The sequence below is a fragment of the Trachemys scripta genome, chromosome 13 (genome assembly GCF_013100865.1).
Source record: "Trachemys scripta elegans isolate TJP31775 chromosome 13, CAS_Tse_1.0, whole genome shotgun sequence".
NCBI classification, from domain to species: domain Eukaryota; kingdom Metazoa; phylum Chordata; order Testudines; family Emydidae; genus Trachemys; species Trachemys scripta.
The window spans coordinates 8,238,346-8,310,434 of NC_048310.1; the positions used below are offsets into that span (position 1 = coordinate 8,238,346).

Genomic DNA, 72,089 nt, shown 5'->3' on the forward strand with positions numbered 1-72,089 from the left:
ACCGTCCAAAATGAGAAGTACTAGGCACTGTTACAGGTGTGCTTTGCTGTTCTGAGTTACTTAACTGCATCAAGGACCCCTAGCCGGAGTTCCTATGAAATGCACTGTGGGAGAGAATTGTATTATGGTCTCAATCCAATTTTAAAGCTACCTTCAGCCTATTTCCTTCAAGTAAAAAAGGCATGTTCTAACCCCATCTGATGCACACAGCTGTCCTCATGCACAAGTACAGCGCCTCTTAAAACCAGAGAGACCTAAATAACGGTGTCTGAGAAAAAAGTAACTGTTATGACATTACCAGACCCAAGCTATACAATTTTCATCAGCTTTGACACACAAGACAATTATGACTCATAATCTGTGAAGCATTTGATTTCCCCCCGGAGTCACTGCCTGACTCAGAGTTCACTGCATTGTTTGCCTGTAGGAAAGGGGTGTGTGTGGGGGGAAGACTTCAGATTGTGTGTGAGCATGTCTGTAACACGGCTTGCATGGCGTGCTGTAGTCATGTTACACTCTCACAGTAGTAAGAAGCACTGTGGTACCGCTTTCTTGGATCTTGGGTAACGTGGAGAGGAATAGCTGAGCATGAGCAGAACTAAAAAGTGATTGAAAAGCTGTTTTATAATTAAAAATGGTTGGACTTCTGAGGCTCTTTCCTTATTAATAATTACTAACGCTCGTATCGAGCACTTTTCATCAGTAGCGCTCAAGGGGCTTTACAGAGGAGGTTAGTGGCCATATCCCAATTTTGCAGATGGGGAAACTGAGGTACAGAGCAAGGAAGTGACTTGCCTAAGGTCACGCAGCAGGCCAGTGGAAGAGTCAAGAGTACAGTCTGGTCTTCCTGAGTTCCAGTCCAATGTCCTACTCAAAGGTCACATTGCCTCTCCTATAGAACATAGGGACCTTAAAGTACTTTATGAAGGCTTATTCCATCAACACTCTTGTGATGTGACTATTATAATCCCCATTTTATAGATGGGGGAAACTGAGGCACACAGGTGACGTGGCTTGCCTAAGCTCACAGAGCAAAGCAGAGCCAGGAACCGAATCCAAATGGCCTGATCCCCAGCTCTGTGTTTTAGTTGTGGACCTGTATTAAACACATCTCTGTTGGGTGTTCCTCTTCTCCTAATCCCTGCCAGTCTGTATTTAGTCTGGGAGCTCCCTGGGTCAGAGAATAGCCTTTCTTGAATGGCTGAAATGTGCTTGGCCATAAACAACTGGTAAATAATAGGCCAAGCACTCTCTAGTGGTGTTTGTCAGTAAGTCGTGGTCTGTGAGGAAAGGGAATGATGGGATCCAATATAGAGGCTCAGTTTTCAAAGGCTCTCCAGACATACATTCAAACACCTGCATTTGTGCAAACCAGTGCAGTTGGAGGCGGACCTCTGGAATTTAGTCTGTCGTGTCAACAAGGGAGTCAGTATCCTTCTCCCTTCACCAAATGTTGGGTTTTCCTGGACTCTTGTTGCACATGGTGCTCGTTAATCCTGGTTATTAATATAATGGCGGCTGGTTAGTGGAGAAGAAAATCCCTCGTGATCATCTGACAGGGCTGTGTTGTGAATCCTGGGCAGGCTATGTTCAGTGGAGACTGCCCCACAAGCTATCTGAACTATAACCTGCAGATTATATATTTTTTTTAAAGTCCTGATCAATGTAGAATTCAGCCTAAACATACAATACAGGTAAGAAAGCATTTCAGTATAATACTGGAAGTTGCATTGCAGCTCAGCACGCTGTTGAAATCTAATTATGGTTGTAAGGCAATCCCTGTAATTAAATGATCACACTTCACAAATACCAGACTATTAAGGATGATGTTTTGGCCACTTGGGATGAATAATTTTAAGGGGGTGTTCTCCAAGCATTGTGCTGGATTTTAGATTTGCTGCTTTCATGAAAGCCAGCGAGAGCCATGCATCTTACACCCCTGCATAATGCCTCGAAAATGTAGGCATTAGCGAGCGGCGTTGAGTGTGAGAATCTCCATCCCCTAGCACATCAATGAGCAATTCAGTCTAGGATGCCGTCTCCAATACGGGCCAACGTCAGACGTCCCAGCAATCTAGCCATCCAGTATGGGGAAAACTTAATTAAACAATCTCTGGAATAACAACAAACAGAAACCCCCATTGTAACAAACAGTTTCATATACAAAGGCGTGATCCTTGTTGGCAGCTACATTATCAGAGAATCTGTGGTTTGAATGCCCAACACAAAATTGATTTGCCAAACATTGATAAGAGCTGCTTAGGTGGGTGAGGTTAGATAACTGTCCAAATTATGCTGTTTGTAGTGCTGTAGCTGTTTTTGGTTCCCAGGATATGAGACACCCGGTATATTAAAATATCTTTAATTGGTCAACTTCAGGAGACGTGAAGAAGACCTCTGTGTTGCTCCAAAGCTTGTCTCACCCACTCTCTCTCCCACTATACTGGCATTTAAACAACTCCTCCTTACTGTTTTGTTTAACTAGTAGCGCAATGTTTTGATTTTCAGCTCTATTAAGTATCTCGCCTTTATTCAGCTGATGCCCTTTCTGTTTCAATAGGCCTCTTTTTGTACATGTTAAATACATTTGATCAGCAATTCTTTCCCAATAATGATTACAAAACAGTCACTTGCCCAGCAGTAGAATTAGGGATGATTTAGTCAATTAGAGACACATCCTCTTTTCACTGACATTAATGACAAAACTTCCACGGTGTTCAAGGAAACCAATAGCTCTCTCTAGAGAGAACTTGTTACAAATGCAGCTATAACTGTAACAGCAATGTTGCACTGAGCAACTCTACCTGGTGTATATGAAGGGAACCAGCAAGGTATTCGCAATAATTCATAAGAGGCAAATCTCAAAACTAGGCATTTTAGTTTGCTGAAGCATCTAATACAGGGATCGGCAATGGTTGGCACGCGGCTTGCCAGGGTAAGCACCTGGGATGTGCTGGCCGCGGCTTCCCGCGGCCCCCATTGTCCCAGGACGGCAAACCACAGCCAGTGGGGTCAGAGATCGGCCGAACCAGCTGCGTCAGCAGGTAAATAAACTGGCCCGGCCCGCTAGGGTGCTTACCCTGGTGAGCCACGTGCCAAACATTGCCGACCCCTGATCTAATAGTTTGTATACTTTTTGGTCTGGAAATCGGGTGCTAGCAGATATTTCCTCTGTCTGGTTTTGGTAGCTCCTGAAATACCAGAGTTATATCTGTTTTTGCAGTATTCTGGCATGTCTGCTTCCAGTCCCAGAAATCAGGATGAAATCAGGATGTGCAGAAGTGGCAAATATTACAAATATGAATGAACCAAACCCTTTCAAACCTCCTAAAAGTATGCATGGAAAATCAGATAGGTAGAAAAACAAAGGTTTACTTATACATGACACTTTCCCAAGATACCAATCAGCCAATAAGCCCTGTGGGGGAATTTACTTCACAACCCCAAATTCAGCTATTAGCTCAACCCCCTACATGCGAGTGTGAATAGTTGATTAAGAATAAATAACTTTTCTGCCCTGTTGACACACTACTTGAATCCAAGGCCAACATTTTCCTGTGTTTGTGTGTGTGTTTTTTTTTCTTTTTCTTCAGTGCCCAATTTTAGACTCTTTGGGTGAAATCCTGGCCACATGCAAAACTCTCATTAACTTAACTGGATCCGGATGTTATCCCTTGAGTCTGATTTTTTTTTTTTTTTTTCAGAAGTGATGAGCAACCGCAACTCCTACTTAAAGTTAATGGGAACAACAGGTTCCCAGCAACTCTAAAGATCAGGACCAGGATGTCTCAAGTTGGACTCCCCAAAAGCAGAGGATGCTTCTTAAAGATAATCACTTCAGGTCTAAATTTTAATTCCAGCATTATGGAGACAAGCCTGGGAAGAGACGGAATCTTAACTCGTCTTTGCTAAAGGGAGCTTTCAATTTACAATTTGATGACAGAAGAATGAATCAGAGGGACACTGTCTCTGTTTGGTTTCTAAAACTAGTCTTAAGCATTCAGAGGTCATGAAGCATAATAGGTTACAGGACCAGAAATTGTTAGGTATAGCTGGATGCATCATATTAGATTAGTGTGTGGATTTCGCTCTGGCCGATTACCCATTTGTCCTGCGTCATTGTGGGTTGGCATATTAGTACTTCAGTGCTATTTACAAAGCCCCCGCCATTCTTTTTGCTACACCACAAAGGTATGTAACAGTAGTTGTCCACATGGTTCTCTTGAACTTCGAAGGCTGAGTGTGTTGCTTTAAAGATTAATTATGAATATATTTGCTATGGCCAGAACCCTTTCAACCTGCACAGCATAAGCAGAAAGTGAGAGCCTTATGCAAGTTTGACCCTGCAGGGAGACCGGTTCTGGTTTTAAAGATATACTCCAGACTCAGTTAAACTAGCCTCCAACTTAACTTGTTTTTTTCTCAAGAAAACCAGTCTTTGTTGCAATGGACTGGACCAAATAGCTGATGCTTTGAAATCAAGTTGACATGGAAGTTTTTAGAGCCAATATTCTTTCAATTCCCGTGCAGTTGCATATTGTTGTAATTTGCCGACTTCTCACAAACGCTACTTTTTTGCTTCTCTTCTAACTCTCCTCCCCTGGAATTACAATAACTCCTTTAATTTCTGCATCAAGCCTCCCATGCTGTTACTACAAGCAGCCGTCACCAGCTCAAAGAGCAATAAGGCATATCCCCTCTGCTGTTTCCCTTTACCTCTTAACCTTGACCCACAATATGCTGAAAGTTGTTACTGAAAACTAACCCGATCAGAAATTACATTAAAAAAAGTGCACTAATCCAGCAATGCAAAGAATAAGGTAGCCAACAATTTATCTTTCAAGCTATAGAACCAACCTTTCTCTGAATACTGAATTGGGAGTCAAAAACTCCAAAGTAGCCATTTAATTTTGTTTGCTACTTTCCCAAGTAATGACAGGTATGCATCCGAAGAAGTGGGCTGTAGTCCACGAAAGCTTATGCTCTAATAAATTTGTTAGTCTCTAAGGTGCCACAAGTACTCCTGTTCTTTTTTCCCAAGTAACTGACTTTTAAAAGGGGCGTGACTATTTATTGCGACACATTGGAAGTCTTGAGAACAGACACATGTTTCCTATCTAAAAGTCTGCTAGATTGTGAAAAGTAAACACCCTGGACATGGTTCTATACCATGCCAGTATGAATCTGGAGTAATTGTTGACTTTGGGTGAAATTACTTCTGATTTACAGTGGTGTGAACAAATCAGACTGGTCCAGTAGGACATCAAGGTTCAAATGAAAATGAAGTTTGTGAGTCTGACGTAGTCCCCATTTGTGCCCATCTCACAAGTGGGACCAGTTCAACACTGCTGTCTATGTTCAAGAGAACATAGAAGTTTGCAAGCCAGGACTGAGGTTTTTGTGTGCCCCAAGGAAGGAGGTCTTCCTTTATTCAAACTGATGCATCCATCCTTAATAAGACTTGATCCAGACCCTTGCTCAGAACCCATCCCTCTCCTCTCAGGCAGGTTTTTAAAAGTTCCGATTATTCATTTCCCACTCCCTCACTCCTTATTCTTTACATCATTTTTCATTTTATGAGCCCTTTGTAATTCTGGCCTTAAGGCTTTTCTGGTTTAGATGCCAATTTCACAAAACCCAGTTCCTGACCCAAAAGCTTAAGATGGATATCTGAAATACTTGGTCCTAATCCCATCCAGACCACAGAGTATTTGTACATGCATCTCACGAAGTAACTTTTAAAATGGACTTCAAGAGACAAGAAGCTGGAAAACTGCACTAGCTTTAAAGGATTATAACTGAGAGTCTTTTCTAGTGACTGTGTACCCAGATAAAGCATTCAGGTTCTAATAAGAATTCAGTTAAGATCCATTGACTGCAATGGGGACAGGATGAGATCCTTAACTTGTATATATCCTAAACGCAGGCAATGTACAATCAGAAGTGAAAGACATTCAACCTCTGCTCTTCTGGCTCTGGAATGTCTACGATCATGGAAATAAGCATAAATCTTATAAACAGATGTTGTGTCATCCTTGCTTAATTTCTCCATTGAAAACCACAGGGGGAAAAAATTTAAATCTCCCTTATCATGGTGAGAGGATAAAAAGCCTTGGTTTACTAGTGATACAACCCACCCCCTATATTTAGCAGAAGGATAATACAGGCCTTTTGAGTAAATCTTCCTGTCCCAATAAACATCATTAGTGGTGGGGAAGTCATTCACCAGTAACATGTAGGCATGTTGCTCTGTCCCCTCCTGCAGAACAGACAGTGGTGTCTAAAGAGGCTGTTCCTTAGTCTATATTGTCCATTCTCTGACCCCATCCAGCCCGTTCAGATTCTTTCACTGGCTTCCCATGACGCTCTGCAACTAATTTAAGTTCCTTGTTGTCTTCCTTCCAAGCTCTACCCAACACTCAGCTGCCTCCTCGTTCTTGTCACTGTCTACTGCCCTTTGCCTCCATCCTTCCATCCAAGTTTCCAAAGTAACCCCTTTCTTTGTCCTTCTCCTGCTCTCAGTTCTGGGGCTTCCCTCTGGTAGCCCCTTGACCAGGAGCCCTATTGCTACTCAACATTGACTCCTCCAAAGGACTAAGGAGTAGCAGTGGCAGTAAAACTCCAAAAGAAACTCCTGTTTAGTCCTCCTTGGCAAGTAGAATAGCACCTGTGACATGCAGTCCTTGAGGACAGATAGAGGTATTCATATATAAAAGCTCAGACAGTGATGTAAAGTGTACTTGGGTGAAGGAATGTACGTGAAATACATAGTAGCTATAACTCAAATATTGAATTGCATTAAATATAGTTTACTGAGCTATCCAGCGAGGGGATAGCTCAGTAGCTTGAGCATTGGCCTACTAAACCCAGGGTTGTGAGTTCAATCCTTGAGGGGGCCGCTTAGGGATTGGAGACAAAATCAGTACTTGATCCTGCTAGTGAAGGCAGGGGGCTGGACTCAATGACCTTTTGGGGGTCCCTTCCAGTTCTAGGAGATAGGTATGGAGATATATCTATATAAATAGATATATCTCCATATATACCTATATGTCATCACTATTACAGCTATTGGCATGCTGCTCTCTACTGAGCTCTTACAAGCTAAATTGTGTTGAGTTGGGTCAGTATTTGGAAGGGAGGTCTCCAAGGAAAGTGCCTTTAGGGGAAAGTCCTAAAGAATTTTAATAGAGATAAAAGCAGTTGACTTCTTTAGACATTTCTCTCAAAACCTATAGAATTTAATGAAGAATAATCTCCTTGTTATATAGGTTGGTTTAAAAAGTCCACGGAAAAGTTAGTGCGCTAAGTTCTACATAACTCTTCCATAAGATGCTGCAGGAAGTGATGGTATGACCAGTGATGCTCTTCCCTTTGAATCAATAGCAATCGTGGTGCTGGGGAGCTGCATTTCTTTGCCAGGTGCCTTCTTTCAGATGAGCCCTAAAACAGGGTTTCTCAAACAGGGGTTGCCTCTTGTGTAGAATCATAGAATATCAGAGTTGGAAGGGACCTCAGGAGGTCATCTAGTCCAACTCCCTGCTCAAAGCAGGACCAATTCCCAACTAAATCATCCCAGCCAGGGCCTTTTCAAGCCGGGCCTTAAAAACCTCCAAGGAAGGAGATTCCACCACCTCCAGGGTAACCCATTCCAGTGTTTCACCACCCTCCTAGTGAAATAGTGTTTCCTAAGATCCAACCTGGACCTCCCCCACTGCAACTTGAGACCATTGCTCCTTGTTCTGTCATCTGCCACCACTGAGAACAGCCGAGCTCCATCCTCTTTGGAACCCCCCCTCTGGTAGTTGAAAGCAGCTATCAAATCCCCCCCTCATTCTTCTCTTCTGGAGACTAAACAATCCCAGCTCCCTCAGCCTCTCCTCATAAGTCGTGTGCTCCAGACCCCTAATCATTTTTGTTGCCCTCCACTGGACTCTTTCCAATTTTTCCACATCCTTCTTGTAGTGTGGGGCCCAAACCTGGACACAGTACTCCAGATGAGGCCTCACCAATGTTGAATAAAGGGGAATGATCACGTTGTGTAGGGAAAGGCCCTGGCGGACTGAGCAGGTTTGTTTACCTGCCCCGTCCGCAGGTTTGGCCGATCGCAGCTCCCACTAGCCGCGGTTCGCTGCTCCGGGCCAATGGGAGCTGCTGGAAGTGGTGCGGGCCTTTCCCTACACAAGCGGCGACCCCTGTTTGAGAAACCCTGACCTAAAACCATGGTTTTGACCACTAGTAATTGTTAATCCCTTCAGTCTGTAAGAGTGGGAGTGGTTTCCTCACCAAATTCCAACTTGGGTAACTACATTTTGCCTTCCCAAATTGCACTTGTGATTTCAACTGTGTATACCATGTTCTCCCTCATCTCTTTTGTTAAACTGGTATTTAGTGTTGCTGCCTGCAGTCAAACAGCTATTGTGTTTCACCCCAGAAGTGTTCCTTTAGTATCTCTGACCTACCGCAGAGTGGTGGCCTGAAGTTAATATTTCTAAAGCAGGTTGATAGTCTTTGACTGGTGATATAAAAGGGCAAAATGTTCAGAATAGTAATTGACTGAACATTTGCTGATTAATAAAAGGTGTTTGAACAAGTGGAAACATATGCTTGGCAACGAATGGTCAAGCGTTGTTTTGCATCAGTAATTTGGTGTTTGTTACTGTATATTAAATGGAGCTGTGACAATGCTGGGAAGTAGCAAATAACCCAACATTCTGGTCACTGGTTAAGCAGTGAGGTTCTGGATTCCCAGCCCCAATCTGATTTGGTTCGCTAATGAGCTAATTAGCACCTTAACAAGGAGAATAGAGAAAAGCACAGGAAGGAATTGAAGTGGGGGAGAAGCAGAAGAGAGACAGGCTAGTAGGGCTTCACAAGGGAGTTCTCTGGGAGGAGACACCATTTCTCTCTCCCACCTTTGGAGAAGGGGTAATAAAATTGGAGGACATTGTAAACACTGTGACTGCACTAGTACATAAAAGGTAGTGGAGTGAAACCCTGTGAACAAACTGCACGGTGGTATGTACAGGAGAGAGCGTCTCTGAGGGGGCTGTGCGAAGCATAGGGTGGATGTCCCATCGTAGGAGCCTATATACAAATCCAAGCAGAAAAGGAGTAAATCGTATTAGGTAAACCGCAGGACCACCAAGTAAAGAGGGTTTTATGTGTATTATAAGCTGCGCCGTGTGTCATTTATCACAGCTGTCCAGCGACTGCCTGGGGGTGGTGATGGACACCATAAGTTGCAAAAATATAACGACGTGTCATGTAACAGAGCCCAGGTGTCGGAGCTGGGGGCTCAGGGGAAATTAACCTGACAGCCATGAAAGCACTGACTTGTGCTGTCATCTGGACACACACATAGTCATCCCCTGCCTGCTGCTTTGCTGTCCAAATACTCTTGCAGAAGATGGCTCCTTAAATGTCTATTTTAGTATCTAAAACTCCATCTCTTCAGATGGCTTTTATTTTTTAAATGTAAACAGCTGTTACAGCTCTCTTTACTTCCCGTTCTGATGTGGTTGGTCTGTCTTCATTTTGTTAGGTGAACGGCCGTCTCCCTAGCATGCACATATGGCTGCATGTAGGCTAGGGGGGTGAATGCCGGTGCTGAAAGCTACTGCTAAAGTTGCACATCTGGGACTACGATCACCTGCCTCTACCCAGAGGTGAGTGCAGGTATATAAGCATCTGGTGGCTCCCTCCTCTACTGCTTTGCTCTGTCTTTTGCAACAAGTAGGCTGGTCTAATCTGTGCTTTTGTCAGGAGCAGCTGGCTTTGCAGGTCACTTGAATGCTACTGCCTGTGACTGGTAGAGTCACAGCTCCCACAAGAGAAGCATTGACCTCTGATCCTTACCATGACATTCATGCACCCAATGGCATGAGTGATTTTTAATTGGGGTGGGGGAAAGTACCTTTTCTCGGTCTGTTCTGAGTCCACCTCACATTGGGAATTGTTTTTCTTACGCTCACTGTAGCACCTATGTTAAAACAAATCTGCCTTCAGAGGGGCAAATGCTTTATCCATTCAGCTTCGCAGGACAGCGTTCATGGTTCTGTTGCAAATGATCACACTTCTCCATGAACCACGGTGAAATGACATCTTGTACCCATAAACATTCAAATGTCCAATGCCAGATTTTGTTTGGAAGCAGGGCTTTCTTAATAATAAGCATCAAAGTTTGCTAAAAAGTAGAGCTGGTCGGAGAAATTTTGATGGAGTCATTTTCCATCAGAAAATACAGCTCCATCAAAATTGAAATGCTTCCTAAAATTGTATCGTTTTGACAATGTTTCATTTCAGAGGAAGAAAGTTCAAATTTCCCTTTTTGAAATGACTTTTTCTTGTGAATTTTTGAAATTTTGATTTTGCATATTATGATACAATACCAAATAAAAAGCAGAAATCAAAATGAATCCCTTTGATTGTTCCAAAACCTTTTTTTTTTTTTTTTTTTAAATTTCATAGAAAATCTAAACTTCTGGGTTTCATTCCTAACTGGAACAAAAAGTATGAAACCTTGAAATCCACAGTGAAAGAGAATGACCTTTCTCTGTCCAGCTGTGTTTAAAAGATTTGTGCACCTTAGTGAATCTGTGATGGCAGCAGAGCTGGGTTTTGAGTTTGTAACACATCCTGGGGAGTGCTGCCCGATTTTGGGGTTTGTCGTGGATGCAATGCACAGCTCTCATTGGAAAGGACCGAGGGAGCTTGTTTGCTCTTTCTTCTGCCCCCTGCAGAGAAATGTTCTCTAGCATTCCCATTAGTTTTCTCTCTAGTCTTGCTGGTGACCAGATGACCGACCGTGATCAGTTATTCCATTGTTAACTGACCCCACCATTATAAAGCGCTTCCTACTATTTACTCCAGTGTTTTTCTTTCTTAATTTTAGGCCATTAGTGTTTGTTCTACCTCAAATTTACTACTGAAAATTACTCCCCTCCTCCCTTCCTTTTGGTTGACAGATGGATTTTTTTTATGATGCAATCATGGATTTATATCTCCAGCAATAGCTGAAAGCAACCCTTGCTATTCAGTTAAGGCAGGGCTGATCTAGTATCTGAATCCCTTCAAGGCCATGTAAAACGAATCCTGTCTTAAAACCACTCCCTAGAAATATCCACGTTTCTCACATCGCTCTAGCTCAGCCATAAAGAAATCACTTGGCTTTAGAAATATCTCCCTTGAAACGCCGCAAATTAGCACTCCGTGGTATTTTGTTGTTCGTTATTGCTATAGAAAATGCAGTTGCTCATCACTGTTATCCTTTCCAATAAATGTAACCCCTTTCCATTTTTAACCTCTACATGTGGTATGATCTGCATTAATCTCCCAGTCAAATCAAGGAGCGTTTCCTCTTTCTCCGCCTTTAAAGCTCCCAACTGCGAGGGACAACAGCCATGAGACACTCAGGGCTTAATATAAAGAGCATGTCTTTTGCTCTTTGCGCAACAAACGTAATAGGAGGGAAACATAAGAGCACAATGGGGTCAAACTATTCAATTCCTATACACTAACTCCTCACTTAACGATGTTAAACGAATCCAATTTTCCCACAAGATTTAATGTAAATGCGGGGGGGTTAGGTTCCAAGGAAATTTTGGGGGGGCAGACAAAAGGCATTATATACTATACAGTACTGTACTGTGGTGGGGAGTGTAATGGGTCCTAGCCGGGGCTCGACCCTTCCGGGCAGGAGGGGGAGCCACACCGACTCACTACTGTGGGAACAAGCAGTCAATTAGTCCCGAAACTCCGGCTCTTTGGTGCAGGGTCGGAGTAACCACAGTTAACGCTCAGGCCCTTGACTGCAAGGGGCTGAGCGAGCAAGCAGTTCAGGAGCCCAGGCCCTGGATCAGGGCGGGGCAAACACAGTTAGCTCAGGCCCTTGACTGCAAGGGGCTGAGCGAGCAGACAGTTCAGGAGCCCAAGATATGCCTAGGCTGTGGTAGCCAAACATTGGGTGAGGGGGAAGCCTGCCACCCGTGAGCGGAGGGTGGCAGGGGGGAACGCAGGCCCACCCACTCCACTGCGTTCCAGCCCGGGGCCCTAACAGCGGTTGCTGCCGCTGCTGGTCAGTGGGGTATCCAGACCGCAACACACTGACATAGGCTCACACTCGGTTACAGCCGGACCGGGGTCGGCTACCCCCGGGCTGCTTCCACGATCCCCCTCAAAGCCTACCTCATTCGTCGCGCCGGGATCGGGCCAGTCCATCTGCATGGGCTCCTCTCTGCCCGGGCTCGGCGGCAAGTCCGGTAGCTCTGCCGGGAAGTCCGGCCAACGGTCCTCAGGCGGCTCCTCTGGGTAGCAGCAGGGGCGAAGGGGTTCGGGTCCAGTCTCACCCTCAGGGTTAGTGGGGTGCAGTTCCCAGGGATTCTCCCAGTGACGGGAGCGGACAGGCTCTGGCGGCTCCTCCTTGTAGCGTGCCCTGGGTAGCTCAGGCCAGCTAGGGTCCAGGCCTCGGTCTTCGGCGGCCTCCTGGCCGGGAGCTCCCGGCCACACGTCTGCTCCCTGTGGTGGCTGGCCGCCGACTGAGCTCTGGCGGCCGGCCTTTATACTTCCTGTCCCGCCCCTTGCCTTCCGGGGGGCGGGGACAGGCGGTGGTGGTCCCACCCACTCTGGTGCCTGCACGTGGGCTCCCTCTTCTGGGCAGGAGGGGAGCCACACCGACTCACTACAGGGAGGTGCCCCTGGATTACTCCTGGGGCTCAGGGTTGGGGGTGCAGAGTCTGGGCGGGAGTTAGGGTGTGGGGGAGTGTGGGATCTGGGAGGGAGTTAGGGTGCGGGAGGGCTCTCGGGGCAGGTTGCGGGAGGAGGGTCAGGGCTGGGACAGGCGATGCAGAGCACTTACCTGGGACAGGGGATGTGCAGGTGGCTCTGCGCAGCGCGATTTTGGGAGCCGCGATTCTGGGAGCTGCCCCCCTCCCCCCAAGCAGGCAGGGCCACCCGGAAAGCTGCTTCTCTGTGGCCGGCTTTGAAGGGGAAAGTGCCGCTTCTCTCCAGCCCCTGGCTGCGCGGCTGCCCCTGCTCCTCCTGAGTCCTCCGGCCCCTGCTTGCAGGGCTGCATTCCGAAAGGGGCTTTAGAGCTGCAGGCCAGGGCCCCAGGGCCCCCTTAGCCCAGGGCCCTGCAGCCCCTAAAGCGCCAGCGTTCCTGGTGGCCCTGCCTGCCGAGGGGAGGGGAGGGGTGCAGCAGCTTCCCTGTCCGCTCCCTCCCAGAAAGTCCTAAGCACCACTCAACAGCTGTTTAGCGGCGGGGGAAGCGCTGGGAGAGAGGAAGGGGGAAGAGGTGGAGAAAAGGAACTTGTGCCATGCTCCCTTTTAAAGTCAGTCAAACAACATTATAAGGGAGCATTGCACAACTTTAAACGAGTATGTTCCCTAATGGAGCAGCGACGTAACTTCGAAACAACATTAAGCGGGAGGACGTTAAGTGAGGACTTACTGTACACTACAATAAACTTCAAAGGTCTGCTGACGTTGGAGGCCAGACACAAGCAAAGCAAGTAGACATGTAGGTGGAGACCCCTCTTCTGTGGGTCCTGAATCACAGGACTTGCCTGTGGGGTTCACAGATCTTTTGCTTTGGCAGCCAGCCCAAAGGGTGCAAGAATCTTCTTCCTTTCCACTAATGGGCCTGAAAAGTGAGGCAACTCCAAGGCCTGATTTCTTCTTCCTTCCTCCTTGCTTTGGGCACTGCAGAAACCACTGCAAAACCCTTCTGTTTCAGAACTATTTTGAATATCCATTCTACTCTAGTCTCTTTTCCCTCTTCTCATTCTGTCCTTCCCCTCCAAATGTCCTTTACTAATAGCATAAAGGCCAAACAAAAATACAAAAGCCCAGAGCCAAACAACCTGGCTGAGTTTTGGGGGCTTGAAATATAGGTCTGGATTTGATGTCTTCAGCCAATCTCTAAAGCAGGCCGTAAACCCAGAATTGTTACCAGTTCTCAAAATTTTCCATGAAACATATATATTTATGCCTGCATCTGTAATTTTCACGCCATGCATCTGAAGAAGTGGGTTTTTACCCATGAAAGCTTATGCCCAAATATATCCCTTCATCTTTAAGGTGCCGCTGGACTCCTTATTGATTTTGTGGATATGGACTAATTTAATTTAATAATATTTAATTAATGGAGATATCCTAGAACTAGAAGAGACCTTGAAAGGTCAAGGAGTCCAGCCCCCTGCCTTCACTAGCAGGACCAAGTACTGATTTTGCCCCAGATCCCTAAGTAGCCCCCTCAAAGATTGAACTCACAACCCTGGGTTTAGCAGGCCAATGCTCAAACCACTGAGTTATCCCTCCCCCCTGATACTTGACACCATGAAACATGGCCAGCTAATAAAGACTCCATATAAAGGAGGGATTGGGTATTGACGTAACCACCAAATAGGTTGATGCAGGGAGGCCCCCATGTTCTTTCTGAAGATCTGTTAGTATAAAGTTCAGTCCTGATGTCAGATGATGCATTTTCCAGGGAAGCTAATGGACTCATTTGCACTGTGACAGTGTGGTCAGGGAGGTTGGGGTGGGGGTGGCGGGATTTTTTTCCCCCGAAAGACAAATTACTTCCTTTATACAAGCAGCAGTGTTTTAACTAAGCAAATGATGGATGAGTCCCAAGTAAAAACTTGCACAGACGTTAACATGCAAACTTCACGGTCGCTGCTGTCAAGGATCCAAAACTGTAATGGTGAATCAGAACATAAACTGGAACTGGTCTGTACAGGCAACCTTGGGGCCAACTGGCGACGTCACCGGCTAAACAAAAGAATGTGTACAGATGCGAAAGGGAAACGCAGAAGTTTTGGATGCATGTTCGGGAACGGGAACATGGAGTCCACTTAAAAAGGATTGGTGTTTAATGTTAAAACCGGAGTCTTCCTGTGGCATAGGGGGCCACAACCCTGTCCTTCCGACTCTGCCTTCACCCCTCCCATTCTATTGTTTCTCCTTTCTCTGGAATCCTCAGATGTGGCAGAATAACTTGGCCACCCTGTTCCACGAAATATTTTTCTCACAGTTTTCTTCTACGGCTATCATAAAAAAAATAAACACATTCTTTCTTAATACTTGACAAATGCTGGTTCTAGCGGCCGCATCCGGGCTCCCGTCTTCAGCTGGTTTTATGGCCTTCCTGGCAGAGGGTGGAGTGTGGTTGACCGGGGGCTAGTGCATGTGGGTATGGATCGGAGTTGGTGGGTATTGGTGGCCCAGTCATCAAATGAAAAACAATCGGAGGACACTTGTTATCCGGAGAACTTCTTTGTTCCTTTCTCCTTCGTGTTGACTTTGTGGTAATGGGACGAGAGGGATTCTATTTTCTTCAATTTAAAGACGCGTGCAGCTACAGGGTAACACACTCTACTCTGCAGAGTGTCAGACGCAAGGCCTATGCACCACTTAAGTGTACTTAAACCCAATTTTGAGGGCTGAAGTGGTGCATTGGCCTCGTGCTGGCTCTCTGCATGGTGCTGATTTTTCACCCAAGAGTGAGTAATGTCCAGTAACGCTGCTGTCTGATTTTGAAGGATGGGAGCTGCTATGTAATAATTCACGAATATTATGTCCTGTAAGCTTGGCTATATTATTACAAGGAATTCAAGCAGGGATTAGTTGCATGTATGCGGGTAAGTGGCCAAGAGCTTTGGATAGCCCCCCTTTGACCAGTACTTAAAGGACAATGCGGGTGGCATTCATTTAGAAGTTTTACTTCCAACCCTGCTGAGCTCACCGGTCTGTCTTGGTGAGGTGGGATAGGGTGGATGGGTCCCAGCTTGAAACCATGGGGGTGGGGGCAGAGGGATCCAAGCAGGGGAAAATGGAACAGAGAACTTTGAGTGAATAAAGAGACAATCCCTGAAGGGCAGGGAAGTAGAGATTTTTGGGGAGCAGGCTGAATCCCGGGTCGCAACAGGCAAAGGGATGTCTGGGATAAGATAGGCCTATCCAGGACCACAGGTAAAACAGATGTGCAGGTAGAACTTTTCTCTCATGCTAAGCTTCGTTCCTGCTGTGAGAGATTAAACAGGCTGTTTTTGGGGTCACTGTTAAACATTGGCCACTGCTCCTGAGGGGGAAGTTTTTCAGGTGCCAATACCAGTGAGAAATTGCAGGTGGCACACAGGATGTTGTAGCCCAGGGAACCGATCTGAGTAGGAGAATCGTGGAGTTTTACCCCCCAGGAGATAAAAGCTCAAGGCTTGAAACCTGGAAGTGGACCAAGGAAGGGGTGAGAGGAGCAGCTAGTCTCGAAGAGGGACACTGATCACCAGTAACTCTGCCGCCTCTTTGTTCAAGCTTCCAGATGTGAGAACAAAGCAGGCAATTTCCCTGGAAATGCACCGTCTTTCTCTTCTGTTCAGACAGCAGCATGCAGCTTCAGCTGTGCAGAACAGGTGGGTGGAAAAGCATCTCTGTATGAACTTGCCTTGTTTTGCCCATACCAGCTAACTCCCGTGTTTCTGCAAAGGCCAACAGAGTTACGGACAATAAAGTGGAGTTTTTAAAGCATATTAGAAATAAAAATGGTATGGTCCATGTGTTGGGGTGTGTTCCCCACACTTGTCCTGAAGGGGTTAATGTAGGCCAGAGGACCAATTAACCTCTTAGGCTCAAGCTGTGGTATAGTGAGGCTGAGAGGAAAGCCCTAATTAGGGGAAGCTCACTTGTGCCGGAACAGGTGGGGTTTCTATAAAGCCAGGGAGCTGGTAGCAGAAAGGGGCTACAGGGGAACCAGGCTGCAGTCGCTCTCTGGGGCTATGGAATTTAGGCTGCAGTTTGGGCTGGTGAACCCAGAGTGGGGGGAGCTAGAAGGTGAGGAAAGGCTTGGGGAAAAGGCAGCAAGGTTTAAGATGGTGCAGATGTTGGCGGCTGATTACTCTGGATTCTAGCTCAGGGACCCTCTAGGGCAGTGGTCCCCAGCCTTTTTGTGCCAGTAGCACATTCATGTTTTCAGAAGAGTGTGGCGGCCGCCAACAATTTTTCAAGGCTTATTTTGTATTTGTACATTAATACGAAAAACATCATATTTAATATTACATAATATATTAATCCAGAGAGAAGCCGGAGAGACGCCGCGAGGACAGAACACCAGCACCCGCAGCCCCAGAGTACTCTGTCCCCAGCAGGCGCGGGACCCCGGCTTCTCTCCCCTGCTGGGCACTAGGCAGGCGCACATAAATGCTGCATTGGGGACCACTGCTCTAGGGGGTGGGCCTGGGTTCTCCATGGCACCATTAAGAGGCAGTGAATGAAAAGACCATCTGAGCCTGTTCCTAAGGGAAGACTTTGATACCCCGGAAGGGGAGGACTATCGTGGCCTGGCTGGAGGGTCAAGCTGTGAAAACAGAGTACCCTCAGTCGCAAAAAGAGACGGCAGGGTGTGCAGCGAGCTGTGGAAGGGGACACTGGACCTGGAAAGAGCTGATCCCCAGAATGTCCAGGAGGCGGCACCTCTAGTGTGGACCCTGTGACAGTCCATCATTAGATGGAAATGGTGGTAGAATTATCAGTAAGAATGCAGAAAAGGCAAAAATATTTCTTTATTTGTGTGTGGGTTGGAAACATGATGTAGTCTTGTCACATTACACTCATTCCTTTCCACCCAGTATTTCAGGAGGATGTTAAACAGCTTCTACTAAAGTTAGACATTTTAAAATCAGCCGGTCTGGACAACTTGCTTCCAAGAGTTTTAAAGGAGCTGGCAGAGGAGCTCACTGGATCGTTAATGTTGTTTTTCAATAAATCTTTGAACATCAGGGAAGTTCCAGAAGATTGGAAGAAAGCTAATATGTGAAAAGAGTAAATGGGATGACCTGAGTAATTATAGGCCTGTCTGTCTGACATTGATCCTGGGCAAGATAATGAAGCAGCTGATATGGGACTCAATTAATGAATCTAAGGAGGGTAATGTTGATTTGCATAATGTACATGTGGTTATGGAAAATAGATCCTGTCAAACTAACTTGATTTTTTTTTAAGAGATGACAAATTTGGTTGATAAAGATAGCAGTGTTGATGTAATTTACTTCTGTAAGGCATTTGACTTGGTATACATTGAACGGATGAAAAGCTGGCTAACTGATAGGTCTCAAAATGTAATGGTAAATGGGAATCATCATTGCATGGGTGTTTCTAGTGGGGTCCCACAGGGAGTGTTTTTTTGGCTCCATGCTATTTAACGTTTTTATTAATGATCTGGAATAAAACATAAAATCATCATTGATAAAGTTCGAAGATGACCCAAAAATTGTGGGAGAGGTAAATAGTGAAGAGGACAGGTCCCTGATACAAAGCAATTGGGATCTCTTGGTAAGCTGGGCTCAAGCAAACAATATGCGTTTTAATACAATTAAATGTAAATTTATTCATGTAGGAACAAAGAATGTAGGCCATACTTACACAGTGGGGGATTGTATCCAGGGAAGCAGGGACTCTGAAAAAGATTTGGAGTTGTGGTGGATAGTCAGCTGAACATGAGTTCCTAGTGCGATGCTGTGGCCAAAAGAGCTCATGTGAACCTTGGATGCATAAAGAGGGAATCTTTCTACTGCTGCTCGAGGTTATTTTATCTCTGTATTTGGCACTGGTGTAACTGTTGCTGGAATACTGTGTCCAGGTCTGGTGCCCACAATTCAAGAAGGTTGTTGATAAATTGCAGAGGCTTCAAAGAAGACCCACGAGAACGATTAAAAGGTTAGAAAACCTGCCTTCTAGTGATAGACTCATGGAGCTCAATCAATGAAACTTAACGAGGAGAAAGTTAAGGGCTAACTTGATTACTGTCCCTAAGTACCTACCTGGGGAACCATATATTTGATAATGGGTTCTTCAGTCTAGCATAGAAAGAGATAGCATTATCCAATGGCTGGACGCTGAAGCTGGACAAATTCAGATGGGCAATAAGGTGTACGTTTTGAACAGGGAGTAATTAACCATTGGAACAACTTACGAAGGGTTGTGGTGGATTCTCCATCACTGACTATTCTAAAATCAAGATTGCATATTTTTCTAAAAGTTCTGCTCTAGGAATTGTTTTGGGGCAGTTCCCTGGCCTGTGTTATACAGGAGGCCAGATTAGATGATCACAATGGTCCCTTCTGGCCTTGGAATCTATGAAACCATGGATATACTCTGCCTTATGCACAGAAATGCTGCCGATTTTATTATCGTGGATAACGTGTTGAGTTCAATACTTTAACGAAGTGGCTAGTGTGGTGTATGTGTGTGTGTCACCACTGCCCTATGCCATGGGGAATCAGAACTGCTTAACTGTGCGTCCTAGCCCCTATATTGCTAACACATATTCTCTATCAGCTGAAATGCTAGAGCCCTTTGCAAAGGCACCTTTACAAGTAGAGACCTGCATGGTCAGGAAGGGTTTTCCCTTCTCCTCAACATGTATTCTGCAGGGGGAGGGTTGCTCTCCTTTCTCTAAAGCATCAGGGATGGTCCTGGTTGGAGATGAGATAGTAGGAGCTCTGGCCAAGGCTCTGAGGAGGCACCAAGCATTCTTTCTCTCAGGTACTTGGTTGCCTGGTTCTTGCTCATATCCTTAGGGGCTAATTGATAGTCATGTGTGGGGTTGGAAAGGCATTTCCCCCCAGGCCAGATTGGCGGTGACCTTGGGGTTTTGGGGGTGTTTTGGCCATCCTCTGCAGTGAGTGGGTACAGGTCACTTGCCAGGATTATCTGGGTGTATCTTGCTTAATTGTTTCCCTGCCGGGATGTAGGCAGTCTGGCCTAGTAGTTAGAGCAGGAGTCAGGTCTAGTGGGTGGAGCAGGTGTCTATGTTGGGGAATGAAGCCAAAGGTCAGCACCAGACTACCAGTTACCAGAGCCAGAGGTCAGCCAGAGTCAGAACCAGGAATCGAAGCTGAGGGTGAGAGACAAGGTCAGATGCCAGAGTCGGGGTCAGAAGTCGGAGGCAGTGGTCAGAGCTAGGACTGGTCACTGAGGATTGGAAGTGAAGCAAGGATCAAGCCTGGAGCTGGAGCACAGTGGGAACAGGAGCAAAGGTGGGGAGAAGGCAAGAGCCAGGAGCAGAGGAAGAACAGGATTGGGTCCCGGAGGCAGGCACAAGCAGGGTCCAATGCAGCCACAGGGTCCAATGCAGCCACCCTATTGCTCGGATAAACTTCCTGTTCCTCTTCCGGGCTTAAATAGTGTAGCTGGACTAATTGGTGGAGCTGTGTGATGCTCCAATCAGCGCTCATCTGGGTAGTGCATTGGCTGGGGCTATAGTCCTACTAGCTCCTCAGGATGTGGCCGCTGTCTGGGGACTCCCAGGCCTGGGTTCAAGACTTGGGACATTACATCAGTGTTCTAATTCAGCTCGGAAGGGCAGGGGGCCATGGCCCCATCACTTTTTACCTGCCTTAAGGGCGAGCGATAGTGGGAGGGGGTGGAGAGCGGCAAATAGGGGCGGGGCCTCAGGGGAAGAGGTGGCGCAGGGGCGATGCCTTGGGGGAAAGGGTGGAATGGTTAGGGTGATAGTGGGCTCCCCCACTTCTATGGAGCTTCTAGCATTCCTGGTTCAGCCCCTCTCTGGTTGTAACATATTTAGCAAGTGATGATGCAGATCTCAAAAAAAATGGGGGCGGGGGAGGCGGGCAGTGTGTTACCTGGATGTGAAGGGGACAAAAGCATTCCCTGGAGGTGAAGATACTGAATGTTTTAACCAGGGAATAGATAAACCGAAGGAGGATTCTGCATGCAGTCCCTCCCCCATCCCTTCACAGCCCCAAATAAAGCACTGGATGTTTATAGAGTTTAATACAATGGTTCCCACAATGGACAGGCAATAAATGAATACGTAAGCAGCCTGGCTGGCTCTTCTTATATTGGAAAGTTTCCACATTTTAAATCCTGTTGTCAGTTGTGTAGCCCCCTTATTATTTCACTGCTCCAGATCTAGGGATCTGACTTATTTTGCTATCGCTCTGATTTATACGCTTTGTAGGCTGTAAGAAATGGGTCTTTACAGCAAAATCAACCTACTTTTTAGTTAAGTCCTGGAATGCCTTTTGTCTGGATATTCTGTGTGTACAGTAAACCTGCTCTTTTCATGAATTAGTTGCTGAGTTTAATTATTAAAGATGTTTTCTTCTATGAGTAGTAAGACAAAATGTCAGATACAAGATAAAGGAAGATAGCAGAGCTGAGGCAGCATAGATTGATTGATAGTAAGAATAAATATTATAAAAGTTGTAGCTAGTTCTTAAATTATTCCTTCCTGCTTCCATCATTGAGTCGTTTTGAATTGGACTAAACCAGGAATACAAACAAACCATTACAGCTGTGGAGGAAAAATGAAGGACCGGGTCTTTTCAGCATTCTTAAAACTATTACATTTCCATTTGAAGGGTTCTACTTTTCTAGTTTCGTACTGGTTTACTGCTCTTACGCTTTTCATGAGTGGTTCCAAAACTATTTAGATGGCACCAGCTGAGAAATGAATGTGGAGAAGCACACTGCCAAAGGACCAGTGAGCCAAAGAATTGTTATTGGTGATCAATATTTTCCTACCTATACTACTCGCTCTACATGCGCAGCAGGCTCATCCCAGCACAAGAAGTCTTCAGGAAAGAATCAAGGGCACAATGGGATATTTATTTTAATCTTTCCCATGAATCCAATTTTTAGAAAGCTTTGCATGTGCTCTCTTTTTAAAAGGGTGTTTTCAGCTTATCTCAAACCTGCCAATCTGCCCTGCTGGCATATCTGTACTCCTGAAAGGTTAAGGAATTGACGGCTCTCAACACAGATGTCTTCTGTTTCAGTTTATCTACAGGCCAGGTATGACAGAAGCAGCTGTAATGCAACCTTTCCCCACTGTTGCCCTGTCAGTGACCTCAACCCTGACCTGCAGAGACCACCCTCTCCAGGGATTTGGAGACAATTCAGCCTCCATGCCTGCTTAGCTGTGGGCCCCTCCGCAGCAAGTTTGTGCCACATTACAAAGCAGTGATTTGAAAATGCAGAGATTTTTTTTTTAACCTGTGGATTTAGCCAGCCTGCTATCAAACACATTTCTCTTTCAAAGCCCAGATTAGTTTAAAATTCTATTAGGAGAGAGAAAAATTCAGCCTCTTATCCGCTAAAGGATCCAGCCCCCACACACTCGCCATGTTTTACGTAATCCTACGCTCTGTTACCAATGGGAGCATGGCTCCTTTCCCACCAGAACACAGAATTCATCATTGCTGCAACTTGAAGGGAGAAAACACCATAAATCCTGCAGTGGAAAGTGGTGGGTCGGAGCAGAATTCCCCCGCACTCCTCTGGCTCTGTCGGTCTGTCCAAGCTCTAGCCTTTTTTCCAGAGAGTTCTGGAATTATTTTTTTTTTAGCTGGGCTGGCTGAAGGAGATTTTTACTCCATCTAAAGGAATGAAGTCTAATATTTTCTTAATTGCCCCTTTCACCACCATAAAATCTATCCCCATTGTCTTTCTTCGCTCAGGAGAATCCCAAGACCAGAACAGTAATATTAGAACATCCTTAGTACGCCTATTAAAATAGCAGCAGGCACTGCAGACTGAGAATTCTGATACCGAGAAGCTAAAGTGTTTGTTTTATAAGTACGTATAATAAAGAACTCGGATTTCAGGGAGAATTGCAAGTTGAGATAAAGGGGCACTGGCAGAGCTGTGGAAGCATGCCCAGATCCTCAGCTGAAAATCACTATAGCTGCACTGAAGGAATTGGAGCTACTCTAATTTACATCTGCCGAGGGTCTGTCTTGGTACTTCAGGCTCTTGCCAGAGTTAGTCTCTTGTAGTCATTGAATTTGCTTGCAATTAGTAGAAAAACAAACTTTAAAAAATAATAATCCAGCATTCTTATTTCTAAAACCCACCCCACAACTAGTGGTAAATCTGATAAAATATGTACACGGTAGTTTATTACAGGAGTTTTTGCAGTGTCTGACTATTTTCTGGTACAAGAAGATGGTGTTTCTAATAAATCAAGACCATGCTCTGGATTGGGAAAAGAAATATTGGGTAAATACTTTTTAGAATCCAATCCTTAAATCAGTCAAGCTCTCTTATAGGATCAGGCTCTTAACTTGGTTGAATGAATGTGACTCATTTATGTCTGAATATTTTAATACATAATTATAGCAGTAAATAGTGAATTCATGTCACTATAGAAACTATAGACTCAAGGTATATGACACCACACCATTTTTATTGTTGGGTGGAATTCTACTATGAAAAATTGTTCACTGATAGAAATGTCAAATTTCTGCCCTGCTTCAAATTCAGATGTATTGGTTTTCAGGTGTATATATTTTCTAAGCAAAACTGATAATTTCAGAACAGCTGTACTTGTCAATACATACCACTGTGTTGTAAGAGAAAGAAATCTTTTTCTCAAGGATGGGACTGGAGGAGAGATGGTTTTATTGTCAGATCCCATCTAAACATTCCAGGGCCTCGTTGCCTTATGCCTGGTGCAGTCATTTATACTAATGTAGATAGGGTGTAAAATGGAGAATCAGGCCCTAACTCTGCAAGGAAACTATTAATTTTTTCTCTTGCATCCCAGAAAATTCTAATATGCATGTATTTTTTCCAAAGCACAAAAGATTCAGGCATACCTTATAGGTACATTCCTAAAGCCAACTAATTCATACATTTTTAAAAAATGCAATGATCTCTTTTCTATCTGCTAACATGAGCCATAGATTTAGTATCTTTATCAATAAACAACAGCAGACAATATTAAGTCCAGCTGAGGTATGTCACTGAGGTTATCAGAGGACAGACAGTAGTTCCTTTTGCCAGAACAGCTGAGGTCTTTGGGTTAAAAGCCAAGGGTCATCAGCCACCAGAGCCTCATGTGGCATGGATTAAATCAAAAATTATCTTGAGTGGCATTACAGCAAACTACACAGAACATTAATCTGAGATCTCAGCCACTCCGTGTATAAATCACTTCACTCGTAATGTAGGTTTCAGTTTTACTGGAGTTGACTTGTTTTTCTCGCAGAGAAGCCAGTGGTTCATCCGAACCTGATCACTTTTGTTGTTGTTAATCCGCGGCAGAAAGTCAAAGCAAGGTCCACAGCACAGTAATGAAGAAAATTGTTTTTCTTTGTTGACTTCATTTTGCTGGCAATGTGCTTATGAGGAGGAGATCAACCTAAACTACTGTTTAAAAGCCTGGCAGCTCTATCAAATGGAATAATCCATTTACCAAGCCAACTCATAACTGTTTGATGAATATTTGGTACGTTTCCTAAAAATTAATTGCAAAACAGATCGGAACAGTTCATCCAACATCTGTTTGAAACAATTTCCCCAGATTGCACAATCTTTCGTAGATCATGCAAATATTGGGGTGAGCGGGAATTCATTAGGCCATGGCCCTCTAAATTCTCCTCTCTCATTCATTGTTAAAATGGTTTAATCTGGGAAATTATTGCTTAGGTGATTTTTTGTTTGTTTGTTTCTTTATGTACAGCTTGGCTCAGCTGATGGTACCTAGAAGAAGCCAACTCTTCCTAAAGTGTGTCAAATCTCTATGACTCCAAGGATGTGATCACTTATCTGTCCTCTGCTTCAGACAAAATAAAAGGGCCAAGAATTAAAAGCCTGTTATTTTGTACATGCATCTTTTTTTGCCCAGCAGTTTGCAGCATTGCTATTTTGAGCTATTTCCATAAAGCCCCAGGTGGTGGCAGTAGAATTTTTTTTTTCCGGAAAGCGAGTTCCAGAGGAAACTGAAAGAAAAAGCGAGTGTAACTTTTACAGCACCTCCCAGTAGCTTGTTGGAAATCCTACATGTGCAAAATTGATATCTTTAAAATAAAAGCATGGAAACGTCATAACAATATCCTGTCCCAGAAAGGATATTTGTGGGATCCAAGCAATGTGTGGGTTATATAGAGATGACTTGTAATAAGAACACTAGGAAAATACTTGCTTGGAGTTGTTGAGCACTATTAGAATATAATCGTAATACCTTACACCTAGCAGGTCAGATTTTCCAAAGAGTTCTGCATCTAGCAGCTTCCACTCTGACCATTTCATTAAGGTGCCTGAGTTTAAAAAATGCTCATCTCCCGCCGTATGGCACTTTCATTTTTGAAAATCTTCTCCAGAGGATCTTTCATCTAAGGATCTTATAGGACTTCGTAAGCATTAACTCCTGAAATTTTCAAAACCTTTGTGGTAGTTCAGTATAATCATAACTTTTACACACTTAGGGAAACTGAGGCACATACATTGGGCAAGTTGCTCAAGCTCACATAGTGACTTCGTGGCAGAGCTGAGAATATTCCCCAGGATTCCTGACTGAGAATCCATTCCTCTAACAATTAGTTCACATTTACATGGGGACTTCTATTGCACACACAGATTCTTGGGAGTTTTCTGTGGTTTTATCTGGTGAACTGTAATATTAAATCACTTTCTAATGTTGAAACAATAAGCCCTCTTTGTGCAAACCCTTCCAGGCAGGACAGTCTGTATTTTTGTGTATTGTGCAGCACACACGCCACCCTACACAGAAAATAAACTATTGTGCAATTTAAATAATGATACAATTCAGTACTGTGTAATATTGCTTTGGGCTCATCACCAAGCCAGCAACTTTTGCATGCCTTCTGAAAATGATTTTTACTGGTCATTGACAGAGCACTCTAGGAGCTCCATCAGCTGTGGTTATAGAAGGCATCAGCCCTGTGATCCCATCTGGAGGAACAGACCTAGAAAAAGGCTAAAAAAAGGGAGTGAAGTTAAAGCTGGAAGTCCAGTGGGATGTGCTGAAACTAATCCAGATTTAGGAATGTAGGAATTACTATAATGGATCAGAGCCAAGGTCTATCTACTTCAGTATCTTGTGTCTAACAGTAGCCATTTGCTTTATAGGAAGGTGCAAGAACCCTGCAGTAGACAGACACGGGGGGTAATCCTGGTCCCTACTTGTTAGTTTGGTTTAAACATCAGTTTTAATATCCCTTCAAAAACTTTGTTGTCACTTATTATGACAACTCTGGATAGTCTGGATTACTACACGAATATCTTGTGCTACTCTAATACCTAGGAACCTGATGATAAACCAGCCCCCTCCCCCCCATGAGGCTAGGTGCTATACAAACAACAAAAAGCCAGTCTCTGCCCCAGAGAGGTAACCATTGGGAGTTGGCAGCATGATTGTCAGAGGCTGCCGGAAGCATTGGAAATCACTGGAGTAAACAAAACAAAAAGCTTGGGGGGTGTTTTAACTGGGGCAAGCTAACCCAACAGGTTTAAACTGATGTGGAGTAGCCTCACACACAGCTGCCTCAGGTTAACTAAATTGGTGCCACAGCACACATTAGTTCAACCAGAGTTGCTTGTATGTGTAGTTAGATCCCAACAGGGATCCTGGGAAAGCCTAAAAGAGATAGGAGGAAGAAAAAATTAAACCCTCATTTCCCCCCGCCCTCAAACCTGCATCTTCCTTATGAAACCACCTTATTCTCCAAGGTGGCATAAGCCAGGCATGAAAACCACCTGGGAATGCTTAAAATCATGTTGCAACCCAGTGTGAAATTAAAGGATGCCAAAATCTGACATTGTGCCAGCTGCATTTGCCAATGGGCATCCACAATAGGCTTTACCAACAGGTGTGACTAGCCTCGGCCCTCTGCTGAATCCGCCTGCTCCTCTGTGCACCTTGATTTTGGAGGGGAAGCTGTGAGTGTCTTCACCCACTTTTTGTGGTCAGGCGCTGCAGGTGGTAACACTCCATAATCCCTTTTAAAAAAAAAAAGTTCACAAAAATATCAGCTCTGCTATTGCATATCTTTCTGTGCCAAATATTCCAGTAAAGCAATTTGTGTGTGTGTGTGTGTGTGTGTGTGTGTACGCTCCCCTGAACTTCCTTCTAAAACAGGGGTTCTCAAACTGGGTGTCGGGACCCCTCAGGGGGTCACAAGGCTATTACATGGGGGGTTGCGAGCTGTCAGCCTCCACCCCAAACCCTGCTTTGCCTCCAGCATTTATAATGGTGTTAAATATATAAAAAAGTGTTTTTAATTTATAAGGGGGGGGGTCGCACTCAGAATGTGAATGGGGTCACCAGTTCAAAAGTTTGAGAACCTCTGTTCTAAAAAACCCTGATTCCCCTCCATCCCTTGTTCTTTTGAGGCTCTGCTTTGAGGACAACCTCCTTTTGTCAGTGGAGGACTGGTTAGGATTCCTTCAGTCCTTTAACTATATGGGGGAGGTTTCTTTATTCACTAGGATGAAACACTCCTCCCCCTCATGAAGTGGGTATGTTACTGCTACAATATTCCCAACCTCTGTCAACTCAATAAAAGGACCCAGGGAATGGAAGTGCTCGGGAAAGCAAAAGGTGGGGGTTATTGAAAAATCTGGAGACTGAAATCCCTAATTATCCACAACCTAGGATCAAGCTCTATCAACCATGCAAGCTTCCTCCATGCTGTTGAGGGAATGCACTTAAGGCTGGCCCCGGAGGGACCACTTCAGTGGGTAAAAAGATAATTCATTCTCCATGTGCCATTCAGTCCTTTGCCAAGGCTGCCAATAAGGGGGCCAATTAGTAGGAAACATTTGTGGTTGGTTTTGTGGTGTTGCAACCAGCTTGCTACAGATGGGATGGGGGCCCACCAAGCTCCTTTCATGCAAGCTACTGAACAGCCATCAGACTCAATCACTGCTGACCTGGGGTACATTCAAACTGGCAACCTGAGGTGAGGGACGCTCTCCACGGTCTGTCTCTTGAGCTAGCCAGGCTTGTACAACTTTAATTTCCTGACGATGCTGAGTTAGTCCAAAAGGCTTAAGTTGGTGGTTCTTCTGTTGCAAAAAGTCAGGGAGGGAGGCTGTCCCTCCTTGGTAAGACACAGGGCTGGATTCTTTCCTGGTGTAACACGATTGCATTCAGGGGGATGAAAATGACCCATAGCCAGTTTCTGACTAGCTGAAAGGCAGCATGGTTTAAAACATAGTCCACTGAACTGGGACCCTGTAGACCAGCATTTCTGTTCCTGGCTCAGTCCCTGTCCTGCCGGGTGATCCCCAGCAAGTTGCTTCACATCTGTCCTTCTGTTTCCTCTCCCACCCACTGTCTGTCTTGGCTATTTACATTGTAAGTTCTATGGGTCAGGAACTCTCTTACTATATATATGTACAGTGCCTAGCACAATGGAGCCCTGCTCTCATTGGGGCATCTCACTGCTACCATTCTTCTAATTACTAGTTTGTATTGTCTTCCTATCCAGACTGCCCTTTGGGAAGTGCTTCTATTTACTACTGTAATAGTGACATCTCTTGGAAAGATCTCTTTGGAAAATTGTTGCTGTACAGTTGGCATTGTTGCCCTCCCAGAGGAGCTTTGATATAGTTGTAGAGCACTCGAGCATTCACTCACAATCACAGCTTCTGCGACTGAGTCGTTTTTCTCTAACTAGGTAAATTAACTCTAATACCCTTATTTGCTATCAACCTTATAAAACATAATAAAAAACAGATGTCTCTTCTTTAACCTGATGTGCTATGAAAGCTTGATGGCCCATTTCCCCCCCCCCCCCCCCCGATGTTATGATAATGCTTTTGCTCTTGTGAAATCATTGTAGAGTCTGATGAAAAGGAATTTGGAAATACATTAATATGGAAAGATCTTGTATTGTATGGATTTAGGATTTTAGCTTCGAGAAAGTAAACCATCTCCATGTCTTTCTCTATGCTGGAAGTGGGTTGATTGGCGTGAGCTTGATATGCCAGTCCTGCTTTATAATTGGCAGTTAATATTGGAGTGATGCACTTCAAGCTGACAAGCACCCTGCGTGTGCAAATGGAACCACAGTATCCATTTTATCGTGGTGCTACTTTAGACGCTAGGGCCTACTCCTGAAAACCTCCTGAAAGTGTTGTGTGTCCTTAACTTCCATTGCATTCACAGGGATTTGAGGTTATGTAGTACCTGGCAGGATTTGGGCCAAAATCTGGTATCCCGAAGAAACACTGACAGTAGCATTTTTCCTCTCACCTTAGATCAATTCAACAAAAGTCACAAATTCTAAGTTCTTTACAGAAACAGGCTACATGATGCACATGTCTGACTTCTGCATTCTTCCAACAGGACTTGCTTTATGTCGCTATTTCAGGCACTAGCACAGTCATGTCACCTTATTGGCTCTTCGATGTACCAGCTGATCAAGTGTCAATGCTCTGTTTATTACCAAGAGCGTATGCAACGTTTCTGCATCGATACAGTACTATGAGATTTCAATGTATACATATGGCTACCCCACCTTCCCCCCTCCCAGTATAGGAATAATTCTGCAAGAGGAGAGCATGCAAAAATTGTAATTGCACGTAACTTAATCCCAAACAGCGCTTTTATGTGCCCAAGGAATATTATCAGAAAGAGACTGGAGGACAGTTAAGCCAAGGAAATACTGGGGATGTGTCCTATGAGATCTAAAGAGATGGGGGGGTAGAAGCAACGCAATAACTCCAAACCTCAGCAGAAGAGAGAGCGAGAGAAGGAAGAGTTCAGTAGTTGAGAGGACTTCTAGAACATAGTTGTGTATGTGGAGACTGTGTAATCATAGTTGTAATGGCTGATAACACCTGATAAATGTGCCAAGGGTGATCAAATAAGGGAACCTAGGACTTTGTGATTAGAGAGGAAGGAATAGCTCAAATGCATGGGGTGTATAATATATACCTGTGAGAGTTGGAACAGAGTAGCCATAGAATTCATTCTTTATTAGTAATCTTGTAAGAGCCTGACTAAAGAAAAGGCCCTGTTCTGGAGTCCCGTTCCCATGAGCAAAGCTGCTCTTGTTCTTAGTCATTTTGACTTCCAGTTGAACGAAATGTTGTTTCTGCTGAAATAATTTGTTTTCCAGCTCGGGTGGCAACATTATTGTGGTGGTTGGTTGAGATTTCTAGGGCAGTGATTTGATTTTACTTGTCATTTCTTAAGCAACTGACTAGTTCCTCATACAAAATCCTAATAAACAGGTAGCTCATATCAAGTGGCAGTTCTCCCAGGCACAGGCAGCATTCATTAGATACCCTTCTTCAGTAGTTCACTCTTATGTGGCTTTTACTTTTAGGGTTGTCTCTTTCTGGGGCTGACTGTGTCTCCTAAATACCTTCTTGCACAGATCCATGCATCCCAGGGTACATCGCGAAGTGCGAGCAATTGATGCTGGGGCAAAACATTCACTAAGCGTCCTGGGTTTGACCTGACTATACTCTCCTCCTTAAATTGCATACTGTGAACCTCCCCTACTGTTGTTAGCACTGGGGAAATAGTCCTCTGCCGTCCTATTTTAGCAGGGTTTAGATTAGCACCCAGCCATGTTACAATAGGTTGATGTTAAAACACCTGGTAGCTGGTTAGGCAGTTTCCTATTGAAGCTTTCATCAGTTCTAAGTAGTGAAAATGTGTACAGATCAGCAAGCCAGTGTACAGTGATAAGTGTAATTTTATCATGGCTTGGCTCAGTAGTTGCTATAGACCCTTACTCACGTGCACAGCGTGTAATCCACACACACACACACACACACACACACACACACAAGATCTCACTCAGTTGCAAAAACTCTGCAACCGTAAAATGTCATATTAGTAAGAATTCATTATTTTTACAAAATACACCATAGCACACTTACTGGTGCAACAGGTTGTATTTGGTAGAATCTATAACCCATTTTGGAAGAGAAATCCTAAATCAAAAACCATGCATTAGCAAGTTGCAGACCTTTCAAGAAGGTTAGTACCAGAATACTTGCAAAATATGCAATTTGCGTAAAAATATAACTATATCCCATCTCTTGCATCTGAAGAAGTGAGGTTCTTACCCACGAAAGCTTATGCTCCCAATACTTCTGTTAGTCTCAAAGGTGCCACAGGACCCTCTGTTGCTTTTTACAGATTCAGACTAACATGGCTACCCCTCTGATATATATCCCATGGATTGCATATTCATCCAGGGCTGAATCCTATCCATGTTCCAGTGCATAAAGCTCCCATTGAAATCAATGAAAATGTTTGCTCAATGGAATGATACGGCCCTAAATCTTCTAATGCAAAAAATACAATGCAAAAGAGTAGGTAAATACATGGCAAATCCAGTATACATAAAAATTACAAATTAACATCCCATACATGTCCTGCTGGTAAAACTTTGGTCCTTTCTCTGCATTAGAGAAAATCAGTTGTTTTAAGCCATGACCCCTTTCGTTCAGCATATGCTACTGTCTTACTTGAACCGTGCAAAGATTCATCCGTGCCTATGGCTTTTAAACACAACATTTATTATACTTAGTCCATCGATTATGGGGGAACCCTTCAATCCTCATGGACAGCACAGAGCACGGCACACACGCAGCATCTGGTTTTCATGTTCAATCTCATCCCTTTTACTTAACCGTTGAGGGCAGGCTCAAGTGACAACCGAGCAATGCTCTCACTGCAGACTGACTAATTAGCCTGCATCTGGAGCTAATTAAACGTGGAGTCGCCTGCAGAGGAGAGTGCTGTCCTTATCATACCAGCAGCAGGACCTACACAGAAGAAAAATCGCTGGTGATATGCCCAGTATTCTTGCAAGCAATTTAAATGAGGCAACTAAGGACTTGAGCTTGCTCCTATTGAAATCAATGGGATTTTTTGCTACTGACTTTAATGGGAGCAGGCGCAGACCCCAAAATGATGGAGTGATTTTAGGGGCTAATATTTCAAGTGCAAGAATAATTAAATTACTACACAGTCGTGTTTGAACTGCTGCTTGAGTATATAACTTATGACCATGAAGATACCTCCTATGCTTTAATATCATTTAATACTCTCGCTCAGGGGTCGGCAACGTTTAGCACACAGCTCGCCAGGGTAAGCACCCTAGCGGGCCGGGCCAGTTTATTTACCTGCTGACGCGGCAGATTCGGCCGATCGAGGCCCCCACTGGCGCGCTTTGCCGTCCTGGGCCAATGGGGGTGGCGGGAAGCTGCGGCCAGCACATCCCTCGGCCCGCGCCGCTTCCCGCCGCCCCCATTGGCCCGGGACGGCGAACCGCGGCCAGTGGGGGCCGCGATCGGCCGAACCTGCCGCGTCAGCAGGTAAATAAACTGGCCCGGCCCGCTAGGGTGCTTACCCTGGTGAGCCGCATGCCGAACGTTGCCGACCCCTGAACTAAAGCATCCTGACCTTTACCAGATGAAATATGTTCCAATAGTATCTTTTTTACTCTAAAAATGAGGTTTAGTTGTTAAATGTTCTAATAGTTTCATTTGGCTATGCTGGGAGAAATTCATCGTCCATTGCTAGATCAGCTACTAATTAATATGAGGCTGCCCATTTTTAATTACTGGACAATTTTATTTCATGACCCTGACAAATAATTGCACTCCTTGGGAGACCAGTGCAGCGAGGCGCATGAATTGAAAGATTAAGCAGAAGGATGGTTTTTTATTTTTATGTTGTTTTATGCCTGTAGTTCTCATCATAACACTTAAAATGTTAATAAAGGAAGAGAAAAAAACTCAACTTTTGGTGATAAATTTGTTATGTGGATCATTATTCAGCGATATAATGGAGCCCATTCTTTGGCGCCTATTTCATGCCCTCAAAAAGTTTGGCTTTGATGCCTGATGTTGATTTGAGAGTGAATTCTCACTCAGTGTAGGTCCTTGGACTTTTTCTCAAAAAGTTTTCTGTTTGAATCAAAAATAACATTGCAAGGCCATGACTAGAATTGTCTGGTTGCTATCCTGCATGAAGTAGTCATTGAACCTACATAGGCAGTGTGCAAAATACCACTCTGCAGGTGGGTGCGTTACCAGATGTTACCCTCTGCATGCTGCCCACCCTTCTATTATTTTATGTATTTAAGATTTATATGTTTGGTGCTGCATGATTCACAAACAGAGAGAGAGAGAGTGCCCCTGCCTGGCAGTATTTGCTGTCTAAGAAGCAGACGTGGAAGACAGGATAGACTGTGACACTAAGGGGCTGGGATCTGCTCAATGAGAGTCTTTTCATTGACTTCAGCAGGCTTTGAATTAGGCTCCTAGGGGATGATTTAGGATTTTTTTTCATAATTCTAATGAACCCTCTCTTTTGGTGGGCATCACAGCAGAAGTGGTTTTTAGGAGGGATTCGAGTGATGTATTTCTCTGTTTTTCTTTAGCTTTTCTCACTGCATTCAGTCACCCATCCCAGCATTTGGGCTGAAATCAGAGTTAAGTATGTGACCATTCTCTGGTGCCACAAGGCAGAGAAGTGCCTCTACGGGTATCTCTTCCTTTGACGGGAAGTGGAATCCTAAAACTTCCATTTTGTCTCCAGCCACCAACGTTCTCCTTGTCCTCCTCTCTACTGATGGCAGTGGGCAATCTCATCTCTGATTTGAACTGGGTGCAAGGGGGGCCCTTCAGTCGCTCCGCGTCTTCGGCAGCCCTGAAGGACCCGCTGCCACCGAAGACCCGGACTGCCGCCGGGCCAGGGCTCATGGGGCCCCTGCAGGGCCCGGGGCCTGGGGCAAATTGCCCCACTTGCCCTCCCCCCCCCCCCCCGGGCGGCCCTGGGGAGTTTCAGATTCAAGTCCCTTCTCTGCCTTTCTCCCACATCTCTGGTGAGTGTCCTAACCACCGTGTTAGTTGAGTGCCTTAGTCCTTGGGCTACTGGTTATTCTGGGACTCGGGGTGTCTCTCTGGTTTTGACCAGAAATTCCAACCCAGTCCTGAGGAAAGTTTCATCAAAATGAGAACGTTCAGAAAAGTTTCCGTTTTGTTGAAAAATTCTGTCGCTATTCTGAATGCATTAAGGTCTCTGTTCGGTTTGGTGAATGATACTGATGAGAAAAGTGCAAAAACTTGCAAGAAAAAAAAATGCAACAAGCCCTGTGGAAAAATAACATTATTTAATTTTATTTTTAGTATTTTTAACCATCTACTTGGCCACTTCATCTTTCCCCTTTTCCTCTCTCTGGAGATGAGACCATAAACAAGGATCTTATGCCCCAGGTATCTTGGGTCCATCTCTACTCGTCTCTGTCTCTCAACTGTTTTCCCTGCTATCTCCTGGCTTTGGATAATTTTCTCCCTGCACATTAGTGAGTGTTATTAATGGGATGATGCATGTATTCCCATCAGGTGCACAAAAAACTGGCAGTTGGAGGGCCAGTGGGTAGAGCTCTATTTTCAGAGGAAAATGGAACTGTCTTTGAACAAATAAAACTTTTCCAAAACAAAACCAGCGATGAGCCTTAATCAAACCCACAAATCTCTTCACCTCCAGAGTTTGGGGGTTCAGAAGTGGATATGAATTTTATAAATGAAAAAGCCACATGTAACTAGAGCTTGCCTGAACCAGAAAATCCAGATTGCCAAATGCTGATGCGATTGAAATCTGGATCCAGATACTTTCTTTTCAGTGTGTGCCCATCTCTAAATAAATCCAAATGCATTAAAAACTAGCATGTATTTGTCCGATTCCATATGAGACTGGCCAATCAGTAGGGGTGGCTTTTTTCACACACAAATGTTCCTCACCGGAGCATGAATTCTCAAATATTAGTTTTCTACCTAACGAGACTAGACAGGAGCAGGGAAAAGACTTGTCTGTTTCTTGTACTTGATGCAGGGAAATGATTTAAATCTGTTAATTTTTTTTAAATGCAGCATATGAATGTTTACTTTATTGGGGAGGATTTTTTTTCCTAATGAATACAGGCTTTTGTAAAGTCCTGTTCATTGTAATTTTCATAAACTCCGTCCAAACATCCCTTTCTCTCTGTCGCTTAAAAGAGAACCTCTCCCCACCCACCCCTATTTTACATGTTGTGATTTCACTGAGGCTTCCAATTGGTCTTCAACAGTTCATTTATGTCGGGCGCCTTCCATAAACTCTACAGCTATGGTCTCCTTGCATGACCACCCACTGAATCAGGCTGTCTAAACAGCATCTGTCAAAGTCTCCGACACATCTAGTGAGTAAAAAATGGATTCAGTCCAGGTTTTTGTTTTTTTTGGTGAAAGTGGGGGTCAAAAAGGGACTGAAGAAGATTTTGCGCCAGGATCATCAGAAGGTGTGTTGTAATCAAGATTAAATTGACAGGTGATTCTCCTTTGGTTAAATGCTTTTTGTGCCTCTTGACATTTCCTCCTTTCATTAATTCATTTCGCAAGACATAGAAGGCACTTTATCCCTCAATGCCTAGGTTAGTCGTTCCAAATCTCTGGATTGCTAACAGACGCATTGTTAGTGATTGGAGCCTGTTTAACCCTAATCCCAAATGCATTACCTAGCGAGTTTTACTTGGCTTTTCGATTTAAGGTATTGAAGGTTATTACCTGTGGTATGTAGGCGTTGTTCTGAAGAATCCCCCCACCTAATTTTGTCATTTTGTGAGTGTGTTTGCATTGGAGGGGGGTTTCCTCACTCTGCACTTTTTTTTCTGATTGTGTAATTTGGAGACATTTTTGAAAGATTAAGTTAGCTTACCTACTTGAAACTTGCCATTGTCTGCTGGGATTGCCATCTCTTGGGTGTGACAGCATGAAGAAGGTTCTCTCTTTAAAGGGCATCATGATGTTAATGTGCTTGTGTGCTGTACTTAGTTCTAATAAGAGAATAAGACTGAAAATATATTATTGCCCTTATATAAATTGATGGTACGTCCTCATCTCGAATACTGCGTACAGATGTGGTCTCATCTCAAAAAAGATATACTGGCACTAGAAAAGGTTCAGAAAAGTGCAACTAAAATGATTAAGGGTTTGGAACGGGTCCCATATGAGGAGAGATTAAAGAGGCTAGGACTCTTCAGCTTGGAAAAGAGGAGACTATGGGGGGATATGATAGAGGTATATAAAATCATGAGTGATGTGGAGAAAGTGGATAAGGAAAAGTTATTTACTTATTCCCATAATACAAGAACTAGGGGTCATCAAATGAAATTAATAGGCAGCAGGTTTAAAACAAATAAAAGGAAGTTCTTCTTCACGCAGCGCACAGTCAACTTGTGGAACTCCTTACCTGAGGAGGTTGTGAAGGCTAGGACTATAACAGAGTTTAAAAGAGAACTGGATAAATTCATGGTGGTTAAGTCCATTAATAGCTACTAGCCAGGACAGGTAAGGAATGGTGTCCCTAGCCTCTGTCTGACAGGGTGGAGATGGATGGCAGGAGAGAGATCACTTGATCATTGCCTGTTAGGTTCACTCCCTCTGGGGCACCTGGCATTGGCCACTATCGGTAGACAGGATACTGGTCTAGATGGACCTTTGGTCTGACCCGGTACGGCCTTTCTTATGTTCTAAAACTTAAAAGGTAGGTTAATTTTGCTTGACAGCAACTTGGAAATGTTGCATTCCTTTATTTCTCTGTGTGGTGACCGAGTGCTGAACCGCAATGGAAGTGCATCAGAAAAATACATTTTTATGGCAGACAAAACCGAGGACTGCAATTAACAAAAATACTCATGAGCTGAATTCAGGGAATCCCCATGCATTTCTATACTGCGAATGCAGTGACAATCACCTTTCCACCAGTTTGTTTAGACTTCATTCCTGCAGAGGCCAGATGTCTCTTTATGATTGAATCTGGCCCTAAAATGGGTTCCTACTAGAAGTGAACAGTGTCTTGGTGATGAAGGCCACACTTCTGTCTGCTGTCAAATGTCAGGCTCAAAAATAGGCATAAGGTATTATGTAAAATATATGGAGATATACCTCCAAGGTCATTGAGTCCAGCCCCCTGCCTTCACTAGCAGGACCAAGTACTGATTTTGCCCCAGCTCCCTAAGTGTCCCCCTCAAGGATTGAGCTCACAACCCTGCATTTTAGCTGGCCAATGCTCAAATCACTGAGCTATTTCTCCCCTCACAGGAGTAAAGCTCATGGATGAAATCCTGGTTCCCTTATGAAATCCCATTGACTTCATTGGAGCCAGGATTTCTCCCCCTGTGTTCTGAAAATCATCTCAAATGTCTTTTGATCTTCTTTGAGGATCTACTTTAAACAAAAAGCATAAATAAGGGGTGTTGATGACCATCATGTATGTCACTTTTTGTCTTTTTTTAATTAATTAAATATTGTAATTCTGAGGGCTCCAAAGGGCTACAATAACACTAATAATAAATTACTTTATCCTACCATCTATCCCATTGGACTGAATAAAACAAACCCGAGAGAAAAGGGGGAGGAGACCCAACAAAATAAGAAACTAATCATTCTTATAAATAAGGGAAGAAATCAAATAAACATGAATATTGTTTTGGAAAGCCTTCAGAAAATAACCGGAAACAACCTCTCCAGGAAGACTCAATTAAACACTTCAAACTTTCTTAATAAAAGGAGAGAGGGGGAGGAAAACAACTGCAAACAAATGGAGAAGTCCAAAGCAAACCCCGTGAAAGATATGGAAGAGAAGATGAACAAAGCAAGTTACTTATTATTCAATACCAATATGCGCTCTCAGCTAGGATCTCCAGGATGGAGCCAGTGACTGTCCCCTTTAAAGGGTTGAGTTCCCTTAATAACATGTGCATTTCTCTTTTTGGTTAGCAGTAAATGACGTTGGTACAAATCTCAAAATACCCTCCAGCTGAGCGTTTGTGAATGGGCTGGTCACAGGCATGGGATGATTTTGTGGGGGTATTGTCATCAAATGGTTGCTGGACAATAGTGATGTGGCCAGACAGAGACGGTTAGGGTTAATACACAAATCATGTAACACACCCATGTTCATCCAGGGCTTCAGGGTGACAGCAGGCCTTGGATAGACCTTGGATCCTTCTGTACAACGGCACCACCCCTGCAACTTGGACTGAAGGAGAAGCTGCAGCTAGTAGAAAACTGTATAACATAGAGCCTAGCTAGTTCACCATAATGTACCGGCACTAGTGATCAGTGTTCAGGGCAGGTGTGGGGTTATTGGGTTGCTCAGATTTGGTGAAATATTTGCAAGCAATTTGTTGGCATGGTCCATTTAGTAGCACTTGTGCATTGGGCCAAGTGTTCAAGTCCTTGTCCTCCAGTGAATATTTAGTTATTTATATAAAGTGGAACAGTTCAGCAGGAAAGACTGAAAGCATCACTATACCAATATTCTAGTGGTTAGAGCACTCACGTGGAAGTGGGAGAGGAACTGGAGTTCAAATCCCTACTCCAGAATGGATCTGAACCCAGTTGAGTGCTCTAACCACTGGGATAAAAGCTTTAAGGTGGGTCCCACCATCACTTCCCTTTGGCCATCTTATGAACGTAGCAGCACAGATTTTTTTGAGAATATTCGGCAAATTCATGGCAAATTCACAAATAGCTTTGGGTCAACCGAAGCGGCATTTGGCGAATAACCTGTTCGGTCAAACAATTTCATCCAGCTCTGGGATTATGGCATTATTTTGTGTATTAATGTATGGGATGGGAACCTTCACCTATGTTTTGTAAATTCAAAGAAATAACTAAAATGACTGCATGGGCAAATGACTAGAATTGACCACCCACACATGCAGTTACTTACTTAGTCCTGGCAACTGCAGTAATTGCTTGCAGAGGGTTGGCATGCTCTCGCCCATAAAGTCCTGACATTTAACTTAAACCTCATTACAGTCTGGGCAAGATCTGATATTGCAACACACTTAGCTAGATTTTTTACACACATGCAGAATATTGCATGCTATACTGTATGGCAAATTCACTTATATAATGGGGGTGTTTTAATAACAATTTCTAGTGCCTTAATATATATGTGTGTGTGTTTAATCACAGACAAATCACTTGATCAAAACTGAGTAGAACTGAATACAAAAATGATCTATTAAAAAAAGAATATATGGTCTCCTCTCCAAAGTGCTAGCTGCACTTTGTCATCCCTTTACCTCCTTTAAACCCAATTCAGATTAGAGCCGCTATCTTTCACGATTATGTAAAAGAAGTGATAAAACGTGGCTTTTCAAAAAAATCATGTTTGTACAAGAATTTGCTGACATTTTGTGGAGTGATAACTTGATAGTGAAAATATCCAGATCCCCCCAGACCTGGAGTCTGGAATTAGTAAAAAGAGCCTTTCAGGCATATTCAAAACTAACTTCTGTTCCTTTTCCAGCACTAAATCGGATCCTTTTATTATTTTTTGGTAAACCGACCTATACAATTTTAAATAAGTATTTGCCAGATTTACTGGGGTTTGGCGCCTGCCTGAACTGTGCTCTAATCATTTCACACTATTTTTTTTTTAAACAGGTAAAAGGAAGAAACATTCTAGTTTAAATTTAACTTGCTGGTCACGCTTGCCAATAAATACGCAACCAGATGAAATGATGATGAGGTTGGAATGTAATCTGTGCTCGGAGAGGGCTATCGGTGCTGTAGCAGTGACAGAAAAATGACATTTTGCTTCTTGTTAAAAACTAGCCAACCAGTTTGGCAGTGCCCGTGTAATGCCAACAGACCCTGATTGCTGGTGGGCAAGATTGAACCAGGGTCTGCTGGAGCTTAGTGGATACACCTCTTCTGCATGACCTACTGGCTATTACCTAAGGCTGTAAAGCAGACTCATTCTCTCTCTCTCTCTCTCTAAGTGGTCTCGGTGCCACTAGAAGGGACAGAACACCACACCCAGGAGGTGTGGGGGTTACACCAGCATAAGGTGTCTCAACCCCAGCTCTCCCTAGAAAGGCCTGGTGGCCTATTAACAGCTACAGCTGCTTAACTGAAATGGTTTGTGTTTTAGTGCCCATGGTAGAGTCATGCATTATAATGGAGTTTTCAATACACTGTACCTAGGTGATTGCAGTATATCAGCTGCTTGTAAGATGGCTCTGTGGCATAATGGATAGTGCATTGGACTTCTAGTGTGGTGATAAGTCAGAGTCATGCAAAGGTTGTGGGTTCAAGTCCCACCAGAGTCAATTTTTGCACCATCCAAGGTAATATGCAAACTTGGGTGCTGAAGATAACAGGGCAGGAAAGCTGGTTGATTGATTGGTTTGTCAGCAGTCTTAGCAGTGAGTGTTGTCTGTGGGCCAGACTATGATGCTCTTATTCATACAGAATAATACCTTACTGCACAAATCGCCTCAGGTCCTTATGGGGCTCAGCCTTATGAGGTATTACAATGCTACCACCCATGGAAGTCAACCATTGGTTTTCAAAAGGTATCGAAGGGACCTCAGTGCCTTGCAGAATTGCAGCCTTTGTTCCAGATAGAAGGCCAAATCTTCAGCTGGTGCCAATTAGTGAGGTTTCTTCAAAGTTAAATTGGCATATGACACTATGCCTGCTGAAGGTGTGGCCCATAATTTTCTTCTGGATAGGTTCTGTACTGGGTGTGGGGGGACAGGGTAACTTTCTAGAGCACGCATGTTCTATTGTAACATACGTATTAGATTATATGCTAAAGGAATTGGTACAAAATACACCCTGCATCTAGCAAATGTTCTCTGCAGAGGCACTCGTCAAACAGATGGCTGTAAGAGGAATAACAAATAAAGTTCGTGATTAACATAAACTTACGATTCAGTTTAGTGGCCAAGTTTTAGAGTGTGAATTTTTAAATCATTTGTTTCAGTGCTGTCCAAACTAAAAGGTTATTTAGTGGTCCCATCCCTGCCTCGTGTGGAGATTGTCATCTGGACACTAAACCATCCCAGTTGGGATGACGTTTATCCCAACTTCATGAAGATTTCTCTCTCCAGAGTACGCTTGGTGTACTCCAGACTGTGCCAAATGACACTCATTCTTAAAAATGCTTTGTAGGAAAGGATCCCCCTGAAACTTTTCTCCCCACCAGGAAATTACTCAGTTGAAACACTACTTCAGATGCACAATCTGCCTCTTCTTAATGCTGTTCACGTATTTACAAATGAAAGCTGTAAAATTATGGATCATTACCCTGATCTCTTAATTGGTCGCTGTTATCTTCTTAAAGTAACTTCTCTGTAATGCTTCTATCCCAACAGATTTGGGCGTCCAATGTAAATTTTTAGCTTCGTAAAGAAGCAGCACATCATGACAATAATGTGAGACCAAGTAAATATAATTTCCCATTTCCCATATAATGAGCTATACCAGGCTATTTGACTTTTAAGAACTCCTCTTCATTGAAGTCAATGGGGAGTTTTGCTTAAACATCAATTACATATTTTAGACCCAGGAGTCATGCCTAGAGCAGGGCAAATACTTGAAAAACCCTGAATTTTGAATAAAAGCACCCCGTTTTGTTTGCGGTTATTGACGGTATCTTAGTAATAAAATACTACTACTACTATCACAAGTATTTGCATAACAGTGGTGTGACAGTTCAGGAACCCCTAGAGTTCCTTGAGTTTTAGGACAAATTTGTTCACCCCAAATATCATTAGTATCTGAAAGAACAGTTAATTTACAATTCAAGGGCTCAAAGTTGTTTGTCCAAACTAGGAGGATATTTCTGACATCATTATCATTAGGTTCCTATCTTTATTTTTCACTGCTTATTAATAAAATAGTTCTGTTGAAATCCGTGTGTTTTTGTGCAGAGACTTTTTGTCTATATCAGAGAACAGTGCAAAAACATGAGTCAGGTTACATGTCTCTGTTTTTTAAATCTGAAATTATAGTTTTGGATGGTTGTTTTATAATGTGCTGTATGGAAGCGACAGTTGGTATTTTTAGCCCCAGCCAGTTTGTGTGCAAGAGAAAACAGTCTCTCTCTAGATAGCTAGAAAAATGTAACTGGTAACTCTTGACAAGAAAAGGGTCAGCAGTAAACAAAAACAAAACCCCAATGAAGTTACATCGCTAGTCACTTTTTCTTTGCTTTGGATTCACTATTTTCAGTTGATCTCTTTAGGGACAATATTGAGGAAATTCTGTAATGGAAAACAGACATTTTTGTACTATTGGAAAAGTAAAGAGTATTGTGCTGGGTATTTATTCCTGGCTTTCTTGCCCAAACCTCTGGCTTGAACTTGTACTATACTCCCCTGGCCTATCAATAATCATAGAAATAAGAGATGAAAATTACTTATTAGGTCATCTATATCTCTCTGCCAATGCGGGGCTGCTCCAGTGATTGGCTGAATATTAAATATCTTGAGCAATGAGGCTTCCATCACCTCCCTTGGGAGACCATTGCATGCTCTGATAGATCTTGCTATTAGGGCAGTTTTTCCGCATACTCGGCCTAATTTTCTCTTTACTTAATTTCCTCCTATTACTCCTAGTTTGCATCCCCTGGTATCACCCTAAACAATTACTCCCTTCCTGTGGGCTACAACCATTAGATATTTGTATGATTATCATTTTGGCCCTCTTCTCCTTGCTTCCACCCTGAGTTGTCATTTGGCTAAGCTATTCAGGTCTGGTTTTTAATTTTTTTTAATAAATCAGTCCTGACGGTATCTTAAGTCCTATTCTTTTTATGGCCCGTGGGACAGAATGTGTCTCAAAATGAATTCCTTTTTAAAAGGTAAAATATATTAATAAATCCTCTGAAATTATGGTGACCCTCCTGCTTCCTGGGAGAATCTCCAATGTCGCGATGGGTCTCGGTAAATATTTATACCTGATGAATTAGCAGCTGGCTACTAAGTGCCATGATTACTCCAGTAATTTTGTAAGCAAATGGAGAGCTTGCATTTGGTGTTCAATGGATGCAGGACAATTTGTTCTGTTGGACTTCCAGAGAAGTTACTCAGTGCTGGTGACATCATTGTTAAAACATCTGACTCTCTCTGCGTTTCCATCTGCAAAACACTGAAGGATTTCCCTCCCCCCCCCCGTATGAAACTGGAGAAAACAAGAGCAGAGAACAGCAGAAGTGGATAGTCTTTCAGCTCTACATAAAATAGGCTGAATTGTGGCAGTCATCAGTATCTGATTGCGACTAAAACCTTCCCTCTGGTTTTGGTGGTACCTCAAGCTCAGTGAGTAGCAGAGCAGTTCCATTTCTTGTCCTCTGTCAGGGATCTAACTGAATTGCGTTTCAGAAAGGCATGGCATTGGAAACACTCCAGTCCACTGAGCCGCTCTGACCTCTAACTGTTGCGGTAACTCTATATGACTCACTTGTGACATTGATCTGAACGCTACAAACCCTTTCCTGTTGGTTTGTGGTAAAAAATCTTAACCCGTTGATGGCTAATGACATGGTGCAGAATGGAATACAATTTATGGTGGTAGCATAAGAACACCAAAGCACTTCACAAAGCAAACAAGTTAGTAACTGAGAGAGCTGAATAACCCACATTTGCTTTGTAATAGCGTGCGGAGTCTGCCTGGTTGAGAGAGGGAATGTTGGCCTCGACAAAAGGCTACTCCTCTATTCCTTTTGAAAGGTGCCTCTCTTTATAGTCATTTGCACTTTGACTAAACAAGCCAGTAACCTTCCTCCAGTGCAACTCCACCCGGCAAGCTATAGGAACGGTAAGAGTCAAGCATCCATACCCCTGAGCTATCTAACCATACTGCAAACAGGGTTAGATGAAATGATACAAATGTTTACCCCACCATGACCAAGGTTGCTCATTTAATCATACGAATTTATAATATACATATATATCATTATATATACACACATAATCATGAGTACAACTTCACTGCCTTATAACGGGAAAATGGTTAGAGTAATTTTTTAGTGGAACTATTCACAAGAACCTTCTCCTTCTCTCATTTGCTGGATGTAGTGAGATTCAAAACCCTGCTGCTTATGCTATCATGGTAGTTTTTTCTCCCTTTGTTCTTTGTCTTCAAAGTATAACAACGGGATCGGAATATAGTAATAGGATGAATTTAGTTGACTGGGGTTTCAAAGAATCAACATTCCATGCTGTGCTCCGTGGAAGGTTCACGAAATTAGGATACATACACATGTATCTCTAAGACCTTTCAACTTGGAAAGGAAACAAACTTATGTAAAACATCACAGCTTAGATTTTAAACAAAGAGGATGTGCTCTGACCTGTGTAAGTAGAGTATTTACAGTTATAAGCCAGTATGATATATGTCTCTTACAAATAATAAATAGAGGTTGAGTGTTGAGCTATAGGATTCATAAGGCTAAACTAATAAAAGTAATAGTCTTTATTGACTAAAATGAGAAAGTTTAATACTTGGGCCATATTCCCAAAATAAATTTACTGGAAGATAAATGCAAAGTGATTCAGATATTGTTATAAAACCATTTTTATGTGCGCAGAAGATACAGGAGAATTAGGCTGTTCTAGCTTTCCTAGAAATTCCAACTCCCCTTTTGAGTAGTTAGTCCTAGTGAGACCCAAACAGCTTTTTAATAAGCCTTTTAATAACCTTCTCTTATTTCAAATAAAAATAAGGGGAAAATCTGTAAAACCAAAACCAACTTTAAAACTGAAACCAGCCTGGTATCTTAGCAGAAGTCCCCCCGCCCCCCAGCTCCCACATTGCTGTCTGGGAGATCAAGGTTTAAATTCATATCCACGTATGTTTTCAAGCCAATATCAGCAGAAGCCACAAGTAGAACTTTTGAACCTTGCATTGTAAAACAGCAGAGCTGATGGAGACATGCTGCTAATTTTGCATGCGGAGATGTTCCAGGATTTCTCAGAGAAAGAGGCAGGTTCCTAAGCTAACAGGTTGTAGCATTCCTAAGTCCCCACTAGTGATCTTGATGAGCTCTGCCAATTAATGATGTGGTCTTTAACATAATTATTATTAGCGACGTGGTTTCACCAGCTAGCAGAAAAACAGAAGCATCCCCTTCCTCCCCCTCCCTACCCCATGCTATTACTTGATACAATAGAATTTGAGATGTTCAGTATTGGTAATAGAGAAACGAATGCATCAAATGAAAACTCAGGGGATATAAAAAGCCAACAAATATTGGACTTCCTTGTACTGATTTTTCAGAAAAGGTGCACTTGCCAACTGTAAAACTGAAATACTTAGGTAATTGGAAGATGGAATAAGATGTTGATTGTGAAGAGGACCAACTTATCGAGAAATACGGAATTGTATATATGCCTCCTTGGGGAAAAAGAAGAAAGAAATTACTTAAGCCGGGATCCAAAGATTATCGCCAGCCAATTTACCAGTAATCAGCAAAGAAAAGTAAATTACCTGAGACTAACTTTATAAGACTTTGTAATGGAAAATACTGCTCTCATTCAAGCATTGAAGAAATAGTGTGACATGTTTTATTTGCATTGTTGTTTTTTCCCCCAAGAAAAAAAATTATATATAGACAAATGTCACCATTCGCCATCATTTACTACAGTATAAAGTTGCTAGCATTTTGTTTGCTCTGTATAAATACCGGGTATTTCAGATCAACCAGTTTCCTGCTATATTTAGAATAGGCCATCTCAGTGGTAGCTGAGTAGTAATGGTTGGCACATGTTCACCTTTTAAACAGATTTGATCTTGTATATTAGCTCTATTTACAGATAGGGCACAGGATGTTTCAATGACTTACCATAGTATTACACAGTGAATTGGCAGCAGAGCTCGTAATGGAAACCAGATCCCCTGAATCTCAGTCTTTCCAAGGATTAATAACTTTTTAAAAACTCAAGTGCGAGGGGAGCTAGGGGTGGAGAGTTAGCTGTATCTAAGGGGACCAAAAAAAAAAAAAAAAAAAAGTCACCATGGCTAAACAACAAAGTAAAAAGAGCAATTAGAGACAAAGACATCTTTTAAAAATTGGAAGTCGAATCCTACTGCGGAAAATAGAAAGAAACATAAGCTCTGGCAAGTCAAATGTAAAAGTATAATTAGGCAGGCCAAAAAAAAAAAAAAAAGAATTTAAAGAGCAACTAGCAAAAACCACAAAAATTAATAGCGTTGTTTTTAAAGTACATCAGAAGCAGGAATGCTGCCAAACGTTCAGTGGGGCCACTGGATAATCAAGGTGCTAAAGGAGCACTCAAGGAAGACCCAGCCCTTGTGGGGAAGCTAAATGAATTCTTTTCATCTGTCTTCACTGCAAAGGATGTGAGGGAGATTGGCCCAGGTGTGACATTCTTTTTAGGTGACAAATCTGAGGCACTGTCCCAGATTGAGATGTCAGTACAGGAGGTTTTGGAACAAATTGATAAATTAAACAGCAATAAGTCACCAGGACCAGATGGTATTCACCCAAGAGTTCTGAAGGAACTCAAATATGAAACTGCAAAACTACTAACCTATGTAACCTATCACTTAAATCAGCCTCTGTATCAGATGACTGGAGGATAGCTCATTGATTTTTTTTTTTTTTAAAAAAGGCTCCAAAGTGGATCCTGGCAGTTACAGCCACTAAGACCAACCTCAGTATCAGGCAGATTAGTTGAAGCTGAAGTAAAGAACAGAATTAGACACACAGATGAATGCGGTATGTTGGGGAAGAGTCAACATGGCTTTGGTAAAGGGAAATGCCTCACCAGTCTATTAGAATTCTAGGTGGTGGCCATAGACTCATGACTGGTGTGGAGAAAGTGAACCAGTCAACAAACATGTGGACAAGGGTGATCCAGTTGATGTATAATATACTTGGATTTTTGGAAAGATTCCTTGCCAAAGGCTCTTAAGCAAAGTAGGCAGTCCTGGGATAAGAGGGAAGGTCCTCTCATGGATCAGTAGCTAGTTAAAGGACAGGAAACAAAGGGCAGGAATAAATGGTCAGTTTTCACAGTGGAGAGAGGTATACAGGGGGTCCCTCAAGAATCTGTACTGAGACCAGTGCTGTTCAACATCCTCATAAATGATCTGGAAAAAGGGGCAAACAGTGAGTTGGCAAAATTTGCAGACAAGACAAAATTACTTAAGATAGTTAATTTCAAACCCGACAGCGGAGAGTGACAAAGGGATCTCACAAAATTGGGTGACTGGGCAAGAAAATGGCAGATGAAATTCAACGTGGATAAATGCAAAGTACTGCACATTGGAAAACATTATCCCAACTATACTTACAAAATGATGGGGTCTAAATTAGGTGTTGCCACTCACGAAAGAGATCTTGGAATGATCATGGATAGTTCTCTGAAAACATCTGCTCTATGTGCATCAGCAGTCCAAACAAGCTAACAATGTTATGAACCATTAGGAAAGGGAGATTTTCTATCTTATTACCTATCCTAATGCCATTATATAAATCTATGGTATGCCCACATCTTGAATGCAGTGTGCAATTCTGGTTACCCCCATCTCTAAAAAGAGACGATAGAATTGGAAAAGGTACAGAGAAGGGCAACAAAAATGATTATGGGTATAGAACAGCTTCCATATGAGGAGATAAAAAGATGGGGACTGTTCAGCTTAGAAAAGAGATGAGTAAGGGGGGATATGATTGGCCACCCCGGCTATAGACCTAACTTACTGAGCCTCCGAGCTGCACATGGCAATCTTCAGAAGTTCGAGAGCCGGGGCGTGCCTGCCGGGGCTCGCGGCTTCAGGCCTTGGGGTTGAAGCCCCGAGACCCCCCCCACACACACACATTGACCAGAGGTGATGTGTGGGGGGCCCTCCCAGATTTTTGCCAGGATTTGCTGGCCCCACTCCGGCACATAGTTCTGCCCGGTCCCCTCCCTACACGGCAGCTGCTAGAGCCGACAAGCTGGGAGCTGTGGCCATGGGGAGAGGCAGTGGCAAACGGCTGGGAGCTGCAGGGAGAGCTGCTGCTTTTGCTGCTACCTCTCCCCACCGAGCTAAAGCAGTGGCCCCTCCCTTCAGCTCCCAGCTGTTTGCCACAGCTAACACCCAGAAGCTCCAAGGAGGGGCCGCTGAGAGTAAGGGGTGTGTGTGTGCCTGGAGGGATGTGACTCAAGCTGTTGGGAGGGGCTGACCCTTTAAATTGTGTCCCCCCACTCTCAGCAGGCACCAGTCATCTCTGGCAGAAGTCCCTAACCCCACATAGGGCAGAAGCCTCAAGCTCCCTGCTCCCAGTCTGGCAGGTGGAGAATGGGGCTCGGTGAGCAGCACTTTAACATGTGGTTCGCCAGCCATGGTTTGGCCACCCCGGCCTATAGACTCATGATTGGTGTGGAGAAAGTGAACCAGGAAGTGTTATTTACCCCTTCCCATAACGCAAGAACCAGGGAAATGAATAAGCAGCAGGTTTCGAAAGGAAGTATTTCTTCACACAACACACAATCAACCTGTGGAACTCCTTGCCAGGGGATGTTAAGGCCAAACGTATAAGTGGGTTCAGAAAAGAACTAGATAAGTTCATGGAGGACAGGTCCATCAAAGGCTATTAGCCAAGATGGTCAGGGATGCAACCCCATGCTCTGAGTGTCCCTAAGCCTCTGACACAAACTGGGACTGGATGATAGGAGCTGGATCATTGGTTCTGTTAATTTCCTCTTAGGCATCTGGCACTGGCTACCATTGGAAGATGGGATACAGGGCTAGATGGACCATTGGTCTGACCCAGTATGGCTGTTCTTATGTTTCATATCTTTTTAATTTGGCTTGTCACAATCTTGACTTATTCATATTTTTGACCATTTAAAACTGAAGTAGCTGGAAGTACTAGAGAACAGTAGGCAGCAATTCTCCAATGAGTGGGTTAGGTAGGGGGAAGCCAAACTAGATAACTTACCTCTTTTCCTGCCCTATTTTCTGTTGTTCTTCATATTGGATACGCCCTTTAATTTCACACAGGTACACATTTCAGCTGGTTTGTTCTTCTTGAAATTGACCCCATCGGCAACAAATGCAGTTTCGGAGCAATCACTCACTGTTAATATTCATAAAATGTTATTTATCTGATTCCTAGTGCCATAGGTGTTCTTAGTACTTAGAAAATTACAAGTTATTTATATTGCTAAGGTAGCCCTTTAGGGACCCCAGCTGGGACCAAGGCCCCATTGTGCTAGATAATGTACAAACATAGAATAAGAGCAGTTCCTGCCCTGAAGAGTTTATAATCTAAACAGACAAGAGAGACAAAGGGGTTGGGAAGAAGAGATAGAACATACAGATTGAACAATGACAATGTTTGTAAATGTCACGCTGGTTCCATAATTTCATACTGAAAGTCCCTTGTAGTTAAAATCTAGCTACAGTAAGGGATGATGGTCACCAGAGAAGCAACCAGGGCATTGTCTGTTCCTGGATTGCTGATGAGGCTGCATCTCTGCATATGCCCAGCCTCTCCCGGCTCAGAGAATAGGAGTCCGAGATGGGTCTTGCCACAAAGTGGCTATGCTCTGCACAAGTAGGCAATTAGTTAGACCGAAGAGAGTTACTCTCCACTGTAATTTCTCTCTCTGATTTAGTCCCCCACCTTCTTAAACTCAGATGTGTTTTAGCATTTGGGTTTCCTTAATTCTGCCACTATTGTTATTGCTATCTTATTCTAGTCTCTTTTGGCTACTCTGTCCTGCTCTCTAGCTCTGCCCCCAAGCCAAACCATAACTGGCGTGCTCTCGTGGCTATTGTACTGGCCAGCTACGAGCCATTGTTAGTCTTGTGTTCCAGCTTATTGGAAAATGCATTTTGCCTTTGGGCTGGGTCAGAACAGTACTGCCACTCTGAGCTGTTATGGCTACTGCGCTGTCTTTCGGCTACTGATTATAGATGGAAGACATTTAAAAAAAGATTTTTGTGGCATCTACTGTGAATTTAATTTCCCCTGACCTCTCATTATACGCTCATAGCAAGGCCATCATTACAGAAGAAGAAAAAATTCCGATTAGTCTGTCTGCCGAAGCTTCCCCGTCTGCAGAAACTTCTCTTGACCGTGAAACCTCAGCATATTCATGGCATTGACACTAAGATGGTGAGTCACCACCCAGATGGCAAATCCCCGTATGGAGGGAAGAGGGATAAGGTGGAACGGCAGGGTTTGTCAGGCCTACGCTCAGAAGTGATCATCAGAGAGCAAGGTGGGGGTGGGTGTATAATGGTATGAAAACCACTTCGATGGGGAAGATTCTTCTGACTAAAGCACAAGCCTGAGAGTTGTCAGCCCAGCGCCCTATTTTTGCTTTTGTTGCAGACTTCCTTTGTGACTTCAGGTAAGTCGGCGAAGTGCTCTGTGTCTTAGTTTCCCAGTCTGTAAAGTGGTGGTGTTCGCAATGGCCAATGGGGGTGGTGGGAAGCGGCGCGGGCGAGGGATGTGCTGGCCGCGGCTTCCTGCGTCCCCCGTTGGCCCGGGACAGCGAACTGCAGCGAGTGGGGGCCGCGATCGGCCGAACCTGCCGCGTCAGCAGGTAAATAAACTGGCCCGGTCCGCTAGGGTGCTTCCCCTGGCGAGCCGCGTGCCAAACGTCGCCGACCCCTGTTATATGCACACACTGAGTAGCCAGGAAAAATTCCTCCATACAGTACGGCACAGCAATAGAGGGCTTGTGCATCGATGGGGGCAGTCTTCTGGGGCCCCCAAATGGATACACTGCAGGGGAAAAGGAATCTCAGGCAGCAATAAACCTCAGAGCACCTAGGATGAAATTTAGCCCTTTGCAGAAGGCCAGCCAAAGGCCTATGCACCACTTAAAACCTATTTTGAGGGTTTAAGTGAGACTTAAGTATTGCACAAGTCTTGTGCCTGGTCTTCTGCCCAGGGGTGAATTTTACCCTGACTGCATAATTCAGCTCAGCACAACACGTACAAATTAGCAAAGAACGTGGCCTTCTCCTAATGCTACATTGCACAGCACCACTGCTAAAAGCAGAGTTTAAGCTATTAGACATGAACAGAAATCTGATCCCTGTTTTGGAAAGTGTATTTGCTCACGAGGAAGCCTGGAACAACTTATGGTACAGCAGGCCAGCTGAACATTGTAACTGCACACAAAAACTGAAATGGCCCATGTTTGAATGGGGAGAAATAAAATTGGATACAGTTGATACAGATACCTTTAGAGCCCCATACTTTCTGCAATTCCACATTCAGTGTTATAGCTCTTGGCCAAAAACGGGATGAGCAGTGAAGCCAAAAATGATGTGGACTGCCAGGTCCACACAGAATGAAGTTAGCATTTCAAATGGCGGACAAGGAGGTTCAGCATTAACTTTAGTAGTTGGTTGATGGCATTGTCTTGCATATTTTGTTGCTAGTGGTGCCACGAATCCTGCACCCAGGAGCAGCCAAAATGCTAATAAACCTCGCCATCATAAATGAGCTCTGAAGAGAGGAGTTATTTTAAGATTGCTCTCTCTGTGTCTCTGCCACACTGCCTCCTCTTCCCCATTTGTAAGTTTCCCATTTTTGTTTTATTTCAACATTCTATTCCAGTCTTCAGCCAAAACCCCAAATCCTCTAGATCTCACAGTTGCACAAAGGCATATTTGCAGTGTTGCCAACTCTTGCAATTTGATCACGAGCCTTGCAATATTTGGTGTCTTTCTGAAAGCACCAGCTGCCGGAATCAAGGAATTGCATTGCACATCTCAGCTTTATTTAAAAAAAAAAAAAAATCTAGCCTTCGTGGTTGCCGAGAAAAGCTTGCAAAGCTAGTTCTCCCTAATGGTTCAGAAGACAAAAGACAAGGAAAAAGAACCCAAAATGTATTATTTTGTAACAATCCCATGATTTTTAAACCCATCTCACGATTTCTTAGGGCCTTACTCATGATTTTTGAATGCTTGGGATTGGCAGTACTACATCTGGATGAAAGCCCAATGGACTCAGTCCTAGATTAAGCAAACACAGGGAAGATCTGATCCTCCTGTTGAACTTGAATCAAATCCTTTCCCTTATAGCTTCCTCAGTAGCCGTTGAAGCCTGCTGCTGCAGGCCTATGTTTCAATGCAACATGCTTTCAATGCTCTTCCAGGGCTGGATTAGGGTTTGGGTGATGCAGCCATTGTTTGGGGACCTCAGGCTGTGTAGGGTGCCCCTTGCAATATTACTTAACAGAGAAACATCCCTATCTGAGACTGAACATAGTATTTTTATGAGTCTTAAATTTCTATGGCTGTGGGGCTCTACACACCCTTTATTTGGCTTTGAGTATCTCCTGCCCTCATTCATTTCTTCATGAGAGGCAATGGGCAACTCTGCCTCTTCGCACTCCCATAGTGTGTTTGCATGGTAGGTCTATCTGCATTAGGATACTGGGCCTTACACCTTGTATCTAGGGTACGCTGCCGTACTGCGGCTGCTATAACATGTCCCAAGCCATGTGAGTCTAATAGGTTGACTACTAAGCTGTCCTGGTGAGCTTTATATATTTGACCTAAGTTTTGTAAAGTTACTTTGCTGCAACACGGTTCCCTTCCTCCATTAAATTACTGCTGCTTCAGTATGCAGATTTCTGAAGCATGCGAAATAGACTGCCATGGGAGGAGAGAAGAATAGGAGATTACAGGCATCAGTGGTAGCAGCAGCAGAATGGGTGGGAATCCATGAGGAAGACAGAATGCAGACAGTGCTGTGGGGAAAAGGAGGATGACAGCTGGTTTGGGAGAGGTTGTCAAACCCTAGAACACCCTCCAAATTGCTGCCTACGATGCAATGCAATATTCTGCCTATGCAGCAATGGTACAATGGTGTGAAGCCAAATCCTAATATAGGAGTTTTTTAGTTAATGAAGTTCATGGCTGAAAAAATTATAGATTAAGTCTTTGTCAGTTGCTAAAACTGTGCTATTTCCTCCCTTTAAACCTTTGAGCAAGAGAGATAAAATGTGAGTGTTATTTATGATCCTGGGAGAAGGAATGCAATTTTGTATCTGTTAGTGTTGGTCTAAGTTCCTATCACTTCACCCACTATTTTCTCTCTCATTCCTGTACACATCTACCTACAAGGGGTTGGCCAGACCCTTTTTGTGTTTTAGCGATTGTTCCTGTCTCCTGGCATTCGGTTTCTTTTGGACAGGTTTCTGTCAAGCTGCAAAAATGACCAACAGCCAGTCGTTCCAAACTTAAACTAAACATGGAAACCTACAGTAAGAATATGACAAACGGCATGATGCAGTACTTGAGGATTGGATTCGTTTCACCAAATTGTTAACTTATGTGGAAGTCTCCCCTTTGCCCCTTTAGTGTTAAGACTCTTCTTCCTTTGGTGGGGTGGTTAAACCAGGGACCCTTCCAGGGCAGATAAAAGCAGATCTGTCTTTTGTGAGGCCAAAGATGCGCAGCCAGCATCCCCGCTCGGGCTCGAGGATTAGGAGAATATGAAGAATTTCCAAATTTAGAGCTGAGGACTCGCTTCCTATAAACAACGCCTGCTTTTTAAAATGAGATGTTAGCAAGATAATGCCAAAAAAGTTCGCCTTTGTGACTAAATTCTGTTATTTTGCAGCCAACCTTCAAATGGCCTGTTGGTGCAAGTGAACAAATGCTTCCTGCCTGTCCACCCTCATGGGTGGTCGAGTTTTAAAATGAAATATACAGGCTGACAAATGCCTTTACAAAGGCCAGATTATACACTGTAAACCTACTGTCAGCTGGGTAGAAGAAAAAAATCCAAATGCCTCTTATACCATTTAAAGATTTAGTTTGGCTTCGACACTAAAGCACTTCATCTTGAGGGAGAAAAGGAGCTTAGAGTTTATAAATTGTTGTTTGGGCTCCAGTAAGCTCTGGATAAGGGAATCTATCTGCTAGGAAACAAATGACCTTCCCAATATTTAGGGAGCTCTGGGTATTGTTACAAAGACAAAATACCTTGGAAAAATGTCCCCAGAATACAAAGAGTTTGAGATGGTTTCATTACTCTTAACGTACAGTTCATACAGCTGCAAAAGGCCAATCTTACAATTCCAATTTTAAAAAGAGATGCTAAACATATCAGGGCAATAAACTACAAACTGTTTGGATTGTTCTCCCGGGTTAAATAGACTCTCGACTTGCTTGTTGCGTATGCTTGTGGGAATCCAGTCTGAATTATGGCTTGGAATACACCGTGAGCATCCAAAAATAGCCCATGTTCTCTTTGGTAGTAATCTCCAAGGAGAAGATTTGTGGCGAATACAGGAGTCTACAATAACACGATTCTCACATTCAGTGTTTGAATCCAAAGCAAAGGCTTGAACAAAGCAACCCCAACTGTAATGATAGCTAATGGGGATCACTCACCTGCATGCCCCCTAGACTAGATAAAAATCTAAGGTCTCCTTCCTGTATTCCTTGCCCTTAGGAGTTTACTACCAAAGATAAGTAAGAGCTATCGCACATCAGTTCTGGCCTGCAATCTGTGGCACGTTCTAGGATCTAATTCACTCCACTGAAAATGTTCTCCATGTTTTGTATTTCATAAACCCATAGTGGTAAGTAAATTTCAGTTGCTAAAAAAGTAAAAAGAAATGAATGAATAAGAGCCGAGGGAATAATTGATTTTCAGTTCATTGGCTGAACAGGAAAATCTGAAAAAAAAAATTAGTTTGTGTCAAACTGAAACTGATTTTTTTTTCCTTGCTGAAATAAAACAGAAATCTTGTTCGGGTCAAAACGAAATATTCAGAATGTCTAATTGAATCAACATTTTAAAAGTGAAATGGCAAATTGAAATGACATTTTCACAACAGATCATTTTGTGTTGTTTTTTCTAAATGAACTGTTTCAACATCTCAGAAAATTTTTGTTGTCCGTTTATTTTTGGCTGAAAGTATTCACCAAATTCAACCCGAATTTGCAAATAGTCCCCCCAACCCATGCATTTTTTCCAGAAAATTTACTATTAGCCAGAAAATTGTCCCCTTCGCTCTATGAATAAGTGTTTACATCACAACTGAGCCCAGATCTCAGTTAGTAAATCTTTTGCTGTAGTTTCTCATTTTTATTTTCTGGAATTAGTGATGGGCCATATTTACCTCTGAACGTTAGGGAAATCTTGCATCTAGAACCAAAATTTGCAGCTTGGGACTATCTCTGTGACTTGTGTCCTTTTCTGCTTGGCAAATGTTGACTTGCTATGTTGACTAATTAAAATATTCCTAGCCCCGCTGAAAGCAATGGGAGTTTTGCAACTGACTCTCACCGTCCGTGTGGAACCTTGGGAAGATAGTGTGTGCTTAGTAATCAGAAAGCATGGGTGCCTCTGTCATCCGTCATAGAGCATAGCTACCGGTTGATCTCTATTTTGCTCCATCCATTTCCCAACCAAACACCTTTAAAAAAACCCCTTTTTCTTTCCCCTCCACGTATACTGTCGACTGGGATGTTTATTACCATTCCCCACTCAGCACGCATCCCCCCTGTTTTGGCCAGGACTCTACCTATCTTAGATTGGCATGTTTTAATTGTACTATTTTTGTTATGTTATAGAAAGGTGGTGGTGGTGGGGTTGCTTAGTATCTCTGGAGAAGGGAAAAGAAAGGGAATTAAAATAAGATCCTCCTCATTGTGTTTCTAACAGAGCTTGGAAAGAACGTAAGTTTACCTAGCATCCACTTTTTTCTTTGCACGGAATGAAAAAATGCATCAGCACGCTATTCCGTAGGACCTGTGGAAACAGTGACTATTTCACTGCCCATCAGATTGTTGTAACCTTTTAAGTTGGATTAATTTGGGGACTCACGCTATTTGGCTCTCCCTCTCTCCAATTCCGTGACCAGATGACAGGCATGCAGCTGTAGAAAATGCTTGTAAAAAGGAACAAAAAGGAAATAACTGGGAAATCTTCACAGAGAATCTTCTCCGCCCCCAGAATGGTTGAAATAAACATCACAACTTAGATCTTGGTTGAGAGAGATAAATAGCGGCTTAGCTGGTAAGTTATGGACATACCGAAAGCAGACTGTTTGGTTTCCTATTTCTTTAGACTCCAATCAAAGCACTGGAATCATGGGTACAGGAGCAAAATGTCAAATAGCGCCACTTCCTTCTTTGAGAAGACAGCATTGGCTAGATTGCGCTTCGCTCTCATCAGACTATCAGGGCAGTTGTGGAGCAGTGAGGTTTTTCCCTCCCCAGCACACCCAACCTCATTTGGCTAGAGCTATGTTAGGGCTACCCAGACACGGGGAGCTCAGAAGTTGTGCTGGAGATGTTCCCCATTGGAAGTGAATGAATATGTCTGAGGTGTGTGTGTGGCGCATGCCCATCCCAGACAGCTGGGACTTCAGATCTTGTGTGTGTGTAATAATTTTGTCTATCTGCTGCTCACCCATGGCTTTCTCCTTACTCCTCTTCTGCATCTTAACATCCATCCTTTTCCTTCCCATTCCCTTCCCTCCATTGGCTCCATCTCCTCTTACTCTCATCCTCTGTAGTTCCCACCAGCTCTGCCTGCTCCTCTTTCCCTCTCCACCCCGATCTCCCATCAGCACCGATCTAGGTCCCACATCCTCCTCCTCACCTCTGGTGGCATTTGCCCCAGCCCCAGCCTTCCCTCCATCCCCACCCTCACATCTGCTCCTCTCTGGCCACCACTCCTAACCTGCTACCCATCCTCCTGCCCACCTCCCCCTCTCTTGCTGCCCACTCCATCTCTAAAAAGATCACAGCCATCCATGATCTGTCAATATCTCTCTCCCTCCAGCTCCCGGCTCTCGCAGAGAACTGGATCTTTTTGCCTGACGTGGCATCTGTAGCTGCCCTCTCTTACAGAGGCCTTTCCTTCTCCCACTCTCCCTGCCCTGGATCAGACTGTGTGGTGGGTGTGTTGGGCTGCTCCTCTCCCCTTCATGCTGCTTCCAACCCCCTCTCCTCACCCTGCCTGCTCTTTAGAACCGCACTTCATCTGACCTTTCCTCTCCCCGTCCAGAGTGCTGTCATCTACCATCCACCCAACCCCTCCCTTTCTGCCTTGCTCTCAGACCTTGACTCCTGGCTCGCTCTCTCTCTCTCCCTTCATAATCTCCAACACTCATCAATGACCATCTCCAACCTCTGAGCTGCACATGTCCATGCCCTCACCTCTTCATTGGACTTGCAGCCCTGGTTCAACTCTTCCACTCACCAAACTGGTCTTCACTACGCAGTGATCTCTCTCTGGTCTCTCTGTTGCTGAGTTCCCCATCGTCTGGTCTCTTTCAGCATTGCCGTTGGGCACCTGCCCATGCCTTGTCACTCAGCCTTTCCGTGACTTCCAATCTAGCGCTCATGACCTCTCGTTTGCTCTCAGCCACCTCCACCCTGCCTATTCTGCCATTGATATGATCGTTGAGTGTCTTCATTACTCACTCTTCTCACCTGGACTTTTTTGCCCCCTCCCCTATTGTGGTTTTGTTTCCTTGTTTGTCTGTATCCATCCATTGTTTCTTGTCTTCTATGTAGATTGTAAGCCCTGTGGGGCAGGGACCATCTTTGTGTTTGTACAGTGCCTAGCACAATTTGTCATTACTCCATGATAGGCGCTAGGGGAATACACACAATAAATAACATACTATCTATACTGCCTCCATTAGCATAGTATCTGAGCACCTCACAGTCTTTAATGAATTTACCCTCACCACACCCCTGAGAGGCAGGGCAGTTAGCCCCTTTTTCCCCAAATGGGAAACTGAGGCACAAGTGACTTTCCCAAGCTCACACAGGGAATCTATGATAGAACTAGGAATTGAGCCAAGGTCTCCCAAATCATAGGTTACTGCCCTAAAAACTGTACTATCCGTGCTCTGTTCTGTGTACGTGCTAGCCAATAGAGCTAGCAGGAAGTGTGCACGGCTAGGGGAGGAGTGTGTCCCCCATCCCGCAAAAGGGTGTTGCAAATTATTCCTTCCCACCACCCCCTAATTCCCTCTCAATGAACAGGGGTGAGCTGTGGAGGGCCTCATGCCTCTAAAGGGGATCTCTGAGGCACAGTGTCACTCAACGCTTCCTATACTGCGATGCACTGACTCTCCGCTCCTTACTCAGAGCTGTGCCTTAAAGGCAAAATTTTGCCCTGTGTGACGACATAGATTTTGCAATAACAAGATGCCAAAATGAGTAAATGGAACCCTTCCCTGGCTACTTCATAATATTCTACATAGTCATGGGCAGAATTTCTGTTCCTTTTCATGAGTGTGCCTGTTGTTTGGCCATACAGGTGGCTAGAGGGAAAAATTCTAGTAGCATATGGACCAAAGCTTATCTGAATTAATAATCTGGTGCACAGCGAAGATTCACTGTTTAATGTAGCCCTACACAATTCAGTACTGATGGACTTTCACTTGCAGATGGTGCATTAATGAGGAAGCAGATACTAGGGAAACCTGCGTTCCTTTCAGGCTTTGTTAGAAGCACAGTAAGAGAAGAACAGGAGTACTTGTGGCACCTTAGAGACTAACAAATTTATTTGAGCATAAGCTTTTGTGGGCTACAGCCCACTTCTTCAGATGCATAGTAAGAGAAGGATCATTTTAAACAGAGCTGTGCAAATTATTAATTTTTCGGTTCGCTGGCCATCATGCACCACCGCAATACACTTGGGAACAAAAAGCTGTTTTGAACTGAAACACTGAAAAAGTTTTTGTTTGGAAAATGCACACCTAACTTTTAAACACGTGTGTAGGGTCATTGACTTAACTGGCGTTACTTGTGTGCTTGAAATTAAACACACGCTGTAGTACTTTCCTGAACCGCTCAGCGTCCCCATCTCTAAAATGCGGATGTTGATGGTTGCCCTTCTTTGTAAAAACAGAGATCCTTGAATGAAAACGGCTCTGAACATTCTAATCATCTGTCACTGCAGGATTCCAGAGTCCATCAAGTGCAACTTCTGTTGTTATGCTAATTGTTTCCTCACCCTACGCCAGTGATACTCAGACTGAAGCGCTGAAGCCGCCAGTGGCTCTTTAATGTGTCTCCTGCGGCTCTTTTGCAGCACATGATATTAAAACACGGTGTGATTTAATTATTAATCCATCTAAGTCATTAACCAATCAGGATGTTTTACTGTGTTACTAACCAATTGTAGAATAGTTGGTCAGTCATTTTGCTGTGAGAATATATACAGAATAATAGTAAATGAAACACTGAATTTCACACTACTGTGGTTCTTTTGGGTAATGCTAATTGCTAATTTGGCTCCTGAACCACTGAGGTCCGAGTATCATTGCCCTACTCTATAACTATTGGGGGGGCAGGGATAGCTCAGTGGTTTGAGCATTGGCCTGCTAAACCCAGGGTTGTGAGCTCAATCCTTAAAGGGGCCACTTAGTGATCTGGGGCAAAAATCAGTACTTGGTCCTGCTAGTGAAGGCAGGGGGCTGGTCTCAATGACCTTTCAAGGTCCCTTCTAGCTCTATGAGATAGGTCTCTCTCTCTCTCTCTATATATATATATATATATATAACTTCCCTCAAAGAGAAGGATTGGGAGCAACCAAACTAGTTTTAAGATGGAGTTTAATACATTTATGAATTATATGATGGATTATATGACAGGGTTGCCTGCAGTACCATGGGTCTGGATTCGATGATCAAAGAGGTGCCTACCAGTCTGATGTTCCTATCTCCTCATTCTCCCTGTCCTGCACTGAGTGTTCTCCAGAACTTTATGCTTAATGATACTTAGCCATAGGAAACATACCGATGCTTAAAGGTGCAATATAAAAATAAAGCAATGCAATGTTGTGTTATAGTCCCATTTAATGATGATATTCCTTCCAGTAGGAAACACAGAAAGAATTTCTGCAGGCCAGAAGAAGTTTGTTTTGGAATAGCCTCCTGATTGGCACACAGTACATAGCAGTCTTTGTTGTTATTTGTGTTGCTGGTCATGTTAATGAGGATGCATGGAAACAATTACTGTACTACAAGGTTCATTCACAATAGCTACTAAAGCCTTTGCTATGTTCTCTGTGATTGAGTTGGCTGCTGAAAATTAACTAGGCTTGGTGTTCGCAGAAATCAGATATTGTCCTAATTTTAAAATAATATATGGAGGGGTTTTTCCTAGTAAAAAGTGTTTAAGGCTTAGACTGTATGTCTAGAAATTTCTCATTTGTACGATATAAGCTTCAAATACATTCTCACAATATGCACTTTTTTCCAGCGGTGCAATGAGAGGTCAGGAATTACTGACTAATTCAAGATTTCCTGCATTGGTTTCCATAACAAAATAATCATTTCTTTATTTAGCTGTACTCACTAGTAGGTTTTCGTTTGCATCCCAGCTTTGTTCTGCTCTCATTTTGGCTGCCTCAAGAAACTAAGAACATCAGTGTCTATTTGTAAATGTGTCCTCTGGAGACAGCAGGGCTAAATTCAGATCTGCAAGTCCACTGAGGTAGCTTCTCAGGCACACCCCTTATATAAAAGTCCTATAGAACTGGATAGGGTGAATTCAATAGGGTTCTATAGAAATGGAATAGGCTTCTCCTAGACATTAGTCCTAAAAAGTATTTGAAAATGGTAGTGGTTTTGAACCTTTCCGTAGAAAGAATATAATTCCTTATTCTACTTGATAAGATGCTTCAAAAGCCCTCTACAAAGATTATTTTCTATAAGACTTGTGCACAAGGAGTGGGTGTGCCTGTGTCTTTTAAGCAGAGCTGGTATTAAGGTTGCCTGATACTTCCTATAAGACCACCCCTGATTTCAGTTTCTTATAACTTTGCCTAAATTTTTCTGTTTTGACTGAAATTTTCTGTGCTGGGTGTCCGCCCCAGGCTGAATTTATTTGGAAAATTTCAGCCATAATGGTTCAGCCACATCTGAGCATGAGGTTGGGGAAGCAATGTTCTTTTACCAATGTTAACAAATATCTGGTGACCTTTTCTTTGAGACGCTCTTGTGCCCCCATGCTTGAAATTTGGCCAAGTTGCTAACCTTTGAAAAAAAATCACAGTTCACACATGCTCAGTAGAGACTTGCTAGACTGCAGCTAAAGTCTCTGAACTTTCTATTTGCTCTGGGCATGCTCCAGCCTGGTGTTGGATGGTACTGAGCAGGCCTTTCGCCGCAATTGCTGTTGTGGGCCGGCACTACAACCAAGAGCAGGAATGCTGCCTCTCTTATGCTCTCAGTGCCCCCCTGGCAAGGCCCAGGCAAGATGGAGAAGAAAGCTGCCTGACTAGAATACAGAGCAGATGAGATTTGGACCTCGTGTGGGAATAGATTGGGACAAAGGATCTGTGGGAAGAACTGTATCATAAGGCCTACACACAAAGGGGCTGAATTAAGGTTGCACGGACAACCTTAATTCTGGCATTTCCTAACTTTTGAGTGCTTTACTTTGGAACCTGAATGAAGTTCTTTTAGCATAGTTTTTGGTGTGGATGATAAATATATCCAGTATATTCTTCCAAGCTCTCACTTGGATGCTGGTTTAGAGAAGGCCATTTTTCTAAGGGCTGAATTCGTACACTGTTTCCCCTCCCCTTGCCTCTTTAGAGGAGGAGCTAATTGGGGGGTATCGAATAGTTGGAAGCTGATATTAAAGTGGGTTTTTTTTATCCTTCTATTACTCTGTGTCAGGGCCGGTGCAAGGAAGTTTCACGCCCTAGGCAAAACTTCCACCTTGCGCCCCCTCACCACACAGCTAACCCCGCCCCTCCATGGCAGCTAACCCAGCCCCCCCACCTGGGGAGCCCGCCACCCCTCCCGCCTGGGGAGCTCTCCCACGCAGCAGCTACCCCCCCTCTGCAGCTAACCCCGCCTGGGGAGACCACCCTCGCCCCCCCCACAGAAGCTAACCCCTCCTGGGGAGCCCGCCTCCACGGCAGCTAACCCCAGCTCACCTCGGGTATGCCTCCTCCGCTGAGCACGCCGCCGGTGCCGCTCTAATTCTCCTCCCCTCCCAGGCTTGCGGCGCCGATTGGAGGAGACTTAGAGCGGGGGCTGTGTGCTCAGTGGAGGAGGCAGAGGGGAGGTGAGCTGGGACGGGGAGTGGTTCCCCTGTGCACCCCTCCCCCCCATTACTGCAGGCAGCCCTCCCTGTGCCCTCCCCGCCCCAGCTCACCTCCTCGCCTGAGCGGGCTTTTAGGCGCCCCCAACCACTAGGTGCCCTAGTTTGCCTAAATGGTTGCACCAGACCTGCTCTGCGTGTGTCACTACTGTAGTAAACTGTCACTGCAAGAAGTGGCAAAAAAGCCATCATGGCTAACTGGAGCCTGAATCATTCTAAAGGAACAAATGGTCACATTTAATTTACTGGAACAATTTTTATAGCGGGGGGGGGGGCAAACTAACTTCTATTTTAACTCCTGTTTTTTTTTTCTGTCTTCAAACTCTGCTTATTTTACTGCAAAGGGCTTGGGGTGGCTTTGTAGGTAAGTGTCACTGTGAAGCCTGAATGTCTGTTGAGTCAGTGTGAAGTGATGGAAAAAGCTGCCAGCATGGCTGTGAGCTCTTTTTTGTTTAGAATATCCCCAGGTTGAATCATCACTGGGTTTCACAGTTGGTTACTGTCCAATTTTTAAGTTCTTGGCCATTTTGACTTTACAAATGACACCCATGCAGTGTACGGCTATAGTAAGTCATGTCTATGCCATGCCAAGAGTCATAGGCCATTGTGATATCAAAGGTAACTCAACCAATCACCAACCTTACTTTGCAGCTAATTTTCATGCAACAATTTGATTGGTTGTCTGAGGTAGGCTGCACAGATGGTGGATTACTTGGCCCAGCTGCCACAACTGTGCGACGGTGTGAGCTTCCAGCTACTAGTAAGGGATAACATCGGAATACTAAGTCAAGGGGCCATATTTCGACCTCTGTTGTGGTAACATAAATCTGGAGTGATCAGAAATTTACACCAGTGTAACTGAGATCAAAATTTGGCCCTAACTGGGAATTTTCTGTATCTTGTGGCTTACTGTATAAGGTTGTTAGAGAACTGCTATCGGCCCAATTCTCAGTGCTGGTAAAATGGTTGGTTTGCAGTGATCTATATGAATGTGGCATTTATTATTAATCTGGGTTAGGAGACATCTGTTTATTATATGCTGCACGTCAGATAAGGTCCCTCTACACCCCCTCCCCACCCCAGATTAAAGATTCCAATTAATGTAATTTGCTGGAAGGCCCTGTAATGCAGCTTTTACATCAGTGTCATGTAAACTTCACTGGGTTAATCCCGCACATCTGAATTCAGATGAAAACCAACACTGCAAGGTCAGGCCTTACAAATTGATGGATTTTTATCCCTTTAACCTTAGAAGTGTTGCAGAGAGGGTAATAGCTGCATGACTTGCTTCTTCCAATTCCTTCTCTTTCCTATGTAAGGAAAGAGCCAGCCGTTGCTTTTCTCCCATTCCTGATGGATATTTTTTTTAAACGAGGCATTTAAAAAAGGCAAAAACCCCAAAGACCTGCTGCATCTTTTTATGTTTATTATTTTCTCCCATATATTTTTCTCTGCACAAACCTTCTGGCGGGGGGGGGGGGGCATTTCACCCTGCTGTACTGCATCAGAGAGACATCTGGGAACTCTCAGCTAAGAGCAAAGGAATCTTACCCCTCTCTTTTGGGTGTCTTTTTGTAACATGCACCACAGTTTTTGATGAAAAAAGGATGTCCGTTTTTAAATAAAAAATAATCTTAAAACACTTTGTAGAGCTACACGAGACATGAATGTTGCAATACCAAATTAGCCTGCTATAATGACCGTGCAGAAAACTACTTTTGAAGCTATGGAGCTGGTTATCTCTGCCCTATAGAAGGACTCCTGTAACTTTGAAATAACAATCCCTTATCAGAGCACTATGGCGATTTATCATTATTGTAAGTGTTGTTTATAAAGCAAGGATAAAAAACGTTAATACCGTGTATATATGAATCTTTGATCATGGCACAAGACCATCGTTAACAACTCCAAACAGACTTTTTCAATTGTATTTTTCCCATAGAATCCAATATTATCCAGGCTTTTGTTTCTTTATTTTGCAACTTTTCATATTACCCCTACCAGATTCCTTAGCCTTGTTAATGCATTAACATAGTGTCAATTGCAAAGACCTGCTGTGTAGGCATTTTTGGCTCTGAATCTCAGGGCTTTATCTCCTGTCCTTAAATTTGGAAGCTAATAATGAGCCCTGGTCTATGCCACAAAGTTAGGTTGTGTCGACCTAGTTGTGCACGTGTCTACATCACAGTTTGTCTCCTGCCAATGTAAGCATCCCATTACAGCGACACAATAACAACACCTCCTTGAATGAGAGTCACAGTCAACACAACACTGAAAATGTCCCACAAGACACTGAGCCAGACTGTGGGGTAGGGCACTCTAGAATATCTCCCCATGCTCTGCATTTTACATTGGTGCATACCTGGTAAGTATGTGCAGCGCTGACACAAGCAACCAAGCGTGCATGCGCGTGAGTGATGCACACACTCTGGCAGCTGCACACCGATGTAACGTGTATCAACTGAACTTTGTAATGTAATCATGGCCTAAGTTATAGTTGTGGGGCTGAATCCTCAGCGGATGCATATTAGCACATTTAGATATTGATTTTTTTTCCTTCCTCATTTCCTTTTTTCATAAGCATTAGAAATGTCACCGGTGATGCATTTGTTGATGCTAATAGTTACCTTGTGCTCCCTCTGCTGGTAGGCTGACTGCCTCTGCACTATCTGAGAAACGTTAGTACAGAGTCAGGCACAAATAGCGTCTCTATCTCCACACATAGACTTCTTATCAACAGAGGAACGGATTTAATAAAAACCTGGGTGTGTAGCGTTTGGATGATATTCTCCTGTCTACCTCAGATGATTACAGTACTGAGGTGGGTTTTACTTAAGTCTCTATTTGCTTGAGCCAAAGCCCATTGAAGTCATTTTATTTTCTTCAGTGAACTTTGTATCAGGTCCTAAATTACTTGGAAATGCTCAAGACCAGTGAAGATAGAGAGAGGCTCAAGAAGCCAGCATAACTCGAGTTTCTTGTTCTTTACTTAATAATCAATTTCACATGCTTTATTTTTGTTATTTATTTTTTTAATTAGGAGCTCATTCTTCCTCCCATTAGAATTTTGTCATTGACTTCAGTGGGGGCATGATTGGGACCCCAAGATATCTCACAAGCTTATCTGTGTTTCTTAATCTACATTATTTATATTTTGTTAACAGATGCATAAGAGAACAGTAAATATCTGACATCAGACACCTGCCATCTACAGTGTAAACCTCTGATTTTTCTTGACAATTTTCCCACACAAAAATCTACTAGTTTAAAAGTGTTATTAAGTGCAGAAACTGGCCCTGAGTTCTCAGGATTAATAAGCCCCATTTAGCCACTTTCAGCAAAAACTCTGAAGCAATGGCTGATTTGCAGTGTTTTAAAGTGGAAAGAACAGCAGAGATCCTGCAACATTGCAGAAACGGAAACTTCCTATATTGTTACAAAGCTATTCCTTCTCCCCTCTCCAGTTAAGAAAGCAAAACCTATACTTATAATCATAGGGAACTTAAAATGAGACTGGGAGACAAACTCTTGCCAGTAAAGATGAATATGCTTCCATCTCTTCTAAACGTTAAGTGGTGGTATAGATTTTATCACTTGCTTGTGTATAACATTTGAAAGGGGAACAAGTATGTTGGAGATAGTTATTTTTGCTTTTAATAACTGGGAAAATTGCTCTGGAAACTTCTGTTGCTTAAGAATTTGTGGGGGGTTTATCTCTTTGTTCCAGGAATTTTAGGTTTGTTGTTTATTTTTGTTTGCAAGATGTATTCTTTTGGTTTCCCATATAAGCCGTGGTGTTAGATAAAATGGATTATGTGTTATCCTGATGTTTTTGGTGAATTCCAAAATCAAAGGGCAATAAGAGCATTTTGCAACTTTAAAATGTATAGAAAACATGGAGTTTTAAGATATGAGATAAGGCCTATACTAGGGATAAAATACTTATAAAATATAGTGTAATATTACAAATTGCATGTGCTGTTCCTAGTAAAAATTACTGAACAAATTCCTGGGTCCAGCTTCAATGAGTTTGCATACATGTAATCAGAGAAAATTTGGCCCTTGATTTCTAGGAAATATGCATCATGATGTGGAAAAGTGTTCCTAGATTTCTATAACACAATTCAGACGTTATCATTCCACAGAGGAAGTTTCAAAGGGATCAGTGCAGTTTGATCTTCCCTCTTTTGCTCTGTCAATGGTGCCAGCCTCCATATCCCCTTTCTTCACTTCTCTCACAATGGTGTCTGTGCCACCTCTTACGTTGCTGTCTGTAGACGGAACATCCTTCTTGAGCTATTCCACAAGAACGCCATGCTCTCCTCTTTCGAGTCCCTCTTGAAGACCCAGTTCTGTCCTAATGCCTGTGGAGTTAGCCAGCTAATTATGGGTAGGTAGACCAGGGCTTGGAGGTAGATTGTACATACAATAAGCACAGAAAATCCAAAGTGGAAGTAACAATAGGTCTGTCAGTCATAAACCAAACCACTTTGCTTTTATACTGAATCCTATTCCCACCCTTTTTGTCTTTCATACAGTAAATGGTTCAGGTCAGGTACTGTCTTCCTATCTATCTGTAGGGAATCTAGCAACTTTTGGGTTCTACTGAAAAATTATTATTAATAATAATAATTAATAATCAAATGAAACAATAGTAACATCTATCTGTTCTATGTGAGTAGTTGGTGCAGGTCTCTGTAATTCCATACAGTTCAGCTCTACTAAATTTATCTTAACTATTTGGTAGAGGGCCATTGATTATATTAGCCTCTTGGCTAAAAGAAATTGCCAAATTCTGCTCTGTTATGTCTATACAACATCAATTATTGTAGCTCTGATGAAGCAAAACACTTAAGCATGAGCTTAATGTTAAACACATGAGTAGGCCCATTTGAAATCAATGGGACTACTCGTGTATTTAAAGTTAAGCACATGCTTAAGCATTTTGCTGGATAAGAGGTTGCACTGATGTGATTGACAGCAGACTTTGGCCCAAAATACAGCATAAGTTTACTCTCTGATAGGCCTCCGAAGGGAACTATATCCTTCGATTGTAGAGGTTGGACTCTTTTAAATGTCTTCACCGTCTCTGATTTACTTGATTCTATGCTGAGGACTTTGAATTTTAACAATCTGCGAATTCTCAGATAAAACGCTGTTTTAAAAAAACAGGTGGAGCCTTGTTTATGGCCTAAGTGATGTCTGATGGCACAGGAAGGGTACAGATTCAGAATAGTCTGCTTAGAAAAGCATGTGTTAGGTTAGCTTATAGCTTCCCTTGCACAGGTGCACAAGGATGGGTGGGAAAGAGGGTACAGGGAGTCTTTCCTTCCCTTCTTATGTCCCTACATGAGACAGCCAGAATCATGGTGCTCATATGACCATGCATGTCAGTTATTGACCCAGAGTGATCACCTCTGGAGTAAGTGTGTAGTTCAGTCTCCACATACCGTTCTGTCCTTTTGGCCTCTGTCCAGAGATTGCCAGCCAAGGGGCTGGTTCATACCAGCTGTCCATTAGGAACGGGATCGAAACCCATCAGCAATTTTCTCATAGGACACAAAAAGAGTCATTAGTTGGAAATAGCTTTCTGCCCTTATTGACCTAGGCTGTACCTAAGTGGTGACCTAGAAGTGAAAGGCTCTGTAGCCCATAGCCAACTCTCTGAACCATCTGTCCTCTTTCCATAAGCTTCCTGCTAAAGTCCGACCAGACTCCATAAATGTCAGACCTGTTTTTCTTTCTTTAGAAGACACTAATTCTAAGCCAATGCCGCTAAAATTTTTAACATGTAAATTTGACATCCTTAATTTTGCAAAAGCCAACGTTGATCCCCAAACCTGCAGAGTACGCCCCACATATAAAACCTGTTGTCCAGGTCCAACAAGCTACCAGGAAAACCCAATCTTCATTGAAATGATACACTGACAGTAGCAGCAACTTCTTTGAACACAAGAATAAAGCAAACTTCCATTTCCGTAACATAACACAAGAATGTCATAACCTTGAGAACTCCACCTTCCCTTTCAAGAGGCTAGAAAGTGGGACTCTGGACAAAGAAAAACAGTCTCAGGTGGGGTTTGCCATGTATCATTTTGACTATATTTTAAACATTCAAATGTCAATGCTTAGTCATAGGGAAGATGTGATTCTTATCTAGCGACATGTAGCTTCCAGTATAAAAAAATTGAACCCGTGCCATTTCCTGTTGGAGAGAACTGAAACACAAGGGTGACAAGGGCACGTCTATTTTGGATCCCTATTTTAAAAGCCTCCTGATATCATAGAAATCAACTGGCACAAACAGAGGACTTTGAATTTCTTTCATGGCAGTGGCAAATTACGTATATCAATGAAACACATACTTAGTGAAGCGGAAGTGAACACCAATAACGCTTCAATCAGCCTTGGTATATGTATACATTACTCTGTTTGATCTCATAGGATGCTGTATTTAGATGATGTAATATTATCTGGTTATCTTTCTAGAAATTGGAGGGACGTAAACAGATATCTACTTTCACAAGATAAAATTAGCACCTCTTTATTTTCAGATAAGCGTTTTTTTTGTGTGTGCCGGAAAACACTGATTACAGTTACAGAGCTTGCCAGTGGGTATTAGTTTATCCGTTTTAGTTGAATTCCTATTTATAATAAAAAGGAAATAACATTGGTTGGTATTACAGAGGGCAACTATGAAAAGTCTGCACTGCTTGGATGTAGGACTAACTAACTATATTCAGACAGTATGCAGTGGTGGTGTAGCCATGTTGGTCCCAGGATATTAGATAGACAAGGTGGGTGAGGTAATCTTTTACTGAACCAACTTCTGCTGGTGAGAGAGACAAGCTTTCAAGCTGTGTATGCTTGTCTCTTGCAGAAGTTGGTCTAAAAAAAAAATACTACCTCACCCACCTTGTCTCTTATGTTCATACAATTTTGATCATGGCCCATCTATAGTTTAGACTACTTGCAAGCCTTCTAGTGCAAATGGCCATGTATATTGTATAGATTGCACCTGAAGGTGCATGTACACAGAAGAGCCAGGTATCTTTAGAGCAACCTGGTGGGAAAGTCTTTCTTTTTGTTAGGTCAACATAGACTACGTCAGCACTGGAAATACATTTCTGTGCTTCCAAAAAGGCAGATGATGTCACTTTCCCGGGTAGAATACGTGCCAGACTTTACACCACTCTAGAGATTTGAATGATATATAATTTTGTATAATCTGATCCCATAGTTAAATTGTTAGTGTAATTAAATGCACACAGTTCCAGAGCAATATGGTCAGAAACGGTTAGCATTGTGTGCTTGTTCATTTACTTGTCTGAGATAGGGTTTTACACCCTGGGTCCTTACTGACAGAAAGTACTGTTACTTTGTGCATAACCCACAATTATGACAGTGACTAATATGGTGGGCAAAAACCTTTAATTTGTAAAATTGGTCTTGAATTCACATTGCACTTTTGAAATGAAGCCATGTGATAAGATAAAATCTGTTTTAAAAAATGTGTGAGGCTGCACTTCCCAGAAAAAGATGCTCCAATGCGAGACTCTCGCCAAGGCACTGACAAAACAGGAACAAAACTACGCAATTTCAAGATAGTTTAACAACTTATGTTTTTTCCCCCTCCAATATCCATTGTTGCCTTGGTTGCCTGTCCTGCTAATCGACTCTATTCTTGCAGCAGTGTGGGCTGGCCGCTATAACACAAATAAATCAGTGGTTCAAAATAAATCTAACATATGATCTGCATGACATTTTTTAGCCTTCCTAGTTTGTATGTATATCGGTGATACAGTAGACTATTCTGATGGAATGTGGAAGTCAGCACCCTATGGCAAGAAAGTTAGGGGCTAGTAGTTTTTCAAATGAGATGAACACCCACCAGTTCCCAGTTAGGTCCCCCCCCCCACTAAATGCTCAGTGCTCAGTCACTTCTGTTGTTCTCAGTGGGGAGCAGCACTGGATTCTTTGCTGCTCCAATTAGGAGCTCGCAAGCACTTTTGGAAATCTGACAACTTTATTTAGGTGCCTAACTGGGACCTGATCTCTCTTGATATTCTGGCCTCTGTGTGGAGGGTGCTGAAAATCTGGCCCTGGATTTCTGTAGAATCATTGCCTAGAGAGTTAGTTCTGTGGAAAATCTTCACACACAACAAAGGCTGTGGTTGGAGGCGGAAAGGAAGGAGACAGAACCTGAATACAGGGGGAAACCATTTTCATAGTGAAATCAAACAGAAGGTGAAATTCAAAAATCTCCTGCACCAGGACTAGGCAGGACAAAATCCCACTTCCCAGCATAGGGGTAGGCTGCATGACTACAGCACAACCCTTCTGTTGTTGCTGCTTGTTGGTAAGGAGAGCATTAGCAGCCACTGCCCCCTTAGCCTCTGTGCAAGGGTTTCCTGCCACTAGCAACCATCCATCGGTGGTCGCTCCCTTGGCACCCATTGGCTCTGTATCAATGCTCCCCTGTATGTCAGCAATATTCTGGCTTGAAATTCAAAATATGCCCCAATGTCATGGTGCCTATTTCACCCAACACTAGCAATGAAACGGCCTTTATTCGGAGGTAGCATGGAAGTCTCAAATTGTTTAATTATCTTAATTGTATGAAGGAAATGGGAAACATTCAACTAATGGGACAGGCCCTGAATTTGTAAGAAAGTTATGTTTATAACAATATTCTACATAGCAGATAAGGACAAAAGAGACACACCTATTTGCTGATGCATATTATTAATGAGCTCAGGTACAGGATGTGGTCCATCTCCCCCCCGCCCCCAACTCACAGTGATAGGGACTGTCTGTCTTCTATTGTCTAAATTGTTTCACTTGATTACAGCCTACAAGTTGCAATTCCTGTTTCCTCAGCTTAGAGCAAAGATCTGTACATTTTATCCTTCATTCACTGTAATAGGGTCCACTCTCTCTCTCTCTCTCTCTCTATATATATATATATATACACTTTTTTTAAAAAAAAGGTAGAACTGGAGGTACTTGAATAAAGCCATGTCAAACAGACCTTATAAAAGTTGCCGGACTCAGTCACACTGAAGTCAAAATGAATGTAATAAGAGAAATTTACAACTGTATGAGTAAGTGTTTTTGTGCATTTGCAATCATGGCTTTTGTATTCCCCAAAGAGCTCAGATTTCATTGGAGAAGAAGCCAGACAGTCCAGTAGTTTGAGCAGGGAGGGACCACTGATGCAATTAGCTACAAAAGTCCAACTTGGGGGTTTTCTCATTAACCTGTCATGTCAAATGCTCTATGATAAGATGGTGAAAATCTGGGGGGAAAAAGTTCATTCTGCAAAGCAAACAAACACAAAGTCACTTGATTTTACTAATTATCCTAGCCTGTGGCTCTTTCAGCCATATTTTTTTTCATCAGTGGTATGAACTGACAAGATAAGATAGGAGCTGGTATTTTCTAAACTCTCCTAGCTGACAGCACATATACAGATAATACAAGGGTTCATTCTCAAGAATGCACAGAAGATTAATTGATTTACTTAATGTTAGAATAATCACTTATAAAATAATTCATGAAATGTGTATTAAATTAGCTTTGCATTGCACCAAGATGTCCTTTGTCGAAACTCTGTTCTAGAAGCAACTTGCACATTAAAAAATGAAGTTCAGTATGCAGCATCATTACACATTAAGTGCCTTAGCCGAAGCCTGTGGACATCAAGGGAAGGTCTATGTATGCTTAATTCCTGCCTCAGCGCAGAGGGCTGGATTGGATGACCTCTCCAGGTCCCTTCCAGCTCTGCATTTCTATGAGTCTATGAGGGCTTCCTATTGGCTTCAGTGGTCTTTGGATGAGGCCAGATGGTTTTTGACATAGTCCATTATGCCATAGGAGTGTCAATATAACCTTATAATCACCGATTCTCCACTGAATTGAACTGTTTCCAATCTGTAGAAATATTGATGTGGGCTTGTCTGGTTCCACAGCTTTGTTGAAATATTTTCAAGTTTGGTTGTGCTACTGCTGACAGGAAAGGTCCTTTCTAGCTTTATTGTACTATAGCTCATTATGTATTTCATAGCAATTCATTAATACTAATAATACTTTGATTTTCTCAAGTGCCTTTAATGCTAGGATCTCAAAGTGCCTTACAAACATTGTGAAAGAAACTGAGCCTGACAAACGAGCCTTGAATCAAGCAATTATTATTATCTTCATCGTTCAGCTGGAGAAACTGAGTCACCAAGCGATTAAGTGACGTGCCAAGGGTCACACAGTAAATTAGTGGTATAAATATTTAAACCAAACACTTCAAGTTATCTTAAAATCGATTTCTGGATTTTTTAAAAATGATAAAATAACTAAAATGACATCCCAACAATCCCACTTCCCTTATAAGGTGTCGTCTATAAATAAATTTTATGCAATAAAAATGCTTTTTATAAAGGGAG

General features: G+C 43.2%; 1 non-coding gene across 1 annotated transcript; it reads left to right on the forward strand.

Moving 5' to 3' along the window:
- Positions 1-39,805: 39,805 nt before the first annotated feature.
- Positions 39,806-39,899, forward strand: TRNAR-UCU. The gene is made up of 2 exons: positions 39,806-39,842; positions 39,864-39,899. It is a non-coding gene; the product is annotated as a tRNA-Arg (tRNA).
- The last annotated feature ends 32,190 nt before the right edge of the window (positions 39,900-72,089 follow it).